The sequence below is a fragment of the Odontesthes bonariensis genome, chromosome 10 (assembly GCF_027942865.1).
Source record: "Odontesthes bonariensis isolate fOdoBon6 chromosome 10, fOdoBon6.hap1, whole genome shotgun sequence".
Lineage (NCBI taxonomy): Eukaryota > Metazoa > Chordata > Actinopteri > Atheriniformes > Atherinopsidae > Odontesthes > Odontesthes bonariensis.
The window spans coordinates 3,979,435-4,031,719 of record NC_134515.1 but is presented as its reverse complement, the minus strand read 5'-3'; the positions used below and the strand labels follow the sequence as shown (position 1 = coordinate 4,031,719).

General features: G+C 41.6%; 3 protein-coding genes across 3 annotated transcripts; all 3 read right to left on the bottom strand.

Moving 5' to 3' along the window:
- Positions 1 to 2,734: 2,734 nt before the first annotated feature.
- On the bottom strand, positions 2,735 to 12,261 carry icmt (isoprenylcysteine carboxyl methyltransferase). The gene is made up of 5 exons (XM_075475974.1): positions 12,010 to 12,261; positions 11,342 to 11,430; positions 9,405 to 9,574; positions 6,804 to 7,021; positions 2,735 to 5,600 (listed from the first exon to the last, which is right to left on the bottom strand). The coding sequence occupies exons 1-5, from the start codon at positions 12,226 to 12,228 to the stop codon at positions 5,421 to 5,423; spliced, it is 876 nt and encodes a 291-aa protein (XP_075332089.1). The 5' UTR covers positions 12,229 to 12,261; the 3' UTR covers positions 2,735 to 5,420.
- A 1,284-nt stretch (positions 12,262 to 13,545) lies between these two features.
- On the bottom strand, positions 13,546 to 42,773 carry rtel1 (regulator of telomere elongation helicase 1). The gene is made up of 33 exons (XM_075475993.1): positions 42,481 to 42,773; positions 40,759 to 40,957; positions 40,478 to 40,571; positions 38,640 to 38,721; positions 38,379 to 38,439; positions 38,183 to 38,258; positions 36,852 to 36,936; positions 36,032 to 36,097; positions 35,644 to 35,788; positions 34,215 to 34,247; positions 34,057 to 34,132; positions 33,653 to 33,750; positions 32,972 to 33,027; positions 31,995 to 32,066; positions 31,301 to 31,382; positions 28,976 to 29,108; positions 27,490 to 27,603; positions 27,359 to 27,399; positions 26,553 to 26,638; positions 26,385 to 26,462; positions 26,231 to 26,308; positions 25,985 to 26,131; positions 24,796 to 24,911; positions 23,397 to 23,520; positions 22,260 to 22,428; positions 19,992 to 20,143; positions 18,995 to 19,090; positions 17,589 to 17,799; positions 17,371 to 17,502; positions 16,007 to 16,129; positions 15,709 to 15,897; positions 15,502 to 15,624; positions 13,546 to 14,212 (listed from the first exon to the last, which is right to left on the bottom strand). The coding sequence occupies exons 1-33, from the start codon at positions 42,580 to 42,582 to the stop codon at positions 14,142 to 14,144; spliced, it is 3,510 nt and encodes a 1,169-aa protein (XP_075332108.1). The 5' UTR covers positions 42,583 to 42,773; the 3' UTR covers positions 13,546 to 14,141.
- Positions 42,774 to 44,088: 1,315 nt separating this feature from the next.
- On the bottom strand, positions 44,089 to 46,650 carry ndufb11 (NADH:ubiquinone oxidoreductase subunit B11). The gene is made up of 3 exons (XM_075475541.1): positions 46,412 to 46,650; positions 45,961 to 46,091; positions 44,089 to 44,305 (listed from the first exon to the last, which is right to left on the bottom strand). Exons 1-3 carry the CDS (start codon positions 46,583 to 46,585, stop codon positions 44,173 to 44,175), a joined length of 438 nt encoding a protein of 145 aa, XP_075331656.1. The 5' UTR covers positions 46,586 to 46,650; the 3' UTR covers positions 44,089 to 44,172.
- Positions 46,651 to 52,285: the final 5,635 nt, after the last annotated feature.

Here is a 52,285-nt window from a genome sequence, read left to right as displayed (position 1 = left end):
AGTTATCTGTTTATCCCTTTAACTCAGGGATGGGCAACTGAATAAAAAAACATTGTTTTTTCACTGTTATATTACTGTGTTGTTGTTATCTTATTATTGACCATTGTGCCTGTTGTTGTAAATAAGCAACATACCAAAATTTCTATTTATTTTTTGTGCAAAAGTGAAATTAATAATCTCAGCATTATTTACCATCTACTTAAAGGTTAAAACACACACAAAACATTTTTTTATATACAGCTATATAAATTCAGGCGTTATGGGGTTAATAATTTTTAAAAAAACAACAAAAAAACCAAACAAACTTGTAATTATACTGTTGCCCGGGCCGCTTTACACAACAGCGAATAGGAAAGTCAAGAGCCATGGCCACTAGCAGTGACAAAAAGAGAAAACTTGACCGAGAAAATCGCATTTTTCAGTCAAAATTGGAAGAAGAGTACCTCTTCAGCGAATTCAAAGGAAAACCAAATGGAAAACAGATATAAATTCATATAAAATGTGTTCTTATTGAGAATCATTTGTAGCGTCTTTCATATCCAATTATTCGAAGTGCGTGGTCATGTGGCCCTCTAATGAGAGTGCTGAAAAAGTGTTGGCCCTCTTTATCATGGAAGTTGCCCATCCCTGCTTTAACTGAAGAACAAAGTTGAGCTCTTTATGTCGTTGTATGGTTTCTTTTTGTTTTGGTCCTGGTCTGTACTTAATATTAATCTGTTTTGAATAGATTTCTTCAGGTTTTCCTGTTTTTCTTTTCTTTCCCTGTGTGGGTTTTTGCCGTTATGTGGTTGGTTGTTTGCTCGTTCACCTCGTTCTGTGTATTATACGGCGCTTTCATGCTTCTGTTCAAAGCTTTTCCTGTACAATTTGAAAAAGATATGTTTAAAAAAACAAAAGAGGACTCAGTTAAATGTCTGACATGTTTGGCCCTTCTTCTCGGCTTTGTTTCTTTCCTGAGTGGGAAAGATTCAGGTTATAAAAGCCAGTTGGTATCCACAGGTTCTGAGTTCACTCAGCATGTTTCTACATGTCCATTCATGGCTTTACATTTCCACACCTCCTTTCAGTTCATTTGTGGAACTTAAATAGAGAAAATAAGCCAACTTTGGGACCGATTTCAATCTTTATTTGTATATATTTTATTGCTGCTGTCATTTTACAGCCTCCATGCCCGTAGGAAAGGTGCTTTATTATAAATAAAGTTGAAGTGTAAAAGAATTTGCCGTTAACAGCAAAGCAAACTTTGGTGCATTTCCCAGAGAGAAACTTTATGCAACTTTACCATAAAAACAGATCTCCGTCTCACCGTTACTGAAGCACCACACAAAGACAAAAACATTTCTGCAGGCTGAGAGGAAAGAAAACAAAGATTCTTGGGTAACAGCCAGTTTTTATTTCACACCCGTGCTGCAGAGACGCTCTGCCCTGTGGAGAAATGCAGAAAATCAGCAGTTTGCAGTCAGAGTGAAACAAACGCTTCTGTATGCAGCAGAGTTAAAATGTGTCCCTCACAGTGCAGATATATGCTACATGTATCGGTTCAAAGTCGCCCTCTTCAGCAGATTGTGCCATCCATCAGATTCAGCCCCAAAGTCCTGGCGTGTCCCAGGCGTGTCCCAGGCGTGTCCCAGGCGTGTCCCAGGCGTGTCCCAGGCGTGTCCCAGGCGTGTCCCAGGCGTGTCCCAGGCGTGTCCCAGGCGTGTCCCAGGCGTGTCCCAGGCGTGTCCTGAGTGTTTAAACCACGCACAGGCGACAGTTTTCATGCTAAAACTGGAGCTCACCGGGTGGCAGGTAATATGTGGAGGTAAAGATAAAGCTTCCCCGTGCAGTCTGGTGGGTAACCTTTGACTCAGAGCTCCTGTGATGTCCCTCCAGATGGAACCGGCCTCAGACCACGAGTTCAACAGGAAAACATTAAGAGCACCGATTACTTAGTTTTCCTCTGAGGGGACTGTGGCCCCCGTCCTTCTGCCATGTTTGTTCCACAGACCCGCAGACTGCACATAAAAGATGGATGAAACAAACTTTTTAGCCGCTTTTGATTCCCCACTTGGGAAAATGTGAAGAAGAAAAGGGAACAGAAATAACTTTGAGTCTCATCTGAACTGCAGATATTAAAATAACTTCTGCAGGAAACACTTCCCTGATCCGCCCTCTGAGGACATCAGCCGTTTCCTCCCAGCTCCTTACGCACTTATCTGTTTCTTAAATTGTCTTTTTCCCCCCAAATTTGTCTCGGTACCTAACTTACCGCACTTACTCTGGCACTAGTTCTGCTCTCAGCTGTTTGGTTTTGGAAGGAAATGCACTTATGATTTCTTGTGACCTGAAGTTCTTTTTACCGATGTGGAACACACTGATTGTAAGTCGCTTTGGATAAAAGCGTCTGCAGAATGACCGTAATGTGATGTAATGTAACATAATGTAACTCTTTGGCTGTTTCTGCGAACAACAAGACTGACGCCGGCTTCCCGGATACGATAAAAAATATCTGAAATATTCTCAGAGATTAAAGCAATTCCTGAAGAAAAGTTATTGGTTGGTTGGTTTATGGATGATTAAGTTCTGCATTTTCCTGCTAATGACGGACTGATGTGGATCAGGTGCTGAAGCAGGAAACCTGCAGGACCCTCGAGGACCAGATGCTGGGATCCCCGCCATGAACCCTCAAGTTAAAATGTCCGACTTCAGAGCAGAAGTCGACAGAGCACTAAAACCGTTCAGGGTTCTGAACTCCTCCGTGTGAGTTATATGAAGACTTAAAATGGGACTTTATCAGCAGAGCTGCAGCGTTATTAAGCCGTCTTTCATCCTCTGCAGGTCGCCTCCAAACCGGCGGCCTTCAAACCAACAACCACATCCATCTTTTATATCAAGTCTTTGGTCTGATGCTGCAAAAAGAGGCAGAAACACCTGGAAAACACCTGGAAAACACCTGGAAATCACCTGGAAATCACCTGGAAACCAGGTGGAAACCAGCTGGAAACCAACTGGAAACCAGCTGTGCTCCAGATGTTGTAATTCCAGATGTGACCCCTCCCTCACATGTCAGAGTGCTAGCTTTAAAGAGTAGGAGCTGTTTCTGCGTGTCGGCGGCTCTGTAATGACTGCAGAGTGCAGCCATGATGCTACAGAAGGAACTACAGAGTTTAATCCAGCGGAACATGAGACGCATTCAGAACTGATCCCAGGAGGGAAAATCCTGGGAAGTTTTTACTGTTAACACAAACATGGAAAAGTCTTCCCACGAAGCCTCTGATGGAGCCTCAGAGAGCTTCTGTCCTTTGGTGGGTTTCTGGACGGGCTCTGACGGGACGCCCTGCTGCTCAGGGGGGGCTGCGGCACAGGAAGTGATGTCAGTGTCACACCGAGCTGAGGTCGGTCAGTCCTGAGCACGACTTCTTATTTCACTAACTGCAGAGTTTTATATTCACTACAAACTACAGAAGGTGATGCTGCTGTTAGTTTTATAAAGTTAAAAACTACGGAACGTGATCTAAACTCCTCTTAATAACTTAAGGAATGTGTCCGAGGAAATCTTTCTGTTTACACTTTTAATTCTTTAATAAATAACGATTTTTTTCTTTAAAATAAGAAATGCAGGATCACCTTTTGGTCCACATACAACTGCCTGGATGCTCTGAGGAATATATCTCTGCTTCCAGCAGCTTTAGTCCACTCAGCTGGAGGAGTTCCAACCAATGAAAATGTTCAGAATGATGAGGTCAGAAGCTTAAATGGAACCCAGACTAAAACGACCCGTAGACCAACACAGGCCTCGGATATAAATAGATGCTAATATCTAAAAGACTCCAGATTCTTGGTTTTTATCGTATCAGAGAAAATAAGTTCAGCTGCAGTCTGCCACTGCTGTTCCTGTTGCATTATGGGTCCTGTGTCCGGACGCCACGGCGGGCAAGTTTAAGGGTTTTCTATTTTCTCGCCCTTCGTATCACTGCCTGCTGCCGCCTGCCGCGCCTGTTACGGTGTTTGCTGCTCGCTCTGCACAGCAGGCAGTGATACGAAGGGAGAGAAAATAGGGCCAAGAGATTGTGAGGTCTGACTTTTTCCTGGACAACGATTTTGTGATGCAAATGTATTACTCTGTTGAACGCATATTGTTCTGAGAAGCAAGACGCTTTATTTTTTAAACCCCAGCCAACTAGCCGGACTACCTTCATCAACGCCAAAACGAGGCTGGAACTCTGCTCACAGGACGCAGCAGGGGGTAAGAAGATGTTCAGAAATGATGTTGCTGATATGGGATGTCACACAGCTTCATGTCAAAAGAGGCGAACTATCCCTTTAAAGGACAGTTAAGACAGACAGGAAGCAGGGGGCAGAGAGAGTGGGAACGACATGCAGCACAGGGCCGCCCGATGCGGGACTGTAGCCTTGAGCCGAGACGTCTTAAATCTTCCACACAGAGTAACACCAGCGGACTGCGGTCTGAAATGTGGTAAAAGTTGAGTATTAAGGAATAATTGTCATAGTTCAGAGTTTCTAACGACAGGTTTTAGTAGCAGAAGGTCATTTGAACACTTTAAGGCCTTTAAGTCTAATTAGTCGGGGTTCCTTTAAAGCCAACCGCCTGGTGTAAGAACCCTGGAACAGGGTCATGTGACACGGTGGGTTTGGATCAGTTCAACAGTCTGCACTCCCCGTCGATCCGATCCGATCGAACCCGATCTCAGGGTAACGCAGCTCATGCTGCATCCCAGGATCAGCTGCTTCAAAGCTCCAGTGTGTGAGACGGAGCGACTTCAAACCACCCGTCCGTTTGGTCTGACCATTTCTGAGCTGTTAAAGCAACACTGCGGACATCTCTGAATGGTGATTGTTCGTCTTTAGGTACCAAAAACTATTAAATTCATGCGATTCTTAGCTAATAAAAACAGTCCAACTCGAGTATTCTGCTTCTGCTAACAGGTCAAAGCCGCCCGTCACACACTGGAGCTTTAAGGAAACGGCCCATCCTCAGATCTCCGGGGAGTTCAGACATTACGGACACATCCAAACCTCACCGATGGGCGGAGCCAAAGGGGGGCGGAGCCAAAGGGGGGCAGAGCCAAAGGGTCCGGTGCAGCGGCGCTCCCTAACAAACAAAAACAGGCGACCGGTGGAAACAGGAAGCGTGGGCAGAGCATGCAGACACAAACGGGTGAGACGGGGGGAGCAGGTGGAGGGATACATGTACAGCAGAGGTGTTCTGTTCGTTAACTGGATTCTTGGAGGTTGGTAGAAAAACAGCAGCCCAGCTGCCCGTCGCCCCCCCGGCTGAGCTGCCGGCTCTCAGCCGGCGGCAGAGTTTCACCTCCAGAGGTTCGGCTGCCGCGGCGACACACACCCACCAGGCCCGACCCGCTTCTGTGCTTTAAGTCCGTTATGTCCAGCATCCGGCCTCGGGGGAGGGGGGGGGACTAGTTGACACGGATGCCGGAGATGAAGGGCAGCCCGGTGAGAACCCTCTTCTTGTACGCCACGTAGTCCTCGGCGAAGAAGTGGATGAGGGAGAGCTCCTCCTCCTCTATCCGCTCCCGGAAGAAGCGCCAGCTGGCTATCGTGTAGCCCAGTATGCAGACGGGGTTACACAGCAGGACCTGCAGGGGCAAACAGCGTCATCAGCAAACAAACCAACAGCACAAAGCACAACTGATTTTACAGTTTAAGCACCAATATTTCATCTAAAAAAACTAGGCCTGAACGAGTTAACTTGTTAATTATTTAACGCCGATAAATATTTTATCTTGCATTAATGCAGTTTTTTTTTGTTTTTTAATTGATTTTTTTGGGGGCTTATGTGCCTTTAATGGATAGGAAAGTTCAGAGCGACAGGAAGCAGGGGGCAGAGAGAGGGGGAACAACACGCAGCACAGGCCAGCTGCAGCGAGGACTATAGCCTCTGTACATGGGGCGCCTGCTCAACCCACTACGCCACGGACCACCTGTTTTATTATTTATTTTATTTTGTAAAAGTCTGTTGCTCACAGGCTTTTATTTTTGTAAAAGTCTGTTGCTCACAGGCTTTTATTTTTGTAAAAGTCTGTTGCTCACAGGCTTTTATTTTGTAAAAGTCTGCTGCTGTCTGCTGTGGAACAGGAAAAGAAAGTAATCGGCGGATCCACCAAACATGGAGAAGGGTACGGAACTTTTACTCTGCCATTTTCATTTTAAAGTTCTTCCAGACGGCGGAGTCGACAGAACCAAAGTCATCTGTAAACTCTGCCAAGTTGAATTGTCTTCTCAGCGTAGTAGTTCCAGTCTAAAATATCACTTAAAGGCAAAACACACAACTGATAGCAGCAAGTCATTCAAGGAAACAGACAGTGGAGCGAGGCTTCTACATAAAAACTACAGAAAGATGCTGATGTTAAAAGTGTGTTTGCACAACAAATGTTATGGCACTTTCATTCATATGGCAGCACATTTAAAATAAAGCTAAATGCTAAAAGCTATACGCTACTTTTGGATTCATTTTTGGATTCTGCGTACAAATGATGATTAATCGTGATTAATCAGGGAAATCATGTGATTAATTAGATTAAACATTTTAATCGTTGCCCAGCCCTAAAAAAAAAAAAAAAAAAAAAAAGACATGATGGCCACAGAGGCAGCTGCTTCAGACACTTCAGAACAAACGTTCTGGAAACCCAGAATAACTGACACTAATCTGAGGAAACCATGACAGCAAAGCCTATAAACCTGAATTAGACTGACAGCAAAGTGAATTTAAAGTCAGATTTCTGCTGAAGAATGAATGAATGAATGAATGAATGAATGTGCAGAGCGGGCAGTTTGCTCACCTGAGTTCCGATGCTCCAGTAGAACCAGCCCACGTAGGACGGGTGTCTGAAGAAGGCGTACACCCCGGTGGTGACCAGCACGTGGCTCTGGGCCTTCTCGTTCTGGACGATGTGGTTAAAGTTGGAGCCGGCGGTCAACATGGCCGCCTTCCGCAGAGCCTCGCCGCACAGCACCATGAACAGACCCAGCAGGCTCAGCCACTTCATCTGCTTCAGCTCTGTGAGAGGGGCCGGACCACCATCAGAACCGATCAGAACCGAGCCGTTTACAGCTTCATAATGCAGCAGATTCACAGCTGACAGACACCTTTAGCTGAATAAAACAACACCTCTGCCTCCAACGTATCGGTTAAAAACTGAACTCTATCAGATGCTCACAGCGAGTTATTTAAGCTGAGGAACTCATGAGCCAAAGTGTCGCATCCTCAGAGCTTTTGAGAATGATTGTGAACTAAACATGGAGAAGCAGCATTTAGCTGTTCAGCAAACAAGTGGAACAAACTGCCAGTGGAGATTAAACTTTCACCAAATGGAGACATTTTTAAATCCAGGTTAAAAACATTTCTGTTCTCATGTGTCTATGCATGAAATCTGCACGATATCTTTGAACTTATCTGGACTGTTGCTTGTTTTTTATCATTTAAATTATTTTATTTGTTTCTCTTTATATTCTTTTATGTATTTTTAATGCTTCTTACACTCCCTGCTGCAATGCTTTTATTTTATGTGAAGCACTTTGAATTGTTATGTACATGAAATGTGCTACAAATAAACTTTATTTGTTATTAAGTTCCCGTCTCTCTTTATTATTATTATTCCGCCAGTTTTCAGCACCTAACTACTCCTGCATACTTTCAGCTATTTCTACAAAACGTTCAGCTCTTTCAGCAGATTCCTGCTATCATTTTTGGTGTTTTTAACTTTTTAAGATATTCAACTTTTATTCAAATTTTCCCGTCATTCAAATGAATGGAAACTGCTTTCAGCTCTTCCAAATCATCTCCCTCTTTCCAAACGCTTCTGCATGCTTTCAGCTAGAGACACCATTCAAACTTTAAATGGGTCACGAGACATTCAGCTATTACCAAATGTTTCAGCTTTTTAAAGTCTTAAGCCAATTTTGAAATATGACAGTTTCAAAAACATGAACATTTCTGCTCCTTCTTGATTTTTATGAATGAGCAGCCAGCTGAGTGCGTGCTGATAAGTTTCCCCCAAACAAATTCCTCTAACTTTCATAAAGTTTAACTTAGAGAAACAAATTATACCTTAAAATGTAGGAAAATTTGTCCTCTTTCAGCCAATGTAACTACCAAAGAGCTCACATTTACAGAATTTCAGCTATGAGCCTTGAACTGAGATCAACCTCTCAAATTCTCTGACTAACTCCAATGTTAAGTTTGGTAATACACAAAAATCACAAAATCAATTCAACCAATACCTCAGCAACAGTTTTTACTGCTAAAATTGAACTATTTTCAGCTTTTTTTAGCACGGTCAGCTATCCCCATTCAGCTCATAAGCATTCTCACTCTTTCTAGTTTCTACAGTAACTTATTCTTAGTTTTATCAAAATCAAATCAAATTTATTTGTAGCACATTTCATGTACAAACAATTCAAAGTGCTTCACATAAAATAAAAGCATTGCAGCAGGGAGTGTAAGAAGCATTAAAAATACATAAAAGAATATAAAGAGAAACAAATAAAATCATTTAAATTAATTTAAAAACAAGCAGCAGTCCAGATAAGTTCAAAGATATCGTGCAGATTTCATGCATAGACACATGAGAACAGAAATGTCTTTAACCTGGATTTAAAAATGTCTCCATTTGGTGAAAGTTTAATCTCCACTGGCAGTTTGTTCCACTTGTTTGCAGCATAACAGCTAAATGCTGCTTCTCCATGTTTAGTCTGGACTCTGGACTGGACCAGCTGACCTGAGTCCTTGGATCTAAGAGCTCTGCTGGCTTTATATTCTCTGACAGTCCTTTAGAACTTTAGTCAGATGCCAATGTAAGAAGCTAATTAGGTTAATTAAAGGGTAATGATTGCATCAGTGGGGGCTAATCTGAGTTAAGATCTGATAACATTATCAATCCTCCTGATCACATTCGCACACAATCACACTGAGAGAATCCCATTTTAGCTAATTTATGTCAACATTCTGAACAGTGTTAAAAACAAATCCCTATTCAAGTGCAATATTCAACAATTATGGCCAAACACTGTTGTGTGCAACATATCCATATACTTGAATCTACTAACACCTTATTTATCTATTACCACTAACATCATACTTTATTTATTTTATTACCTTAACAAAAAAACAAACAAAAAAAACTGCATCTTACGCCCTTCCCTTTTTTTTTTACATTACTTATATATATTTTTTTAATATTTTTATATTCGCACTCTCTTTGCACTGTTTTTGGTGGCTTCAAATTTCGTTGTACCATGTATAATGACAATAAAGGCATTCTGATTCTGAAAACGGTGAAATTTCCCAACAACACATAAGAAATCAGAGAAATAAAGAGCGACAGGAGGGCCTGAGACACTTTAACACGTGTTCAACATGAATCCAGGCAAAGCGGACCGACCTGGAACTGTCAGCTTCTCCACGGTGAACTCCACCCACGAGGACACGGCGGCCAGCGTGTACTCCACGCTGTGGTTGAGCAGGAACGAGTCCAGCGACAGGCTGCGGGGGTTGATGACGGCCGTCACCAGGTACTCCGAGTAGTGGAAGAACGACAGGGAGCACAGGTACCTGCAGAGAGCCAGCGTGAGCACGCACAACACAAATATAACCACCCAAATACTGAGAAAAGGTCCTGAGCCAACCCGCTTTCCTTTGTATATCGAAAGGTAAACGGGAGATAAGTGCAGAGAGTTACTGAAGCCTGGATATAAACTCAGAATCTGAGGCAGAACCAGAGTTAGTTCAGCTCTGAGCAGCTTTAAAGTGAATATCTGCTCTGAGCTCCTTTCTCCTCCAGCACAGCCTGAACCCTCTGAGACGAGCTTTCTGTCCTTTCTTTAAGGAGTCTTCAGGAATAGTTCTCCAGGCTTCTTGAAGGACATCCCAAAGCTCTTCTCTGGATGTGGGCTGCCTTTTGTTGCGTTCTCTGCCAACATGATCCCACACTGCTTCAGTAATGTTGAGCTCCGGGCTCTGGGGAGGATTTATCCCTCCATCAGACCTGCTGCCACTGATTTTCAGCCCACTTCTTGTGTCCTTTGGCACAGCTCAGCCTTTTCTCCCTGTTTCCCTTCCTTAAGAACGGCTTCCTGACAGCCACCCTTCCATGGAGCCCATTTCTGATGAGGCTTGGGCCAACAGCAGATGGATCAGCTGAAGGTCCAGATGCATCTCTCAGCTCCTGTGTCAGGCCTTTGCTGGATGTTTTCCTCTTTCTTAAGGACATCACTTTCAGATCCTGTTCATCTGCTGTAGATAGTTCTTTAGGCCTGACACTTCTTCTTCTGTCCTCCACTTGTCCAGTTTCCTCAAATGTTTTAAGGACACACTGCACACCATGCTGAGATATGCCAAGTTTTCAGCTAACAGCTCTTTGGGAATCACCTTGTTGCTGCAGAAATCCTGTTTTCTGTCTGTCACACTGTGTTATCTTTGCTGTTTTTCACACATTCAGCCAAAGAAATGGGAACAAATCTTAATTCCAGTCTAAAACCCACAAAGAGCTTCTAGATTATTCATTTCTGGTGGCATAAAACAGTTTAATCATTCAATTTATATTAATTGTTCCATAATTAGTCATTAGATTATATCTTATATTCCTTTTTTAAGCTTTAAATTGAATCTTATTTACTTTTCTTGATGTTGAATAACATATAAGTCTTATTATTGTCTGTTTTTTTCCTACTTTTAGACGTGATAACGTTCATTATTTTGGGATTAGGATTGTTTTTAAACTGAATTTCATATATTAATTTGACTCTTTTGGTAACTGAAAGCAGTTTTAACGTAAATGTACAAAAAAGTTGAAACTATGAAGCTGTTTTTCACAGATGCAGCTAAAGAAATGGGAACAAATGATGTGTCTCTGTGACAGGCTGCTGGGAACAAAGTGCCTAAAGATCCAGTTTAAAACGGCTTCTTTGCTAAGTTGTCTGTTCTGTGTGGACACAACACTGGTTCATCCCTTGAGTTAGGAGCCTTTTTCCTGCCTGAATGGTTCATAACTCAGAGTTAAGGGGCTTAACAAAGAAAAAACACATTCCTGTGGACTGAAGATGAGGGAAGAAGCAGAAAATGTCCAAAGAAAAACCGAAAGACCTTCAGAAAGCTGGAGAACTGTTGATCAAGACCACTTATATACTAAGATTACAGAAAGTCTGGCTGCTTGGAGGGAAAATATAAAGAAATGAGGGCTGGATCAGGACTTTTAAACAGAACTGTACAACTGTTACAGTTTTCACATCATGACAAGGTGAAATAAAAGTCTTAGTGTTACTATAATGATTATATATTTGAAAAGAACAGTTGACATAGCGTGATAACACATGTACATACCAGCCAAAATGTGTCCAGGTCGTTTCAGTGAAGCTTATAATCAAACCACAGCCAAAAGTAACTCCCAGAAAGCAGGCTCTCACTGCCACCTACAAGGAGGCAGGACATTCGGGTTAACAACACAACCAACTCTGCTAATGTGGCCAGATCTCAACCAATAATCCATCCACAGATTCAGTTTATGGCGCCGAATTTCTGCCCGAGGTCTAAATATTTGTCTGACACCTCAAGTCGTGATAAAGAAGCAACTTAAATTCGACATAAAACAAAGACTAAACTGAATCGTTGGATTTCTGGGTTGAGTTCGGTGTGACACAAGTTTCCAGGAAACAAACAGCCCTTTTAAGTGCTTTATCTCATGAAATTAAATGAAACATTTCGCATGTCTGTGCTGTGGTGCTTCAGCTTTACGGGACTTAAGTTTCTAACTTAAGTTTCTATTTCGGGCACACCAACACCAGCTGTCGCTGCTCTTCAGCTAATTGGATTAACTCAACTTAATACGAAGCTAGTATTAGCAAGCTAGGTGATTAGTTAGCCAACACGAGTTTAGTTTAAGAATTAAGCTTTACAGACATGTCGACAGCACAATGGAGGTGATTAAACACTTTTAAAAGGACGTGTTCTCGTACATAAAATAAGAATAAAAGCAGGAAGTCTTTGCTTACCTTGTAAAGAGGTCCTCTGTATATGATCAGCAAAAGGCCGTTGACAACCGCTACGTGAACACAAATCGCTATTTTCCCGGGCGTTTCCGTCAGATAGTCAAAGACCCAGTCGAGATGTCCGAACCAAGTTCTGATTAACGGGATTAAGAGGACGCTGAGTCCTAAAATAAAGCTTTTTACACTAACTCTGCCTTCCAGCACCAACTTACTGCCTGCCATGATGGAAGTTCCGTGGACAGACGAACTCTCGCGATAAGTCAACGGAAACCTCGCGAATCCCTTTGCATGCGAAAACATTTTTTTTTTTTTAAATAAACTTTATTTATCTTCACAATATCACAGTAACAGTAGTCATGAAATAAATGTAGTGTACACAGTAATGAACAAAGGACATAAAATAAAAGAAGAACATAGTTAATAAATACAACAATAGAAAACTTAGAACAGAAGAGAGAAAAAAAAATAAGGGGAAAAAAAAAATTACACAAGTAAATGCGAGTTACAAAAATAAGTTAGTCTTTCCAAATACTTATTGTTTTTATAGCCTTTTTGTTAATCGAATTCGAGATCGAGTCAAGATACAATTTTACATCTATTACGAAGAGGTCAAAAAGTGGATTCCTGTGCATTATTTTACTTTTATGAATATGAAATAAATATTAGATTAATAAGGTATGTGGGAGAGGAATCTTTCAATAACAAGTTTAAACCGCAAATTTAAGAAAACACACAAGCTCATCTCCATGTTTGCTTTGCTATCGCTTGACAACAGTCGTGTAGTTCCCTTAAATTTTACATTACGGTCATTTTTTTCAAATTAGGAATAAAACATATAAATATATATAAAAAAATATGTTATGTTACTTTGTCTCATGTTTAACTATATAGTAAAAATATCTACACACCTGTTGGGGAATAAAGTAAAATAGTTACGTTGGTTTTTGAAAAATAACCAGAATTACAGACAAGGAACTCCTGTTTAGAATAGAATATCTAATTTCCCAGTTACCTGTGTATGGATGTCATAAGAACACGCAGATCGTAAAACCCATTTATTTTCGTAAGTTTTGAACATTTTAGTTGTTTAAGTCAACAAAGACTGACAGGAACAAGACTACGAACCGTTCAAATATCGAATGCACTGAATAGCACCAACAAATAAAGGTGAAAACAACCGTTTTTCAGGAGAAATGCGATGCCCCATTCACAAATCAGAAGTCTGTACCGCAAACAAATCATTAGAAACAGGAGCCGTGTGGAGTTTTCATTCATTTAATTTAGTAAAAAACAATAAGAAAAAAAGCATTTATTTCCCTATGATACATTTCCACTTTACATGCCATGAACTTAATACAGAGAAAAATATTTACTGTTACATCCCTGCTGTGTGTGGAGCTCATTAGGCTTCTTTTCTAACCACAAACACTTGGAAAAACCGACATTTAGCTTAAACAGTTTACAGTTTTCCTCCTTTGTCAATTAAAACTTTTTGAAATTGAATATTTCATCTTGAAAACAGTTCAGAAAACTAAAAAAAACAACCTGATCATAAGTCTCATTATTCAGTTGACCCAGAACCTTCTCAGATTGGTGGATCTACCTGAACTGATTCACCTCATTTGTCTAATTTTTGGCCCCTTTTGTCTCTTTGCTTCCGTCCTTCCTGAAATGGTTCAAAGCAGAATATTCTGAACAATGTCTCAGCTCCAGGGTTGCAGGAGGAGCTCTGAGCCTCTGCATCCTGAACTCTAGCATCCATCTAAGGTGGGGGAGACGCGTTCATCCCACATGATAAAAAATACACTCCACTTATGCTGCAACCAAACCGTGCAGCTGTTTTATTAATAATATCAATTACGCTCCAAAGAAAGAGCGTCTCGGCCTGATTTCCTCCCTCCTCGTGTTCGTCCGACGCAGAGAGAGGCGTTGAATTCGTGCAAATTAGGAAATGAGATGAGAAGATGAGCTCCTGTAACTCGCCTCCATCACTTTGGTGTTTAAAGATCATTTCCATTTCCTTATTTTGATGTTTAGAATAAAAAGCTGAGCTCATGTGTGTCACACTGACCAATCAGAAGCCGGAGACACTGTTGTTGAGGACTTCTGGTCCGTCTTTAGAGTTCAGAGACTTCTTATTTCCTCTGGCTGCTTGAGAAGAAACTGGAAATCTTGCTTTGGGACTTCAGAGGAGGCGACGGAGAAGCTGAGAAGACAAAGGTGCAGAAAAAGATGTAAAGGTTTGGTGTCAGTCAGAGGAAGAAAAAGCTTTAGTTGTGTGTTCTGGGTTTGAGGCCTCAGACGCTAACGTTTCCTCCTGAAGTCTTTCTTTTAGGTTTTATTCTGTAAAAAACACTGATTTAGAAACATTTCCTGGTCCAAAGCCAGAGTAACGGCTGGAATAAGACCTCCAAACCCAGGTGAGCTGAGGAGGATGTGGAGCGGGTAAAAAATGGAGACAAAGGAGGAAGTTTCAACCATTTCTTTCCCCGACCATCATATGAGATCACTGGTGGATAAAATGGATGAGCATGAACCTTTAATAAAAGAATAAGAAAAAAATATATTTTTTAAACAAGTACATGGAAGAGGAAGGATGTTAACGGAGAACGATGAGGGATAAATGTATGAATAGAATAGGGTTAATTGTTATATTGTAATTTAATTAGTATATATATATATATATATGAACCTTTAAACTCTGATATAATCAAAGTCGATATATTTACTATCACAAAAATAAATATATACTACACACATATACATATATATACATTTACAAGGATATTTTTGTGATTATATATTTATTTAGATATTTATGAAGTGTATATATGGCATATATTTATATAGGTGTATTGTAGTTAGGATATTTACAAACTGAAGAGTAGTTAAAAAGGGGTGGGAAACTAAAAAAGTATTGTACTTCTTCCCATTCCTTTTTCCAACAATGTTTTGTTATGTATTAGCACTTTATGTGATTACATTTTTTATTTTCTTTCTCTTTTTTCTTTCTTTTGTATGTACAAATACTTACATACGTTTTCTTTTTTATACATGTTCGAAAATAAAAATCTATCAATGAAGATGCAGCAGAAATATCAGGAAGGAAACAATATTTGTTCACCAAGACTCATCTTCACGATCAAATGCTGACGGATTCATACTGACTGAGCAGCATCTATAAATGTCAATCTAAGCAACTTAAAAACACCCGACTATGTTTTTAAATAAGGCTACAAATGCCGTTCATTAATTCAGTTTATGCAGCAGTTTTCAGGATTTAAAAATCAAGAAAATCAGAGAAAGATGGAGCGACAGATATTTCATCGTTACTTCGGCTTCACATCCAAGGCAGAAGCTCAGTTTTTTTTTAAATTCTTCTCTTGAATTAAGCAGATTAAACACTAAGCGAGCTCTGGGAGTTTAAACGTATCCCCTGACTGAGGTGGGTTGAACCAGAGCTTTGGAGGCTGCAGTAAATGTGTCGGTCCTCACCTTCTCTTTGCTGCTCCTCAGTGAAACCCGGGACGTCCTCAGTGGCCACCGGCCGCCCTATCAGTGCATCCAGCATCTCTTTGTACTGCTTCTTATGGCGAGGGCGAATAAACATGCCGAACCCTGAGGAAAGCAAAGAGATTCCGGTCCAACCTCCGACAGATAACAGTTTGTTATAAAGTTTGTTCGGTAGCAGAGAGAACTTACTGACGAGCAGGTGGAAGTTCTCGTCTCTCTCTGTGAACAGGCTCACCACCGTGGCCACCAGCTCCTCGTAGCTGTCCGACTTCTTGTAGCTGTGAACGGCCTGAAAGAGCTGAGCCGACTTCTCTGCTCCCAGGGCTTTTTTCACGTCAGCCAGGAAGGTGGCGTTGACTTCGCTCTTTGGGGCAGAACCTGACGGACACAACCAACAATAAGACAGTCTTCTGAATACATGTTTCCAGCGTTTCTTCCTTTATCTTTGTTTATTCTACTCAGAGTGATGAGTGAGGGACACTCCTACCAGCCTGGAGCTCCTTTAACCCCTGCTGGCTGAGGTGGCATCCTCCCTTGTTGAGCTGTTGCGTGTCGAGCTGATTGCTGGAAGACGAACTGCTCAGACCTCCAGCAGGCTGCCGGTCTTTACCTGTCAGGAAACAAAGCAGCAGCCATTTCCCCACCGGAGTCACCCAACAAACCAACACCTTTGGCACTTTTTGGCTGTTTTCCAAACCGCATACTTCTCTTACTACTCCTACTACTCATTCTAACTTTTTGAGTTTGTATGCGAGTTTGAGTAAGCGAGAAGTTCCCGGATGCATACTAGATTCTCTGAAATGTTGGGTATGCATCATGAGGTTACTACTCGTACTCAAACTACCCAAGATGCAACGTAACGTAACGTCGCCGATCGTCATTTCCTGTCAAAACGGCAGTTTCAAGCTAGCTACAACGAGGGTAGGTTCACTTCCTGTTTTCAAAACAAAAGCACCAATTGTATCGTAATGGCTTTCCCTATGATAAAAGGCAACGGGTATTTTATTTTGTGAAAATAACCGGAAGTGCGTTGCTCACTGCGGCTAGCTTTAGTAGCGCCGAATTCGTGGGAACAAAATTGTAAACAGCCGGTATTTTGTCAGGTTTTCAACACGTTGGGGATCTAAACGACTACTTTCTCACCTGAAAATGTTTCAAATGTTGCTAAAGTTTACAGAGTTTAGAGCTTAAGAGAAATCAGCTTCAGGCCGGCTGATTTCGGCTCGGGCAGGAGCGAAATGCATTGTGGGTAAACGCTCTGAATACTGTCTGATCGATGAGTATGCAGTATGGAAGTATGCAGTTTGCGGTTTTGAAGACAGCCTTTCCTCGGCTCATTTGACAAACTGTTCTGCATCTGTTCTGATTAAACAGGCAGACGGGTTTGGGATCAGGGTGTCCTATCAAATCAAATCAAATTTATTGTTTTGTACATGAAATGTCCAAAACAATTCAAAGTGCTTCACATGAAATAAAAGCATTGCAGCAGGGAGTGGAAGAAGCATTAAAAATACATAAAAGAATATAAAGAGAAACAAATAAAATAATTTAAATGAATTTAAAAACAAGCAACAGTCTGGATAAATTCAAAGATATCGTGCAGATTTCATGCATAGACACATGAGAACAGAAATGTTTTTAACCTGGATTTAAAAATGTCTCCATTTGGTGAAAGTTTAATCTCCACTGGCAGTTTGTTCCACTTGTTTGCAGCATAACAGCTAAGTGCTGCTTCTCCATGTTTAGTCTGGACTCTGGACTGGACCAGCTGACCTGAGTCCTTGGATCTCAGAGCTCTGCTGGCTTTATATTCTCTGAACATATCACAGATGCATTCTGAACCGTTCCTACCACTCATCACGGCTTTCTTCTCGTCCTTGGACAGCGAGTGGTCGGCCTTGTATCCGCAGCCCTGCCCGGTCAGCTCCCGGCATTTCTCGTCAAACGTCTTTTTGTGATGCGGACGCACGAACTGGTAGAAACCTGGAACAGAAACACAGCATGAAAGCGGTCGTATTCATGCTCGGTATGGTGTGAAGCAGGCGGGCATCAGAGCTTTGCAGACGCACCGCGGAGCAGACTGTGGGTGTTGGCGTCCTCGGTGAGGACGGCCGTCTCCGTCAGCAGGACCTGCAGGTTGTCGGAGGTTTTGTAGCTCTGCAGAGCCTGAACGATGCGGTCGAAGCTCACCTTGCTCAGGGACTTCTTCATGTCTGCCAGGAACTGCTTGGCCCTGCCGGCTTTGCCTTCCTCCGACACGTCCTCAGAGACGCTCGGCTTCTTCAGCAAGAATTAAGAAAAACACCAAAACTGTTTACTGCGTCAGCGGCCGACTCGAACCTGAAGAACTTTAGCTTTCCAGCGGTGTATGACGACATAATATTTGGCTTTATTTACATGTTTATATGCAGCCTGGCAGAGATTTCATTAGTCAGTGAGACACACAGACACATAAGAAGAAATATCAGACAAAAATCTGAACTTAAAGGGATAGTTCGCCTCTTTTGACATGAAGCTGTATGACATCCCATATCAGCAACATCATTTATGAACATCTTCTTACCCCCTGCTGCGTCCTGTGAGCAGAGTTCCAGCCTCGTTTTGGTGTTGATGAAGGTAGTCCGGCTAGTTGGCTGGGGTTTAAAAAATAAAGCGTTTTGCTTCTCAAAACAATATGCGTTCAACAGAGTAATACATTTGCATCACAAAATGGTTCTCCAGGAAAAAGTCAGACCTCACAATCTCTTGGCCCTATTTTCTCTCCCTTCGTATCACTGCCTGCTGCTGACAGCCGCACCTGTTACGGTGTTTGCTGCTCGGTCTGCACAGCAGGCAGTGATTCGAAGGGAGAGAAAATAGGGCCAAGAGATTGTGAGGTCTTACTTTTTCCTGGAGAACCATTTTGTGATGCAAATGTATTACTCTGTTGAACGCATATTCTTTTGAGAAGCAAAACGCTTTATTTTTTAAACCCCAGCCAACTAGCCGGACTACCTTCATCAACACCAAAACGAGGCTGGAACTCTGCTCACAGGACGCAGCAGGGGGTAAGAAGATGTTCATAAATGATGTTGCTGATATGGGATGTCATACAGCTTCATGTCAAAAGAGGCGAACTATCCCTTTAAAAAGAAAAATCTGAAGAAAATTAAAACAAATTCTTGGTCTTGTTCCTCGGCTCCGTTCTCTTTGCTTCGACCGTCTTTACGATCACGCCAGCAGCTCCCAAATGTCTCAGGTTTTGAGGTGTCTGTTCAGTTTGATTATTTCCGCACAAACCTGATTTAAGATTTAAGAGTCTCCCAGTAAAGCTCAACTGGTGATCAGGTGATCAACTTACGTGTTGGTGCCAGAGCTGAAGGGCTACGTTCTCAGGGAATCTCACAGTTTTTCCCCAAACTCAGGAACTAGTAAATACTTTAGCAGTGTGTTTCCAGACTCAGAAACTCATCGTGCAATAAATCAGCACACAAACCTGATCTTGGACCAGCTTTATCTTCCGCCTCCCCCCTCGTAACTCCTCCTCCAGCCTCTTGTCGTATTGTAGAGCCAGCGTGGACAAACGGCTCGCCTTCAAAAGAGAAAGCACAACAGTACCTGTCACACCTCGATGTGCAGGATGACTCACATGGACTCAATCAGACACTTCTCCCAGATCTCATTTCGCTTCATGTGAAACAGTGATACTCACTATTGTTTTCACAGGAGCCACATTGGCAGCAAAATCAAGGGAAGAGCCACTTTTACCACAACATACTAAAGTCCCCTTTTACAAATATGCATTTCTACATATAAATATAACAACACAGCCAATACATTTTCAATTCAGACCACATTTATCTTAATACTGGGATGAGCTGAAGCTGGCGTGCATGTCCTCGACTTTCTTCATGTTGTATTTGTAGTTTGTTGTTGTAATCATAGTGAGACATTCAGGATGAGCATGGTTTTTGTGCTGATTTTGCCCTTTTTTAATTAAAAACCGATCCATTGTGCCTGCATCTCGCGCTGGCTAAAGGAGCTAGCGTGCTCTGCGGTCAAGTGTGAGGTGGTTTAAGCGGGCTGCGTTGCCAGGTTTAACAGTTCCCCCTTTAGGAAACACCATTAAGCCTTAATTAATACTTAATAAAAAATACTTAATACTACAAAAACGCAAACTTAATAAAAATAATTAATACTGTGCAGTACTCGCTGTGTGTTATTTGAAAAAAATTATTGTTATTGTTACCAAATTGTTATAAGCTACTATGCGAATGCGAGCCGGCAATTAGAGCTTGAGGAGCCGCGCAATGAGTACAATTGTACATATATTTTAAATTTTTTTACATTTATTACTTTATTTTATTATTATTATATTTTTTGATTTCATGAAACCAAACAGACCAGGCCAAATTCTTTGTGATGTAAAAATTACTTGGCAATAAAACCTTTTCTGATTCTGATTCTGATGAGTATCTCTGACGTAAAGCTACCTCTCTGACGGCGGCGCCGCCGTCTCCGTCGCTGAGGCGCTCCCCTCGCTCCAGGGCGTCCAGCAGGTTGGCCGGCCTCCTCTGACTCTCCCGCACCTCGTGCTCATAGTCGATGCAGATTCTGGCGATCCCATTGGCTCTGCCGTGGTCATCTGATCACAAGGGAAACAAGTCAATTCAACCAGGTGATTCTATTTTCTCTCCCTTCGTATCACTGCCTGCTGTGCAGACCGAAGTGCAGACCGAGCAGCAAACACCGTAACAGGCGCGGCTGTCGGCAGGCGGCAGCAGGCAGTGATACGAAGGGAGAGAAAATAGGGCCAAGAGATTGTGAGGTCTGACTTTTTCCTGGAGAACGATTTTGTGATGCAAATGTATTACTCTGTTGAACGCATATTGTTCTGAGAAGCAAAACGCTTTAGCCGGACTACCTTCATCTTGAGTTTAGATTCTCTGCCCGCACCCGAGCCCGAACTTGATATTTCCCGCCACTATCCTCGGGTCGGACCGGATCGGGCGTGATCAAGCTTTTTTTTTTTTTTTTTTTTAAAAAATCACTATTAGCTTAATTGGTACGGGCAAAATTATGTAATAATTAGACGAAATATTCTTTATAGACAATATTCTTAATGTATACAAAGTTGCACAAGTCAGACTACGAAATTGCAAAAGGCTATGTGTCATGCGCAGTTTTCCTCCACTGGCCAGCGTAACACCGAGCCTGCCCTGCTGTGCTGAATTGGCTGGCGTGCAACATGGAGCCTGAAGAAGTAAAGAAAAAAATAAAAACGGGAGAATTAAAAGTTTCAAGGAGAGTCGGAGGTATGGACATATTTTAAACAAGTCGTGGGTGGTGACAATGTATGTGTCGGCTTTGTGGAGTGCAGTAAGTGTAGCATGCCGCTAACTTATGATAGCAAAAAAACGTTGACAACGTCAGATATAACGGCCCACATATTAAGAAATGTTCGGGTTTAAAGTGGTCTCGGGCTCATAATTACAGTTAATGTGCCAGGCCGGGCCGGGCTCGGAAAGGGTCGGGTTTGATTTTTTAGGACCGATCTAAGCTCTACCTTCATCAACACCAAAACGAGGCTGGAACTCTGCTCACAGGACGCAGCAGGGGGTAAGAAGATGTTCATAAATGATGTTGCTGATATGGGATGTCACACAGCTTCATGTCAAAAGAGACAAACTATCCCTTTAAGCTCGGCTGTAAACAGATTGGACACAGCATGACTTCTTAAAAACAGGGTTTTCCCATCTGATGCTTTAACACAAAGACTGATTCCCGCCCGGCTCAGCAGGAAGGTGCCAGACTTCCCTTCCTGCATCACAGCAGGGTGCGCTGTGGCTCATCTCCAGTCCTCCTGCAGGCCTGCAGCTCTCAGACACATTTTTCTCATCTTCATACGACTTCTGAGGCAAAAACCTCGAGCAGAAGGAACCTTTCTTCTTTCTGGATAAAGGTCAACTGAACTTTTCAGTGCAGGATAAATGTCAGACTCCAGCTGTCCCATTACTTCTGATTTCTCAGGCTAATATGTGTAAAGAGTTTCTGCTGAATAAAAGTATGAATATCATCCTGAGTTCCATTTGTTGGTTTAGATCAGGGATGGGCAACTTCCACAATAAAGAGGGCCAACATTTTTTCAGCACTATCATTGGAGGGCCAACATGACCACGCACTTCGAATAATTGGACATGAGACGCTACAAATGATTCTCAATAAGAACACATTTTATATGAATTTATATCTGTATGTTTATTGCACCAACATACAACTATTTTCTGCATATAAATGCATTTGAACACGTCCTTAATAAGCAACAAAGACAAAACATTTGCTTAAAAAAAAGTGCAAAAAAGGAATTTGAACTCCTTCATAACAAAGAACAAAACTGAAGAGGTATTCTTCTTCCCATTTTGGCTGAAAAATGTGATTTTCTCGGTCAAGTTTTCTCTTTTTGCCACTGCTAGTGGCCATGGCTCTTGACTTTCCTATTCGCTGTTGCGGAAAGCGGCCCGGGCCCCGCTATCGTTTGCGTATGGCGCGCCCTCTATCGGTTAACAGTATAATTACAAGTTTTTTGTTTTTTTTTTAATTATTATTGATCTATTTGCGGGCCGTACTGAGTGAGGACGAGGGCCGTGTGCGGCCCCCGGGCCGCCAGTTGCCCATCCCTGGTTTAGATTAAGACTAAAACATTTTTCTCTCAAACGTTTTAGGAGTAAAATGAGAATTGAAACATTTATCCTCAAACTCACTGAGTCTCCTCCGCTTCAGGCTGGGAAGGTGGGCGTCCAGCACCTTGGCCTTCTGGGTTTGGGAGCTTTGGGAGGAGGAGGAGCAGCAGGTGGAGCTGGAGGTTTCAGCGTTGGGCGAACACGGCGCCGCACAGCCGTCCGCCGCCGCCGCCTTCCCCACAACAGGTCGCTGACACGTCAGAAAACAACCACACAGAAGTGTTAAAAACTACCGAGAAGCCCAGAGGAACCCCACCGTGGCTTAAAGCGATACTTCGGAGTAGATTCAACCTAGGGTCATTTGAACCGTGACATCCAGCCAAGTAGCCCACCCGCAGTTTTTTCGATATTGGCTGAACATCAGCTGAGTTACTGAGTTATCCCGAATAGCTTCTTATAAGCGCTAACGGACCCTGGCAGTATCTCCAAAATTACCACACTAAAATCACATGCCATGACACCAAACTTCTACAGTAGTACAAATATGGTCTGTACTCACCAAACGATGCATTTGGAAGTTTGAAAATAGTCCAGGAGTTTATTATTATCAACACAAGCCTGATAGCTTCTCTGCTGCTAAAGCTGCGTCGACGTCACTTCTGGGAGCTGGGAGCTTCAAAGTAAGATGAGGGTTGATCTACTACTGTAGACAACAAAGTATATGCTATATTCTACATGTTTTTTATGAATTTTTATGTTGTAGAGTTGTGAATTTATTTTATCAATGGAGAAATTGAGCAGCCTTGCTTTGTTGTCTACAGTAGTAGATCAACCCTCATCTTACTTTGAAGCTCCCAGATCAAGGAAGTGACGTCGACGCAGCTTTAGCAGCAGAGAAGCTATCAGGCTTGTGTTGATAATAATAAACTCCTGGACTATTTTCAAACTTCCAAATGCATCGTTTGGTGAGTACAGACCATATTTGTACTACTGTAGAAGTTTGGTGTCATGGCATGTGATTTTAGTGTGGTAATTTTGGAGATACTGCCAGGGTCCATTAACCCTTGTACTAAGCTATTCGGGATAACTCAGTAACTCAGCTGATGTTCAGCCAAGATCGAAAAAACTGCGGGTGGGCTACTTGGCTGGATGTCACGGTTCAAATGACCCCAGGGTGAATCTACTCCGGAGTATCACTTTAAAAAGGCTGAAACCGACCAGCTTCTGGGCCACTCTGAAGAACTGCGAGACGTCGCGGACCACGTTCCCGAAGCCGTCGTAGAGGCGCACGTAGGGCTTCACCCACGATGGAAGGTGCGCCCGAGCATCAGAGCTTTTAAACCTGCGGGAAAAAGCCAGATTATTACTCTGAAAAGCATCAGCAGCATCACAGAGCTACAGGACGTGGTCTGAGAATTCAACACGAAGGCTCGTTATTTTAGCTCCAATAACTATAAATCCCAGCTCATTTCTACCCAAAACAGACTCGAGTCTGAAGGAGTTACTATTATTTTTTTGCAAAACGTGCTCGAAAACTCTTGAAATTTTGCGAGCGCCACCTGCCGGTCGACGACATGAAAGAATCTAAACTTTATATTTTTGGGAGTCGCTCATTGACTCTGTAGCGCCCCCTACGGTGCTTAAAAATGGTGCCCGCATTGGGGTTAGTTTCGCGTGGGACACCGAAATTCGGTACACTCATTCATCATGCCCAGGCGCACGAAAAAGTCTCATGCCGCCATGGTGCCACGTCCACAGGAAGGCGGCCATTTTGGATGGAAGGTGCGTTTTGGTGCCATTTTTGACCGATTCCACACCTTGCATATGATCGAACTCGTCCTACAGATTTAATGCTACAGACTTCAAACTTGGCCAGGTTACTCTTAAGACATGGGGGGAAAGAATCATTGGGCAACTTTTTCAAGACTTAAAGGGCGTGGCGACGCCTCAAAGTTCGATGACTCGCCATAAAAAATTAAGTCGCTTATAACTCCCACATACATTATCCAATCTGTCCCAAACTTTATACGGTGAATGCTGGACCCAGCCTGAACGCGCACATATAACATTTTGACTTCCAACTCCTCCTACAGATTTAATACTACAGACTCCAAACTTGGCCAGGTTACTCTTAAGACATGGGGGGGGGGGGATCATGGAGAAACTTTTCCAAACTCTGAACGGTGTGGGCGTGGCCAGGCGGTGAAAATCGTGTGATGGCATTTGTGATTTGAAAGCCTTATCATCATCGCAAAGTCATGAAACTTGGCACACACGTCCACCCTGTCAACGCTGGGGGGCGCTACAGAGTCAATGAGGGACTCCCAAAAATATAAAGTTTGACTGGCAGGTGGCGCTTGCAGAATTTCAACAGTTTTCGAGCACCTTTTGCAAAGAATAATACGACAGAATAATAATAAACCTTAAAGATACAATAGGGTCCTTGCAGTTTCACTGCTCGGTCCCTAATAAATTTACATATATAGATAGGCTACATATCCGATCGCTGATCGGGATGAAACCAGGTGATCGGATCGGGACGTCCCTACTCAGAACCAATCTGACGACACCAGTGAACTTAAACTCTGACTCTGGATGAGTGTGTGATGAGTCTGACCTCTGATCGCACAGGAAGATGGCTCCATAGTCCTCCTTGTGTCGGATCACTCTGCCGATGGCCTGGTTCACGGCCCTGAAGGCCTGCTGTTTGTACCACTCCTGCCCTGATAAGTACTGACCACACACACAGAAAACAATCACCGGTTTAACCCTAATCCCTGTTAGAGGACATTTTTCTCCACTTGGGGTGAACTTTCTCCTGTAATTTCACACTGAAAATAGTGATACTCATCATATTGGGTCCAGTTGTGCATTTTTGACAATTTTTTTGATTTTCAAACACACATCATATACAATGCAATTTTTCATTGGTGGACAAAAATGTCCCTTTTCAGAAATTAAGGAGTTTTTATTTATTTTTTATTTATTTTTTTTTAATAAAAATCAGGCGTAACAAAAAAATTTAAAATCCCTAAAAATCAATGTTGTTGCTAATCATTGACATATCCCAGACCATAATTATCCCTACTCAATAATTCCACTTTGCATTCCATATTTTGAAAATACTGGCACCTAAAGGATTAAAATTTGGGCTAAAAAGTATAAATTGGCATCTAAAGGGTTAATTTTTTTTAAAAATAATCGAAAACTTGGTAGTTATGATCAGAACTGAAGTGGAATAAAAGATTTATGGAAAAAAAGTGGGTAAAAATATTAATATATGATGTTTTTAGGTTGTTTTAAAAGGGGCCAAAAATGTCCCTTTTCAGAAATTAAGGAGTTTTTTTTATTTATTTTTTTAATCAAACATAGCAAAAAAATTAAAAATCCCTAAAAATCAATGTTTTTGCTGATCACTGACATATCCCAGACCATAATTATCCCTACTCAACAATTTCACTTTGCATTCTATATATTGAAAATATAGCAGTTTTTGTGGGGTTTTTTTTGTTTTTTTTTTTACAGAAATTGGCGTTTACATCATATAAACCAGTATTTAAAGGGTTACATTTTTGAAAATTATTGAAAACTTGGTAGTTATGGTCAGAACTGAAGTGGAATAAAAGATTTATGAAAAAAAAGCAGAAAAAAATATTAACATATGATGTTTTTAAGTTGTTTTAAAAGGGGACCAAAGTGTCCCCGTTCAGAAATTAAGTTGCATTTTAAATCAGGTATGAGGGTTAAACCTTTGACTCGACCGAGCCACCAAACCGTTTAAAAATCAGACATCAGCTCTCCCTCACCCTCATCCCGGGAGTTTTCTTTCTGCTCATCTCGTCTAAAAACTGCATCTTCAGGATGACTCGGGGGTCCATCCGAGGAGGGAAAGGAAGGCCGGTGATGATGACGGCCCGGCCGAAGGTGTCGGCAAAGTCTAAGCCCTCGCTGGCCTGAGGAAAATGTGGCGTTTATACTCGATGTAACGGCCACAAAAACATCCAGAACATTCCTCTGAATCCTTCCAGGTAAAAGTTCAGACATGTCCTCACCTTCCCTCGACACACAGCAAAGAAACTTCCACCTTTAGACGCCGGATCATTGACTTTGCTGTAATATCCATCAATAACCTAAAACACAGGCAAACAGATGAGCGTTTAGGACAGGAAACTGTGAAAGAAAAGTGAATAAAAGCTGAATAATCACCTCATTAAAGGTGCCCTTCCCTTTGGGTTCAACAAACATGGGCTTCACATTCTCGATGCGGTCTGCGTGTCCGTTAGCCTTCAGAGACGAGACGAAAATACGGTCAATTCAAACATCGTAGGAGCCAAAAAGGTTTCCCAACACGGATAACGGCTGAGTTTGACTCACTCTCCAGAACTCCAGGGTTTTCTCCATTAAAGGGAAGGAAGGGAAGAACACCAGCAGGCCGTGAGGAACCACACGGCTGAGGTTCGCTGAGGAGGAAACCAAGCAAACGCATTCATGTCCAAATCCCAAGAAAAATCTCACACTGCTGACAAAATTATGCAAAGAAACACAAAAATCCTGTTCAACAAGAGATTTTAGCTGAAAATTATTTATGTATCCAGAACAAAGTTTGATTTATTATAAACTAATTTTATTATTGGCTTCCTGTCCTTTATAGAACTGATTTTAAACTTTTTAATGTTTGTTTTTAAAGCTCTTAACGGCCTCGCCCCATCGTATTTATTACCTGCTTTAAAGCACTTTGGTACATCGTAAGGATTGTCTGTAAAGGGCCGTATAAATAAAGTACATTTACATAAAATACTGTTCAAAAAGTCCTGATCAAACCACATTTCTTTAGATTTTCTTTCAGAGTTTTTCTGCTTCTTCACTCAACTTCAGTCCTTGTACCTGAGCATCTTCACAGGAATGTGTTTTTTCTTTGTTAAGCCCCTGAACTCTGACCTGTGAACCATTCAGGCAGGAAAAAGGCTCCTAACTCAAGGGATGAACCAGTGTTGTGTCCACACAGAACAGACAACTTAGCAAAGAAGCCGTTTTAAATGAGCTAAATGCACATTAAATAAGAGCAGAACCTTGTTTTTCTGGACATTTAAGAACTCATTTTAGCTGTAGAGCGGTTCATGTTTTTAATGATTTTAAGGAGAAAACACAGAATCAAATCCTTCAGTTTAGTGAGAGCTTACCGACAGTGTTGCCTAAAGATGCCATGTTCTCAGGAATAAACCTGTCACAGAAGGAAAACTGGTCAATATAAAGACAACATCAGGGTAAACAAACCCTCCGAAGATGAGAAAACACCGATCAGAACGCCAACCTTCTGTCGAACGCTGAGCTCAGGTGCACGCCATCGGGGCCGCGGTCGATGACGGTGACAAAGATCTGATCCCGCTCGATCACGTGACCGTTCTCCAGCCGCACGGGGAAGTTTCTGAAGAGGAAGACAGAGAAGGATTCACACAACTCCAGAAGAACTCGTGTCTGACAGCTCAACGGGTTCAAATTTGATGAATCCCGGTGATTTAATGACTTGATTTAGGTGAGAAAATAAAGCTGAGAAAGTGGAAATAACGTTAAAGGGATAGTTCGCCTCTTTTAACATGAAGCTGTATAACATACCATACTAGCAACATTTCTGAACATCTTCTTACCCCCTGCTGCGTCCTGTGAGCAGAGTTCCAGCCTCGTTTTGGTGTTGATGAAGGTAGTCCGGCTAGTTGGCTGGGGTTTAAAAAATAAAGCGTTTTGCTTCTCAAAACAATATGCGTTCAACAGAGTAATACATTTGCATCACAAAATGGTTCTCCAGGAAAAAGTCACACCTCACAATCGCTTGGCCCTATTTTCTCTCCCTTCGTATCACTGCCTGCTGTGCAGACCGAGCAGCAAACACTGTAACAGGCGCGGCTGTCGGCAGCAGGCAGTGATACGAAGGGAGAGAAAATAGGGCTAAGCGATTGTGAGGTCTGACTTTTTCCTGGAGAACCATTTTGTGATGCAAATGTATTACTCTGTTGAACACATATTGCTTTGAGAAGCAAAACGCTTTATTTTTTAAACCCCAGCCAACTAGCCGGACTACCTTCATCAACACCAAAACGAGGCTGGAACTCTGCTCACAGGACGCAGCAGGGGGTAAGAAGATGTTCATAAATGATGTTGCTGATATGGGATATCATACAGCTTCATGTCAAAAAAGGCGAACTGTCCCTTTAATTTCAAAGTGGCTGCCTGTGTAGTTGATTTATTCTTTTAATTCTGAGAATTTAAGTGCTGAAAGGGACATTTCTGCTGAGCTCAGGAGCATCAGAGTTCTGGGCTTCTACAGTGTTGGTTCATGTTTGTGTGGCAGTGAAATCCTTTTTGCTTTATTATTGATGAACAAACTTCTTATTACAGGTCAACAGCTGCTGGTTCCATAAATCTAACTGCAGATCAGGATCACACATTAAGCCAAGGCAGAGGTGATAAAACTGGAAAATAACAGCAATGTTCTGGTTGGATTTCAACTTTTTCTGCTGTAAATTGAAGCATCATTAGAGTTAAATGTATTTTAGAGATCTTTTCTTTTTAAATTTGTGCAGAAATGAATGATTTTTTTTTAATTAATGAATCTTAAAGTGTGACTTTAAGCAGACGAGCTGAAACAACTGGACGCCATTCAGATGAAATTCAGAGAACCGGTCGCATCCTGGGGGGATCGTTTGAAAAGAGACGACGGTCTTCAGCTCCACTTGCTGTAAACCTTTGACACAGAGAGTTGCTTCCTAATGAATCACTAAAGAGAGGCTGTGGTGACGTACATCCTCATCTCAGAGGTGAAGGAGGACAGAGGAGAGAGGGTCCCGCTGGTCAGAATGATGCAGCGAACGCCCTGACTCTCCAGGTCCTGCATGCTGAAGCCGGGAGAGAAGCACCAGTAGCTCAGAATGTTGCCTGCAACGTGCACAGAGAAGAAGAACAGAGAAACTTTCAGCAGGTTCGTCCTCGTAAAGCCTTTATGGAGATAACCGTGCACATCCGAGCCTCTTAATGCAGTCAGTTACACTGAAAACCGTCCAGAACTGAAATCTGTTGGAAAATCGTGTCACCTGAGGCTGAAAGAAAAGTTCAACTTGTTTTACAGTTCTGATTCTCTTTACGGCTCTCTTCCTTTTGCCAGTTTCTGCCTCGTCTCCTGTGGGAGTGTCGTGTTGCTCTAAATGTTTCTAACTAACCATGGCTGTGTTCGAAACCGCATACTGCATACTCATCGATCAGACAGTATGCAGAGCGTTTACCCACAATGCATTGCGCTCCTGCCCGAGCCGAAATCAGCCGGCCTGAAGCTGATTTCTCTTAAGCTCTAAACTCTGTAAACTTTAGCAACATTTGAAACATTTTCAGGTGAGAAAGTAGTCGTTTAGATCCCCAACGTGTTGAAAACCTGACAAAATACCGGCTGTTTACAATTTTGTTCCCATGAATTCGGCGCTACTAAAGCTAGCCGCAGTGAGCAACGCACTTCCTGTTATTTTCACAAAATAAAATACCCGTTGCCTTTTATCATAGGGAAAGCCATTACCATACAATTGGTGCTTTTGTTTTGAAAACAGGAAGTGAACCTACCCTCGTTGTAGCTAGCTTGAAACTGCCGTTTTGACAGGAAATGACGATCGGCGACGTCACGTTACGTTGCATCTTGGGTAGTTTGAGTATGAGTAGTAACCTCATGATGCATACCCAACATTTCGGAGAATCTAGTATGCATCCGGGAACTTCTCGCTTACTCAAACTCGCATACTAACTCAAAAAGTTAGTATGAGTAGTGGGAGAAGTATGCGGTTTTGAACGCAACCACGTCTATAACCGTCCTAACGCAGACGCATTAATCATGCAGAAGGCAGTTATTGCCTGTGACAGGTGTAGAAATCATTTGAAGAAGTGCACACCTGTGATCAGAGGTGGGTAGTAACGAGTTACATTTACTTGAGTAAGTGTTTGAAATAATTATACTTCTAGGAGTAGTTTTAAATCTCTATACTTTTTACTTTTACTTGAGTAGATGTGTGCAGCAGAAGCTGTCCTCTTACTCCGCTACATTAGGCTACAATGAGCTGGTTACTTTTCTTCTTACCTCTTTGGTATTCTACGCCTCATTATTTTTATCCCCCCGCGTACGCCTCATTTTAATGTTTTATTCTGACAGAGAGAGAGACTTCCGCCAAAGGCTCTACCACCTGACTGTGTTCCACCAATCAGACGCAGCCGTGCAGTCTGGTCACGTGACCGTACTCAATCTCAGCGGCGGGACGGGTTAGCTTTAGCATTAGCAGTCGTAGCAAACAAACAAAGAAACAGATGAAAAATGTCAGAACCAACGGTGGGAAATGAAGACGCAGACGAGGCCTCATACTGAAAGCATGTTTACCTTACAAAGAGTGAGAAACAGCAGCTACATTATGTGTCTTCTGTGTCAACCAAAACAAACGCACATTTCAGCAGAAACTCAACATCTAACTTGAGGAAACATGTAGCGCTAAGTTTCCTAAACTCGTTTTTCCCCCATGGATAGGTGAATGTTTGTTTTTTAGGTTACATATGGGTTACATATGTTTTAAACATTTCCTAAGTCTCTGGTTTTTTATTGAAGTTCTTGAATTTACCTGGATTATTTTTAATTTAAGCTATTTTGTAATTTATTAATTCATTTTAATTTATTTTATCAATGGGATGAACTCTAATTTGCCTAAAGATGATTATTTAGTATTTTTGTCTGTCTGATTGAATGCTTGTGTTAACAAATAAATCAGACGTTACTCAACAGTTACTCAGTACTTGAGTAGTTTTTTCACCGAGCACCTTTTTACTCTTACTCAAGTAACTATTTGGATGACTACTTTTTACTTTTACTTTAGTCATATTATTCTGAAGTAACAGTACTTTTACTTGAGTCCAGTTTTTGGCTGCTCTACCCACCTCTGCCTGTGTAGAGCTCATTGTGACGCATCCTTCAGTTAAAACTTGCCCTCAAACCCTCATGAAAGTGCTGGGTGTGGCTTTTTCTCCTTTACGGGTTATTTACAGGCTGGGGTGGAAAATCTTAAAGAACTTAGAAAGATTACCCCTAAAAGAGAGAGCACAATCACCTTGTTTCTTGGATGAAGACGAAGCCCACAGGTCGGTGCTCTGTTTCCTCTTATTATGGCTGGTGTCCTTATGGATGTGAACCTGAGCCAAACACACGACCAAGCAAGCAATCAGTTCATAAATTAGTCCAGATGTCATTTATGAGCAGTTCCAGTCACTTATCGGGATGATATGTCAAACATTTACTAAGATTTTACGAACATCTGTCACGTACAGCAAGATTGTTACTAAATATTCAAGCTCCAAGCTGGTGATTTAATGATGATGCTTGCACATGCTGGGCCATTTTCTCCCACGCTTTCAGACTTTTTATAGACTAAATAGCCTCAGATCAGCTGAAACACTCAGTGTGTTTAAGTCCAGGCTGAAGACACACCTATTTTCAGCTGCGTTTGGATAAAGCTCCAAATCTGAAGCTTGAATTTCAAAATTTAACCACATTTTAACTCATGATTTGATCCGATTCTATCTATTGTTCTTATTTCTTTCTTTTTTGTTTAAAACTTAAATCATGCTTTTTATTTCTACTGTTTTAATGTATCTGTAAAGCACTTTGAATCACCTTGTTGTTGAATTGTGCCGTACAGATAAACTAGCCTTGCCTTGCCTAAATGAACAGTACGTGACCCTGACTGATGAACATTTATGTGAAGGGAAAGACGAATATTTCTGTGTGGTTTTTAGAGAACAGACCTTAAAATGAGCGGTGTTGAACTGCATCTGCTTCTCTCTGTCACTTTCTGACGGTTCACCACAAAACACCAGCTGAGAGCCGGAGAAGAAAGGAAAAGTCACAGAACAGGACATTCATCACAGGGAATGCAAAAGATGATTTAATGCGCTATCGTTTCTACATTTCATCCGTTTGTGAGGATAAAACAAAGCAGAAACGATGTGTTCAGCCGGCTTTAGACAGTTTGTCAGTAGTTAAAGGGACAGTTCGCCTCTTTTAACATGAAGCTGTATGACATCCCATATTAGCAACATCATTTATGAACATCTTCTTACCCCTGCTGCGTCCTGTGAGCAGAGTTCCAGCCTCGTTTTGGCGTTGGTGAAGGTAGTCCGGCTAGTTGGCTGGGGTTTAAAAAATAAAGCGTTTTGCTTCTCAAAACAATATGCGTTCAACAGAGTAATACATTTGCATCACAAAATGGTTCTCCAGGAAAAAGTCAGACCTCACAATCTCTTGGCCCTATTTTCTCTCCCTTCGTATCACTGCCTGCTGTGCAGACTGAGCAGCAAACACCGTAACAGGTGCGGCTGTCGGCAGGCGGCAGCAGGCAGTGATACGAAGGGAGAGAAAATAGGGCCAAGAGATTGTGAGGTCTGACTTTTTCCTGGAGAACCATTTTGTGATGCAAATGTATTACTCTGTTGAACGCATTTTGTTTTGAGAAGCAAAACGCTTTATTTTTTAAACCCCAGCCAACTAGCCGGACTACCTTCATCAACACCAAAACGAGGCTGGAACTCTGCTCACAGGACGCAGCAGGGGGTAAGAAGATGTTCATAAATGATGTTGCTGATATGGGATGTCATACAGCTTCATGTCAAAAGAGGCGAACTGTCCTTTTAACAAAAAATCATATTGCTGCATAAACAACCTCACACAATCATCTCAAACTAAAAAAACAAGTCAAAGTATTCCTAAAACCTCATCAGAGTACCTGTATGATATCGGCCAGTTTCTGCAGCCCACTCGTATTGAGGAATATTCCGGGTTCTGATGAGAAACAAGCCGCAGAACTCATTTGTTAGTGTTTCAAACAGCTGAACATCTAATGTCAGGAAAAAATCTAAATCTTACCTATATTGGTCTCATTGAGTATCTCATTAGACTTAATATAAGACACAACTGCCTAACAAGTACCATTTCAGTCAGATATAGGGACTTGTTTGAAGAAAATACATCTGGAATATCTTGTTAAATGAAAAAGTCTTGAAAACAAATTGTTTTGAGTCACATCATATGAAACAAGCTTTTTTTTTTTTTACATATGAAGAGGTTTTTAAGCTAATTTCAAGATCACTTTTATCTCAAAAGTCCCAAATATCACATCTTATTTGAAGAAATCTTGACAAGCCGATTTTCACTAGTTCCATTGGCAGATTTTTTTGCTTATTTCAAGCAAAAACGTCTTTTATTTGTTGTTTTTTTTACTTATTTTTGGAGGGGCATTTTTTCCAGTGTGCATGTAAAAAGGTAAATGGACTACCATAAAACTGCTGAGAATTTAATTGTGATTATCAGGAAACTTCATTAATGACTTTATCTTAAACCAAACAAAATGAGAAGGGACGTGTATTCGAGAAGCAAAAAAAAAAAGAAGAAATGAAGCCACACTGACGTCCTGCCAAGTATCCGGTGACCTGCTCCAGAGCCTCGTAGAACGCCGTCTTGGAGCCATAGGTCAGCGCGGCTCTCTCCAGCAGCTCATAAATGAAGCTGATTCAGACCAGAGGAAACAGAAAAATCTCATTTTACACGTAAACGCAGAGAGTGGGTTAGATTTTAAATGAGTTGGACGCTTCACTGCCTCATCTTTTTCAGTTCTGTGTGCATAACAGGAGCCATAATGTGACTTTAAAAACCAAACAAGTCTGTTGTTAGAATCAGAAATAAGAGACCGATGGTCGATCAGGCTGGAAAACAGCTCGTTTCTGTCTCCAGCTGTTTGATGAGTGCGTGTTCAGAGGTTAAGAGTGGACAGAAAGACGTTAGACTGGCCCATAAAAGGAAATCTACACCTACATTCCAGGCTTTGTGATGCCTTTGTCACTTGGAACGTCGTAGGAATCGATGGCGGCTTCCAGATTCAACAACATCTCTGTCAAAGCAGACGAACTGACGTCATGATCAGGAATCAGGAACATATTTGCTGATTTATGGTCTTCAGGAAGAATACTCACGTTTGATTTTAGCAACGCTTTGTATGTTCAAACCTGAAACAAAGACAAAAAAAATAAAATAAATAAATCAATAAACAGATAAAACCCAGTGAATGAATAACGACGGTGGTTAAAGGGATAGTTCGCCTCTTTTGACATGAAGCTGTATGACATCCCATATCAGCAACATCATTTATGAACATCTTCTTACCCCCTGCTGCGTCCTGTGAGCAGAGTTCCAGCCTCGTTTTGGCGTTGATGAAGGTAGTCATTAGTGTGGGAGAACGTTATTGCAAGTTCTCCCACACCACTCCCCTTCTCCGCTCTCTACAGTAGCTCCCTGTAGCTGCAGCATCCACTTTCAGACTCTGGTGCTGGCCTACAGGGCAGTGGAAGGATCAGCTTCTTCATACCTCCAGGCTATGGTCCAGCCCTACACCCCCGCCCGACCACTTCGCTCTGCGGCCTCCAGGCGGCCGGCTGCCCCCTCACTCAGCGGCCCCTGCGCACCATCCACACGGTCACGGCTTTTCTCTGTTCTGGCGCCCCGATGGTGGAACGATCTCACGACTGATGTCAGGACAGCTGAGTCGCTGCCCATCTTTGGCCGCAGGCTGCAAACCATCTCTTCAGGAAACACTACCCTGATCCGCCCTCTGAGGACATCACCTGTTTCGTCCCAGCTCCTTACGCACTTATTGTTTCCTAAATTGTCTTCCCATTTGTCTCGGTACCTAACTTACTCCACTTACTCTGGCACTAGTTATCCTCTTAGCTGTTTGGTTTTGGAAGGAAATGCACTTGTGATTTCTTGTGACCTGAAGTTCTTTTGCCTACCGATGTGGAACACACTTATTGTAAGTCGCTTTGGATAAAAGCGTCTGCAGAATGACCGTAAGGTAATGTAATGTACTCTGGCTAGTTGGCTGGGGTTTAAAAAATAAAGCGTTTTGCTTCTCAAAATAATATGCGTTCAACAGAGTACAGACCTCAAAATTGCTCGGGGTAGGCACACCACACCATCATGCTTCCGAGCAGCAATCACCGTAACAGGCGCGGCAGGCGGCAGCAGGCAGTGATACGAAGGGAGAGAAAATAGGGCCAAGAGATTGTGAGGTCTGACTTTTTCCTGGAGAACCATTTTTTGATGCAAATGTATTACTCTGTTGAACGCATATTGTTTTGAGAAGCAAGACGCTTTATCTTTTAAACCCCAGCCAACTAGCCGGACTACCTTCATCAACACCAAAACGAGGCTGGAACTCTGCTCACAGGACGCAGCAGGGGGTAAGAAGATGTTCAGAAATGATGTTGCTGATATGGGATGTCATACAGCTTCATGTGAAAAGAGGCGAACTGTCCCTTTAACCTTCACCGTGAACAGAAGCGGTTAATAGAGAGTTTAACATCCTTGTTTCTAACACTAAAGTGCGTCAGTGAGAGATCAGACCGGAGCCGAGGGACTCCACGTTGGAGTCTTCGCTGACAGAAGCTTCTTCGGCCTGCTCCGCCAGCAGCCGGTCCACGGCGGCGATGGCTGAGGCCATGTCGTACGGCGTCAGGTCAAAGGACGTCGACTCCTCGCACGTCTTCTCCTGCAGACAGCAGAAATGTGATCAGATGGGACGCTCGGCGTGTTTGAAGGGTTTGGTTCGTCTAACCTATCTCCATGGTTACCACCTGAGTCTCTACATCTACGGTCACACTCGTTCATTTTGTGGTTATCATGAAGTAAAGCACTGCATCTTTAAGAGAAGGCGGGGCTTAACTCGGCGTATGAAGAGGCCGTGATATCAGTCTCTGGGTTTACTCCTTTTTCTTGAATAAACTCATCTTACCACATTGTGAGCTTCATCGAAGATGACCACGGCCCCATTCAGGTCGATATTGTGCGCCCTGCGGCTCTGTGGAATAAAGTCAGAAAACACCACATTAGAGCTCGTGTGTGTGTGAGCATAAACAGGGTCGACCATCATCCTCACCACATAATGCAGAACTATCATCTTAATCTTAATGCTGACTCGCTACACAAAGCAGATAACAGATTCAGGCTGTGCACTGGAAAAAATCTAAATCTTACCAAGTATATTGGTCTCATTGAGTATCTCATTACACTTAATATAAGACACAACTGCCTAACAAGCACCATTTCAGCCAGATATAGGGACTTGTATTAATACAATACATCTGGAATATCTTGTTAAATGAAAAAGTCTTGAAAACAAATTGTTTTGAGTCATATTTCATATGAAACAAGCTTTTTTTTTTTCATTTGAAGAGGTTTTTAAGTTAATTTCAAGATCACTTTTAACTCAAAAGTCCTAAATATCACATTTTATTTCAAGAAATCTTGACAAGCCGATTTTCACTAGTTCCATTGGCAGATTTTTTTGCTTATTTCAAGCAAAAACGTCTTTTATTTGTTGTTTTTTTACTTATTTTTGGAGGGGCATTTTTTCCAGTGTGTTGTGGAGGATGTCCATTCAGCTTTTTCATTCTGGAAAAGGATTTAGGAGCTGAACTGTAAAAATGAGCTCAGCATCATTAAGACCTCCTGAGAAAAGTGTCCACCGTGTCTTTGTGCTTCGAGTCTTCTGTCCCGACTCTTTGACCCGTTTGTTCCCCTTTTACGACCTTCTCACCCTCACACCGGCTCACCTTTGGATCCAGCAGGTAGTTGTAGGGCATAAAAATGACGTCTGCTTGCTGCTTCAGGGATCGGCTGAGGTAGTACGGACAGACCCTGCAGAGAGAGACGTTCAGATCAGACCGATTTCCACCGACCTGTCTTTAACAGCACAGCTGCAGCTCACTGAACATGGGAACAATCCATCCATCCAGTCGTCATGACCTTGAGAAAGCCATCCACGCCCTAATAAGTTCAAGGTCAGACTATTGCAATGCTCTTTATGTCGGCGTCTCCCAGTCTTCTCTCAGCCGCCTTCAGCTGGTGCAGAACGCTGCTGCCCGTCTTTAAACCAACACCAACAGACGTGTGCACATCCCTCCTGTTCTTAACTCCCTCCATTGGCTTCCTGTCCTTTATAGAACTGATTTTAAACTTTTAATGTGTGTTTTTAAAGCTCTTAACGGCCTCGCCCCGTCGTATTTATCTGAGCTTTTAACAGTCCTGGTAGAGCTCTGAGGTCAGCAGATCAGTTTCTGCTGGAAGTGCCCAGGTCAGAATACAAACCCTGGGGTGAGCGAGCCTTTTCCCAAAGCTCCCCCCAGGCTCTGGAATAAGCCCCCCGTCCAGCTAAGTCTTATTTCTGACCTGGGCCTCTTCAGATCTGGGCTAAAAACCTACTTATTTAGGATAGCTTTAATACCCAGTAGTATGATGACACTTTCATCTTATCTTAATCGATTTTGTTGTATTTTATTGCTTTCACTGTTCTTTTATTGTTTTTATTTGTTTTTACTTCTTCTTCTCTTTATCTATTACCTGCTGTAAAGAACTTTGGTACACTGTAAGGATTGCCTGTAAAGGGCTGTAGAAATAAAGTATATTTACACCGCCCGCAAAGCATGATGGGTAAATACAACAGTTATGGATTCTTTACCCAAAAACGTGCAGCATGAACAACATTCTGCATAATTCAAGGTTTTCAAAGGTCATCAACGCCACTGGATACCCAGGATGAAGAGAAAATGTCTTTGTTTGTAACTCCAAAGGTCATTAGGTTGTGTTGGGTCTATTGTTTTTTACACAAAAAGGCGACAATTAAGGAAAAGAATGTGTCTGTGTCTTATCCAATGGAAATGTTAATTTTGGTAAAAACCTGATAAACAGGAACATTTGACAGTGTTCTAATCTTGCCTGTTTCAATTAAATTAATTTTTATTTATATAGCGCCAAGTACAACAAATGTCATCTCAAGGCACTTAGATGATAAAGTCCAATTCAAGCCGATTGGAATTCAATTAATTGTAATCATAATTATTGTTTGGGGGTTAAAGGTGTGTAAAAACATTCTAGTTGGAAAAACCTCTGTTTGTTGCCAAATTTCACCAAATCCTCCACATCCAGGATGGAATTCACCAAATCTTTATCAGTGTTCTTCTCTGAAACAGCAAAGCAAAGAGTGAAGCGTTAACGATGCCCGTTTAATTCAGAGCAGAGTCGGTTTAAAACACCCGACCGATCTGTAACGTACGGAGATGTTCCGAGTGTTAGACGGTTACCTTCCACGTTGTTGTAATAGAGGCAGGACCTGGTGGAAACTTTTCCTCTGCACATGTGGACCTGAAAAACAGGCGATTCCTGAGCTGATTACACTGGAACATGTGGAGCCCGGTTAGCTGTCAGAGCTGATCTTTCACCTGGAAATGATTCACTTCTTTCTCCGATTCAGCCGAAATAGAGATGTGAATAAATGACTTGGTCACAATGATAAATCTTTTTAAATTATAGACCATAACATGTCTTGTTGTTGTACAGCTCACCTTGACGTGGTTGCTCTCCTGACGCATGACTTCCTGGTTGATACACAGCTGCTCCCTGGACCCCAGGACACACACCTTCGGCCTAACCGGGTGGAAACAGAGCAACATCTGAGCTGAGAGGGTGCTGGGGTCCACCAGACATGATCTTAAAGGGACAGTTCGCCTCTTCTGACATGAAGCTGTATGACATCCCATATCAGCAACATCATTTATGAACATCTTCTTACCCCCTGCTGCGTCCTGTGAGCAGAGTTCCAGCCTCGTTTTGGTGTTGATGAAGGTAGTCTGGCTAGTTGGCTGGGGTTTAAAAAATAAAGCGTTTTGCTTCTCAAAACAATATGTGTTCAACAGAGTAATACATTTGCATCACAAAATGGTTCTCCAGGAAAAAGTCAGACCTCACAATCTCATGGCCCTATTTTCTCTCCCTTCGTATCACTGCCTGCTGTGCAGACCGAGCAGCAAACACCGTAACAGGTACGGCTGTCAGCAGCAGGCAGTGATACGAAGGGAGAGAAAATAGGGCCATGAGATTGTGAGGTCTGACTTTTCCTGGAGAACCATTTTGTGATGCAAATGTATTACTCTGTAGAACGCATATTAGCCGCATTCCCACTGTAGGAACCTTCTGCAGTTCCTAGAACCTTTTCAGGAACGGGGCCATTTTATCCCTCATTCGCACATACAGGAACTCGGGACCACGGCCCTCAGTTCCTGGAACCATTTTAGCTCCTTCTCCTCAGCGTTGTCTGTTCTGGTTTCCATAGGAACACATCTGACGGAGGTGTTTGGTGGTCGGTAGCCCCGCCCCTTGGTGGTTGGTAGCTCCGCCCCTTGTCATGTTGTCAGGCTGAAATGTTTCCTCATACGACACGGACACAACCTGCGCGTGTTTAATAAGTTAAACCTCCACGTGGTCTCCTTTGTCTGCGGCGCTCTGCTCTCCTTCCTTCATGAAACCAAGAAGTACGGCCTGCGCTCCATCCTGCGTCTCCTGACTCTCTCTGTGAGCCCTTCCAGTAGTAATAATAATAATCAATTACATTTGTAAAGCACTTTTCATTTCATACGGAATCTCAAAGTGCTATGCTGATGGTGGCAGACTACTGGATTGTAGCCACAGCTGCCCTGGGGCACACTGACGTAGTGTAGTGTTGCACCGATACCATTTTTTGGCCCCGATACCGATGCCTGGCTGTGCAGTATCAGCCGATACCGATACCACTCTGTTTTAAAAAAAAGATAAAAAAATAAAAAAAAAATATATATATATATATATATGAAGAGCTGCATACTACTTGTATGTAAGTATGCCCACTTGGCGAGACCCTCCCCCGGGGTCTGAGCTTCTTGGTGCTGTTTTCTTCTCTCCTCACTTTTACCGGGTTTTGTTTTGTTCTGTTTTGTTGTTGAATGTGGCGCTAAAGTAACACGTCGCTGTCGCAGACAGCTGCGCCGCATCAGTCCCCATCAGGTCCGACTCATGTGGGAATGCAGACTGAAACAGTTCCCCTGGGGAAGGGCAGTTATCAGAACTGCTCTGTCCGAATGCGGCTATTGTTTTGAGAAGCAAAACGCTTTATTTTTTAAGCCCCAGCCAACTAGCCGGACTACCTTCATCAACACCAAAACGAGGCTGGAACTCTGCTCACAGGACGCAGCAGGGGGTAAGAAGATGTTCAGAAATGATGTTGCTGATATGGGATGTCATACAGCTTCATGTCAAAAGAGGCGAACTGTCCCTTTAAAGTCAGAGCTCAGATCAGCTGGATTGTGCTTCAGCGAATAATAAATAATCTCTTTAACACCTTTCAGGGTTCATGAAGACAGCAGCTCACCTGTACGAGGTGTTCTTTAACTCGTTGATGACCTGTGCCAGCTGGGAATGTGTCCTGGAAGCATAAATGATTTTGGGAATATCGGTGTAGAAGGCTGGAGGGAAGTAAGAGCAGAAAGCAGCAGAGTGAGTGATCTTTCTCCACAAAGAGATGGTGCACGCTGGTGCTCTTCAGAAAAAGGAAAACAATAAAGGCAGGCGAGGCTCTTTTAGAGCAGGGATGGGAACCTGCTGCTGTTATTCAGCCTGGAAACTGAGCAGGAGATACAAATCAAACCTCACTTGGTTTGTCACCGTCCGTGGCGGCCGTTCCCCAGGAAGCCAGCGGCGTGTTGGGAAACATCTCGGCGCCGTGCAGCTTCTCCGCGATCTTGCGGGCAGAGATGGAGTCCTTGAAGTGCTCACGCCAGGCCAGCGTGGCACACAGCAGGCACAGGGTTTTACCCGTCCCGGTCGGACTCTCCAGGACCCCGTTGACATTCTGGAACAAACAGGAATACGAGTCAGAGCTTCACTGGTCATTCAGCCGCTGTCAAGTTCAGAGTTAGATTGGAAGTAAACACTTAGACATATGTAGATATATTCAATTATCAGTAAAATATGATAAAATTCTCACTTTTTAAGACCTAAATTTACGGATATTTCTTTAATTTACAGTTCTACACCTGTTGGAGTGAATTAACACGAGAATCCAATCAAATTTGATGCTTAAATGTTTCTGTATAATCCGGAGGAGTTTTTTTTTTTTTTTTTTTTTTTTTTTTTTTTTTTTTTTTTTTAAAATCAGACATAGCAAAAAAATTTTAAATCCCTAAAAATCAATGTTGTTGCTGATCATTGACATATCCCAGACCATAATTATCCCCGCTCAACAATTCCACTTTCTTCTATAGTTTGAAAATACTGGCACCTAAAGGCTTAAAATTTGGGCTAAGAAGTTCAAATTGGCATCTAACGGGTTAATTTTTTGAAAATAATTGAAAAAGTGGTAGTTATGATCAGAACTGAAGTGGAATAAAAGATTTATGAAAAAAAGTGGAAACAAATATTATTATATGATGGTTTTAGGTTGTTTTAAAAGGGGACAAAAATGTCCCTTTTCAGAAATTAAAGAGTTTTTTTTTTTGTAGTTGTTTTTTTAAATCAGACATAGCAAAAATTTTTTAAAAATCCCTAAAAATCAATGTTGTTGCTGATCATTGACATATCCCAGACCATAATTATCCCCGCTCAACAATTCCACTTTCTTCTATAGTTTGAAAATACTGGCACCTAAAGGCTTAAAATTTGGGCTAAGAAGTTCAAATTGGCATCTAACGGGTTAATTTTTTGAAAATAATTGAAAAAGTGGTAGTTATGATCAGAACTGAAGTGGAATAAAAGATTTATGAAAAAAAGTGGAAACAAATATTATTATATGATGGTTTTAGGTTGTTTTAAAAGGGGACAAAAATGTCCCTTTTCAGAAATTAAAGAGTTTTTTTTTTTGTAGTTGTTTTTTTAAATCAGACATAGCAAAAATTTTTTAAAAATCCCTAAAAATCAATGTTGTTGCTGATCATTGACATATCCCAGACCATAATTATCCCCGCTTAATAATTCCACTTTGCATTCTATATTGAAAATATAGCAGTTTTTGTGTTTTGTTTTGTTTTTTGTTTTTTTTTACAGAAATTGGCATTTACATCATATAAACCATTATTTAAAGTGTTAAATTTTTTAATATAATTGAAAACTTGGTAGTTATGATCAGAACCAAAGTGGACTAAAACATCTATGAAAAAAAAGCAGAAAAAAATATTAACATGATGTTTTTAAGTTGTTTTAAAATGGGACAAAAATGTCCCTTTTCAGAAATTAAGTTATGTTTTAAATCAGGTATGAGGGTTAAATAAAGTGATTTTTTTTTTTTTTTTTTCTTTTTAAAGTCCACAGACCAAACAGGGACACATTTGTGACTCCGTACACCTGCTTTGCTCAGTTTATCCCGGTAACAACACTCACCTTCTGAAGGCATTCAATCACTTTGCTCATGTACGCCTTCTGACAGTCGTACGGAGGAAAAGGAAAGTTTATCGTTACTCCATTCAGGCTTAGTGACGGCATCTCGTTCCTTTCGTGTACCGCTGTTTCCTACAGATTTCCTACCGGATAGCTTTAAACACCTCTAACGGCAACAAACGGCGACATTAACCGCAGTGGAAAACGGTTAACACGGACAGTTTGAGACAGCTTCATGACCGGTTTAAACTCGGCCCCAACGCCAAAGTTATTCGCGCCATCTTTCTTTTTCCTGTGCACTGCGCATGCGCAGTATGACGCTGACCCTGCTGCGTTCCCCGGAGACCGTGGTCAGCTGATGCTGAAAATGACCCGCGAAAGAGAAAAGTTTCAAGAAAAACATGATGGTAAAATAGAAAAAATGTAGTTAGTTTTAAATATAACCTCTTTAGGTCATTTTTGTGAATATTTTTCACATTGTATAACTCTTTTATTCATATTTTTATTTATTTGTTTATTTTGTCATTTAGTCATTTATTATTATTTAGTTAGTAGTATTATTATTATTGTTGTTTTATTGTTGTTAATACAATCATTGTAAATATTTAAAAAAAATGTTGAGCTACTTGACGAATTTGAATTTGATAAATAACGTATTTTTCTATTTCTATATACCCCATATTTCTTATTGGTTCAGTCTGCTCAGTTGAATTTATTTTTACCTTTATTGTTAAATGTACAAATCTGATTTATCTAGTTTACTGATGTTTATTATTATTACTATTAACCCTACTCTTCATACTGTAGATTTGTTTATAGCTGTTTATTCTCTATTTTTATTCTATTCTATTTGCTTGTTTTTCCTTTGTTTACATATCTTTTATACTGTACGCTGTTGCAACACAATAATTTCCCAAATTGAATAAATGAATAAAGTATTTATCTATCTATCTATATCTTTTTGTTGTTGAATATGGTGTTAATATATTTATTTATATAGAAAAGTGAAAGAAATATGAACCCAGAAGATCTTAAACTCACTCTGAAATGCTCACCCACACAAATGAACGGAATTGGAAAATGTAACTTTAATATTTGAAAAGGTATGATTGTCTCTGTGACTGTAAAATAAGGTAATGTGAAGATAAACTGACAGATTGAACCAGTTAGCCTTTAAAAACCGACAGATAAAGCCACCGGGCTCTGTTTGAGCAGTTTAACCGAACCGTCACAGATCATGAGGCCTCACCCCTAAACCAACCAACACATTTTTTTTTAACACATATTGTTTTGAGAAGCAAAACGCTTTATTTTTTAAACCCCAGCCAACTAGCCGGACTACCTTCATCAACACCAAAACGAGGCTGGAACTCTGCTCACAGGACGCAGCAGGGGGTAAGAAGATGTTCAGAAATGATGTTGCTGATATGGGATGTCATATAGCTTCATGTCAAAAGAGGCGAACTGTCCCTTTAAGTACATGTTTCACGGTGATAAATGTTAAATTGAAATATTATCATCGGCACTTGTTCGGATAAAAGCAATGAAACCCGTCAGAGCTGGTATCAGCAGTGTCCGCATTAACAATTAAACATTGTCCACGAACAAGAGTTACACAATCCAACAAGCATATCATTTATTCTATCATAGGGAAATACAATAATCAGGAAATACAGTAGGTCTGTTCTGCAGATGTTACTCCTCCCCACCGGCTGAGGGCAGAACAATCTTGTCTACTTCGTAGTAATTCTCGTCGATGAGTGGCAGCCCGTCCGCCTCCCTCTGCTGGATGAGCCGCTCCGCCTCCCTTCTGGCCCACTGTCGCATTCTGCAAAATATCAATAACATTCAGTCATAAACTCCTGTTTAAACCCTTTAATTATTACACTAAAAGCCCACTAAATCCTCACAAGTGTCTCGAGTGACCACTTCTGTTCGACTTTTGCACTTTGAGATTTTGTTGTAAATGTAAAGTGTGTTATAAATAAAATGCATCATTATTATTTAGGGCTGGGCGAGTTAACTCGTTATTATCGCCTTAACTTGTTAATTATTTAATGCAAATTAATATTTTATCATGCATTAACGCAGGCTTTTATTATTGTAAAAGTCTGTTGCTCACAGGCTTTTATTTTGTAAAAGTCTGTTGCTCACAGGCTTTTATTCTGTAAAAGTCTGTTGCTCACAGGCTTTTATTTTGTAAAAGTCTGTTGCTCACAGGCTTTTATTCTGTAAAAGTCTGTTGCTCACAGGCTTTTATTTTGTAAAAGTCTGTTGCTCACAGGCTTTTATTTTGTAAAAGTCTGCTGCTGTCTGCTGTGGAACAGGAAAAGAAAGTAATCGGCGGATCCACCAAACATGGAGAAGGGTACGGAACTTTTACTCGGCCATTTTCATTTTAAAGTTCTTCCAGACGGCGGAGTCGACAGAACCAAAGTCATCTGTAAACACTGCCAAGTTGAATTGTCTTCTCAGCGTAGTAGTTCCAGTCTAAAATATCACTTAAAGGCAAAACACACAACTGATAGCAACAAGTCATTCAAGGAAACAGACAGTGGAGCGAGGCTTCTACATAAAAACTACAGAAAGATGCTGATGTTAAAAGTGTGTTTGCACAACAAATGTTATGGCACTTTCATTCATATGGCAGCACATTTAAAATAAAACTAAATGCTAAAGGCTATACACTACTTTTGGATTCATTTTTGGATTTTGCGTACAAATGCGATTAATCGTGATTAATCAGGGAAATCATGTGATTAATTAGATTAAACATTTTAATCGTTGCCCAGCCCTATTATTATTAATTTATGAGCATATTAAAGGTCGGGAATGAATCCAGCTGTGATTCTGAGTGGATCAACAGCCCTGTGAGTGAGATTATCAATATTACTGTGTAGTCGGATCGATTTTCCTGCATAAAATTCACCAAACTCATGCCTGTGTTCGACTGTAATGGTAAAGATGGAAAGTTTGAAGGGCCTCTGACTCTGAACATCCTGTGTTTCCACTGGAGGAGGAAGTCTGGTACCCAGATTACCCAGATAGAGGCACCTCAACGGGCAACACTTGGCGTGTTCGCTCCTCCCCATAGATGCGAGCAGAGTCGAGAACAGACATGAGCAGAGAGGAGGCTTCAGGCATCAAGCAAAATGAGCTGTGACACAGCTGCTTCATCTAACATTTGTTTAATTTAAGCCTCATACTTTAATTATTTCTGTCAGACGACCTTTAAATCTGCTCATGATGAGGTAGATATGGGCATTTAATTCAGTTTACAGGGCAGGATTAAAGCCCCACAGCCCTTTAAGGTGTTACTGCAACTGAAAAAGTCTAAAAACACTCATGTGTCCTCACTCTGGGTGACATTTAGACATCCTTTAAAATATTTGGCTCTTAACAATTTCCAGGTTCTCGAGCCGGAGGAGAGAGAGGACACAAGCAGCTTGAAATGAGACAAATGAAGAAGAAGTGAGAGCTCACCCGAGGTCGGGCAGGTAGTGGATAAATGTTCCTCCGATAACCAGAGCCACAGAGATGCCAAAGAAGAAGCCAACCTTCATGTTCCACTCATCTTCCACCGGATCGCTGGAGAAGCCATGATAATCTGGATTCTGACAAAACAGGAACGCGTGTCTTCAGCTGAGACGATTTATACAGCAACGACAAGCTTTATTCAGAATATAAAAGCTTTAAAACTGGATTTACTAAAGTAAAACAGTCATTAATCAGAGTCCTTCAACAGTCTGCAGTACACACTGTGCACAGTCTGCATGCTGGGTACATTCAGCAGATACTTAGTTATACATTTAACTCATTATTCTTTCAGGTGCATATTTTAACTGGCAGGTAAATGAGTGTTTGACACAGAAGTTAATGCTTACGCAGGATAACGTCACAGTGTTGTCATGGAGTATCATGGAGAGGAACTAACCTTGACGTACGGGCTGACCTCACCGTGTCCGGACTGCTCAGCGGCGGGGTGCAGCTCCGTCACGGCCGGCGCTCCGGTGGCACTGGTCGGCTTAGACTGAGAGACAAACCGGGCCGGAGCTACAGGGAGAGAACGGGGCAAAGCGAGCCCGAACCGTGACAGCCGGGACAACATTTCGCCTGTCTGTGAAGGATATTGTTGATCCGGAACCGGAAACGGGAGCTTTTACCCTTCTTCTTCTTTCATTTCCTGGAAGTGAACAGGAACGTTACCGCCACCCAGCGGCGGTTTCTGGTAACACACCCTAATGCAGATTAATGCGGAGGTGGAGAGTTTCACTTGTTTTTACAAAATAAATGTCTTCAGTTGTATCCATTTCTCTTTAAAAAAATCTTTTCTATGTACAAAATTATATATAAATGAGTGAAACCGAATGTGGAAATAAATCACTGTGCAAAAGTCTTCAGCCCATCCACATTTCTTTAAATATTGCCAAAGAAACAGAAAACTGAACTATTAATTAAAACACTTTTCATCTGCTGTAGATAGTTCTTTAGGCCTGACACTTCTTCTTTGGTCCTCCACTTGTCTAGTTTCCTCAAATGTTTTAAGGACACACTGCACACCATGCTGAGATATGCCAAGTTTTCAGCTAACAGCTCTTTGGGAATCACCTTGTTGCTGCAGAAATCCTGTTTTCTGTCTGTCACACTGTGTTATCTTTGCTGTTTTTCACAGATGCAACTAAAGAAATGGGAACAAATGATGTGTCTCTGTGACAGGCTGCTGGGAACAAAGTGCCTAAAGATCCAATTTAAAATGGCTTCTTTGCTAAGTTGGACACAACACTGGTTCATCTCTTGAGTTAGGAGCCTTTTTCCTGCCTGAATGGTTCATAGGTCAGAGTTAAGTGGCTTAACAGAGAAAAAACACGTTCCTCTGAAGATGGTCATGTACAAGGACTGAAGATGAGGGAAAAAGCAGAAAATGTCCAAAGAAAAACTGTGAAAGAGCTTCAGAAATCTGGAGAACTGTTGATCAGGACACTTTAAAGTTTACAGGAAAGTCTGGAAGAAATTAGGCTGGATCAGGACTTTTAAACAGAAATGAACAAATATATCTTTAGTTTTTGAAAAAAGTATTCATGAATGCATGCACATTATTTTTTTCTACTAATAGATTTTCTTAAGGAATATCATAATTAAATGTTTTTATCTCTAACCCTCGTTTTCTCTTATTCTTATTTCCTGTGTTCTCCGTATAATTCCATGTGTACAGGTATCCAGACTCTGCTTTTTCATTTGTTCCTCTCCAACAGGTTTTATTTGGACGGATAAGACTAATGTTTCAAGAAACGTATGGGTTCAAATGATCTTGTAAGCTTGTAAATCAATGTTTTTAAAATGTTTCCTGAGTAACTTAAGTCCGTTTAAATCGAGCTTTAACACCCACGTTTTCCAGGTGCCCAACTGTACAAAATCCTGCGTCAAACTGAGTGTAAAGAAGCCAGATTTAATGAATGTTCCCCAAATAAAATTAAATAAAAAGAACAAAAATGATTTGAAGTCAGGGAACTTAAATGTCATGTTACGTACGTTAATCACCCGGGTTTCAAATCATTTAAATAGAAGGTAAAAAGTGTCACTTTCCCCTTGTGGGAATGAATATTGTGAGATTATATCAATACTATTCATTGTACGATGTATGTGTGACAGTGTGATATATATATAATACCCATATAAGGTCTGTTTCCTGTTAATAACCATATAATGCCTGTTTCCTGTTATGCTACCGGTTGTGCCACAAGACGAAGATAACGCAAATACTGAAACATATAATCAGAAGGGAGAAGGAAAATCCCCAGATCTCACTTAGGTCCTACTTAGAAGGCCGGAGTTATTTTGTTACAATTGGCAGTTATGAATCTGAGCGAGTGGCCATGACTTGTGGAGTCCCCCAGGGATCGATTCTTGGACCTCTTCTGTTTAACTTGTATATGCTCCCTTTGGGTCAGATACTGCAGAATTTTAACATCAATTATCACAGTTTATGCAGACGATACACAACTTTATGTGTCTCTGTCACCATGGCGACTGCAGCCCAGCAGACGTACTGTGTCAGTGTCTGGAGGAAGTAAACACCTGGATGAGAGAGAATTTTCTACAATTAAACGAAGACCAAACTGAGATCATTCTGTTTGGGAGCAAAGAGAAGAGGGTCAGCGTTGGTAAATATCTTGAGACTCGGGCCCTTACGATCACTGACCAAGTTGGTAACCTCGGAGTGTTGATAGACTCAGATCTGACTTTCAGCAGCCACATCAAAGCTGTCACCAAGGCAGCTTTTTACCACCTCAGAAACATCAACAGAATTAAAGGTTTCCTCTCCCAAACAGACCAGGAGAAACTCATCCATGCATTCATCTCCAGCAGACTCCATCACTGTAACGCTCTTTTAACTGGACTTCCCAAAAAGAGCATTTGTATTGTTTTGCACATGAAATGTGTTATACAAATAAATTTGATTTGATTTGATTTAGCAGCAGGACAGAATGCATATCATTTAACTGTGTGATCTTCAGAAGCTTCTGCAATAAACCAACTAAACCTTGGACTGGGTCTTGACCTTTATGCTCACACTTCGATCAACGGACTCGGGGAAGCAAGCTAAAAATCGGGGCTTCAAAAATATGATGCACACAACAAGCCTTCATCCAGTCAGTTGCATTGATTATTATTTATTTGTGTCCAATATACAATCAGTAACATTATTGTGTTGTGATTTAAAAGTCGACATTTTGTGCACGTACATCATTTCATGAGACGAATCATTTTTCAAACAAAAGCACATTTTGTCATCTTATACTCCAGCCCGTCTAAAGTACTTGAGTTTGTTTCAATGAGGCTGTTAAATACTGATATACAAAAAGGAGGCGGAAACAGAAGGATAACATGATACCGAAGATCTCCCTAAAGACATCAGAGTTGCTTTAGATTCGTCCGAAACAGAAACAAAAGTCGTTCATCACAGACAACAAAGAAATATGAGCCTCTGATTTTGTTCTGGAGCTCCATAAACGATCCCGCTCAACACAGAGAGGTTTGGGAGGGAGTCCGGGTTTCGTGCACCTCGACTCCACGAGGCCCCGTTCTTCTTACGCGCAGAAACCGACTCGTCTGAATTACACCGCGGATGATTAAACATTTGGATAATCTGAAGTTTTGTCAGAGCAACAATTTCAAAAGAAAAACGGGAAGAAGGCCGGTTTGTCAGGAGGAAGTTAAACTGCGACGCAGAAAAAAAAAATCCCACTTTTTAGATTTGGAATTAAAATACGAGACACGAACATTCTCTGAATGTCCGATCTCATCGATTACTCTTTAAACTCGTTTAAAGTCTGAACGTATCTGCTGAAACGCTGTAAAACACAAATTAAAGAGTATAAAACCGGAGCAAAACCCAAGGAAAAGATGGGAATGAACTGGGAAGAACGCAGTCTTCCAGACAAAAGACCGGATGGTTACAGAATGTGAGGAGAACGAGACCCGGGAGGTGCACTGGTTGGACTTTCAGTCCTTCCAGACTGAGGCCCGTTAACATTTTCTTGAAATGAAAACAACAAAGTTTCTCTGATTAATCTGTTCAGATGCTAATCTTTCATGAATCGTTAACATTTGGAGAGTTTCAACCCTTGATGCTAAAGGAAATAAGATGACTTTAACAGAGTTGGATCCATCTTTAACCCTTCAACCCTGATCATTTCACTCAAACATTCCCTTTATACACGTCTAAAGACACTTCTGAGATACTTGGATGGACTCCGACCCGTTTGGCAGCTTCAACTCTGTTCAAGTCCGTAGTCGAGGTGGAGCAGTGCCGCTCATCTGGTGGTGGCCAGATGTTCTTTTAATTAAAATAAATATTAAAAATATTAATCCTTGAGCAGACGAAGAATTCGTGAACAAACGAAGAATTCGTGAACAGAGGAGGAATCCGTGAGCAGAGGAGAAATCCGTCAGCAGACGAAGAATTCGTGAGCAGAGGAATCCATGAACAGACGAAGAATTCGTGAACAAACGAAGAATTTGTGAGCAGAGGGGGAATTCGTGAACAAACGAAGAATTTGTGAGCAGAGGGGGAATTCGTGAACAAATGAAGAATTCGTGAACAAATGAAGAATTCGTGGACAAATGAAGAATTCGTGGACAAACGAAGAATTCGTGAACAAACGAAGAATTCGTGAGCAGAGGGGGAATCCATGAACAAACGAAGAATTCGTGGACAGAGGAGGAATTCGTGAGCAAACGAAGAATTCGTGAACAAACGAAGAATTCGTGAGCAGAGGGGGAATCCATGAACAAACGAAGAATTCGTGGACAGAGGAGGAATTCGTGGACAGAGGAGGAATTCGTGCGCAAACGAAGAATTCGTGAACAAACGAAGAATTCGTGAGCAAACGAAGAATTCGTGACCAGAGGGGGAATCCATGAACAAACGAAGAATTTGTGAGCAGAGGGGGAATCCATGAACAAATGAAGAATTCGTGGACAGAGGAGGAATCAGTGAACAAACGAAGAATTCGTGAGCAAACGAAGAATTCGTGAGCAGACGAAGAATTCGTAACCAGAGGGGGAATCCATGAACAAACGAAGAATTCGTAACCAGAGGGGGAATCCATGAACAAACGAAGAATTCGTAACCAGAGGGGGAATCCATGAACAAACGAAGAATTCGTAACCAGAGGGGGAATCCATGAACAAACGAAGAATTCGTAACCAGAGGGGGAATCCATGAACAAACGAAGAATTCGTAACCAGAGGGGGAATCCATGAACAGATGAAGAATTCGCGGACAGAGGAGGAATCAGTGAACAAACGAAGAATTCGTGAGCAGAGGGGGAATCAGAGGAGGAATCCGTGGTGACGACATGGTTGGTACAGTTGGTGTCCGATGGGGGGCACGGCTCCATTTAGAGAGGATTGCCTTCGTTGAGAATCCTTATCCAGGTTGCAGTAGTAAGAAGGTAAAACCGTAGAACTAACACGTGAACGTGATTAGAGATAAAACGGCATCACGGGGTCAGGATCCAGAACCCAGGAAGCCGTCCCTAAAACAGCTGGATCAGCCTGTATGATGTCACACTGCAGACAGATGTTAGGAGCACAAATAAAACAATGAATCAAGGCTACTGATTCAAACTTATGAGGCACTTCTGTGCTCAAAGGCTAATACGTTGTTACTGGATGTGTCAGGTGGCACCGCATCATCGTATGATTACTGTCCCACCAACCGATCCCAGCCTGGACTCTGTTACTATCAGAAAGCAGAGATAAAGACATGTGACGCACGCCGTTATATTATTAAATTAGCCTCATTTAGACAAACATTTCCAAAGCTTTATGAAATCCGAACACAAAAAACACCAGAGAAAGATGGTCTTTGGGAAACAGCAATAGGAACTTAGCTGAAATCAAGCAGAAAAAGCAGTAAATAACGGCCATTTAAATCCATGGGCCCAGCGCGAGGAGCACCAACAGAACGGTGTCTGTTCAAAGCAGAGCACAGCTACAGTTCAACGAGACATTGCTCACATTTACGCGACAGCAGCAACACGAACTGATGAGCAGCTGTGTCCAGATGTGAGTACAGAGGTCTCTGATGGTGGATCTGAGGCTTTAAGCTTAACCGAACAGGTACATCATCTTTCAGTCTAAAAGGTTTATGCATCAGAACATAAACGTCTTAAATTATGCTAATCCAACCATGACATATCACACTGTGTCATTATTTACTGAACAAAAACTGAGACAAAACACAGAAGCAATGAGTGAAAAACTAAGTGAACACTTCCTGCTTCCACAGGAACTAAGAGGG

Excerpts from the sequence above, each read along its gene's own strand:
- icmt (XM_075475974.1), bottom strand. The coding sequence starts at position 12,228 with ATGGCAGGCAGTAAGTTGGTGCTGGAAGGCAGAGTTAGTGTAAAAAGC. Across the intron at positions 11,431-12,009 it reads ACAGAGGACCTCTTTACAAG|GTGGCAGTGAGAGCCTGCTT; the intron begins GTAAGCAAAGAC and ends GCCTCCTTGTAG. Across the intron at positions 9,575-11,341 it reads ACCTGGACACATTTTGGCTG|GTACCTGTGCTCCCTGTCGT; the intron begins GTATGTACATGT and ends GGCTCTCTGCAG.
- rtel1 (XM_075475993.1), bottom strand. The coding sequence starts at position 42,582 with ATGCCGTCACTAAGCCTGAATGGAGTAACGATAAACTTTCCTTTTCCT. Across the intron at positions 26,639-27,358 it reads ATCTTTAGGCAACACTGTCG|CGAACCTCAGCCGTGTGGTT; the intron begins GTAAGCTCTCAC and ends TTTCCTCCTCAG. Across the intron at positions 17,800-18,994 it reads TAAAGCTGGTCCAAGATCAG|AAGCCGAGCGTCTCTGAGGA; the intron begins GTTTGTGTGCTG and ends TTCTTGCTGAAG.
- ndufb11 (XM_075475541.1), bottom strand. The coding sequence starts at position 46,585 with ATGTTGTCCCGGCTGTCACGGTTCGGGCTCGCTTTGCCCCGTTCTCTC. Across the intron at positions 46,092-46,411 it reads AGGTCAGCCCGTACGTCAAG|AATCCAGATTATCATGGCTT; the intron begins GTTAGTTCCTCT and ends CTGTTTTGTCAG. Across the intron at positions 44,306-45,960 it reads CACTACCTGCCCGACCTCGG|AATGCGACAGTGGGCCAGAA; the intron begins GTGAGCTCTCAC and ends GATATTTTGCAG.